Source organism: Oncorhynchus clarkii, chromosome 28, assembly GCF_045791955.1.
Source record: "Oncorhynchus clarkii lewisi isolate Uvic-CL-2024 chromosome 28, UVic_Ocla_1.0, whole genome shotgun sequence".
Lineage (NCBI taxonomy): Eukaryota > Metazoa > Chordata > Actinopteri > Salmoniformes > Salmonidae > Oncorhynchus > Oncorhynchus clarkii.
Window position 1 is genome coordinate 9,337,592 of NC_092174.1, and position 67,848 is coordinate 9,405,439.

Genomic DNA, 67,848 nt, shown 5'->3' on the forward strand with positions numbered 1-67,848 from the left:
CCTCAATGATTTTTATGACATCCACATGTGTGGATGTATTGTGTTTTAAAATGGTCCATATAAATCCAATCAACCCCCCAAAAAATGCAATATCTCCATATCACTTAGAAATATCACTTATAAAAGCCCCATGATCTTAGTTAAACTATCATAGGCCAAAATATACGGTTGGTTTACTCTTGGTGAACAATGTATTTGTCCAATTATGGAGTGTGCCTTAAAAAAAGCTATGGAGAGACATTCAGCTCTGAGACATGTAATTCATTCGGGGCATGTCCCAGTAATGCACTCACACATAAGTGAGCCTTTCTTTATGGCACTTGACTCATGCATACAGATACAGGAGAAGACAAACCTGCTCACTCTGACCCCATAATGAAACATGTAGAGGGCATTTGACCTGCAGAAAGGGATCCCTGTTTTTTTCTGCCTCAAACTGTATTGATAAGGACACAGAATCCTACTTCTGTGATGTGGGATGGGTCCTCCACAGCCAATCAGAAGCCAGAGACAACACTGGTGGTTACATAAGACATTAGAAGTTGATGTTTGAAGTGACGCGATCTATTCAGCCCATCTGTCATTTCTTAGTTTTCCGCTTGGTCTTGCCCAGCGGGGCAAAATATGACAAGGGATGTCATAAAGACACCATTTTCTGGTTGAACTGTAACTTCCTTGTCAGATAACCAGAATACAACCAGGTAAAGACGTTTTTTTTCAGGATTACAAAAAGACAACGTTTTCAGTCACTTCAGACTGATGTCGTTTCAACCAATATCACCCATGTGACATGACCAGGAAAAACTCCAGTCCAGCCCCTAATTCTACACCATTATACAATCTAATTTAATAACCCCCCTCACACTATCTCACTGGATATAAACTACTATTGTCTCTTCTTCCATAGTTTCCTTCCCTCCACTCTCTTCCTATGGGAGTTCTGTTTGGCTGGCGAATCCTACTGCTGATGGGATGTAAACATAAAATTAGGCATCAGTCGAGGGCAGTAATTGTTACTTGCGCCGGAGCCACAAGTGAACGAGGCAAACCAGGCGAAACTCAGCAGAAAAGTGCAAGGCCCAAGTTTATCTAAATTCCCCTTCCTCCTGCTCCATAATGGAAAAACACTCTGAAATGTCATTTCAAATAGACCCCAATGTAATCCGCAGCCCAACGAGGCCCACTTAATCAATGCTACGGACATGTGCAGAGAAGAGGAACAGTCTCCAGATGGAAAAGGAGTTCTGAGTCAGCTCACAGGAGATTAAAAAGAGGGAGATGAATAATGGAGGAGGGGGAATGGTGGGAAAATTGCCCGAATGTGGCGAATCATCAATAACAGACAGAGGGTGGGAATACTTTGGAATAAAAAAAAGACTACTGCTGAAAATGAAATATCCCTACCCCGAGTTGTTTTCAATTAGTTTCGCTGCGTCTCGTTTTGTTTTCATCGTGTAGACTCATTATGCAAGTAGGCTGAGAGAGAGTTCGGCGTACTCAGAAAGGCTTGGCACAATGGTCGTGGTAAGCCCACAAACAAGAGCTGTCTCCCATGGCAACCAGTTGAATAATAGTAGTCAGGTGTCATTGGATGCGTTGACATATTTGAGTAGCCTGCTCATACAATTTTACCAGGTTGACACTGACAGGTTCATAAATAATCCCGGTTCAGGATCTATTTTCAAAAATACCAACACATTGAAGGTGTGTGAGCATTGATTCATATTTCATCAGGTTGTGGTGCAACACTCACATGGTGAAAAAAGTAACCCTCCACCTCCACAGTCTTGGAGCCCTTGGGCACCAACTAGTTCTTTCTCCACACGAATCATTAGTGTCTTGCAGTCAATCAAGCTCTACTCCAGAACCCCACTGACTTCTCATTTCATTGGCACGAAAATGGAGCGAATGACAGTCTTGTTGGCCCTTGTTGGCTGAGAAATGAATTTCAAAGTTTCATACAGTTTGACTCTATTATACGTCAGTATTGAAATACAGGACAAATGTATTTTTTGGTATGACAGTGTGTTTGAGTGTTGGTATTACTTTTTCAAGTTTATTATTCATCAGTCTGCACTGCAGTAACTTTTTATGTCTCCGGCTCCTATTCTATTGCCTTCTTAGCTGTAAGTCTTACCTCAGTCTTGAAATATATACATAATTTAGAACCAAGACACACAGACTTCCAATATTGTCCAGAGAGCTTTATTCACCTTTGTTTTATGCCCTGGCCTTCAATGCCCTCCCCCCGCCCCCGCCCCATACACACAACCCCCCTACACACACACATACACACACACACCCCGTCCACACATACGGTGGCAGAGTCGACTGACTCCATAATACGCAGGAGAGCTCAGGCTCTGAGATGATCTGTCATCCTCTCCTGTCAGCTTAGCGCCACTGTGCCTCCCCTTTCAGACGCTGTTTCGCAGCTGATACCTCTAGTGCAATTCTCTATTCCCAGGCTTATCCTTGGTCTGCGTCCCAAATGACACTCTATTCCCTACATAATGCACTACTTTTGACCAGAGCCCTACTGGCCTGCTCAAAAGTAGTGCACTTCATAGGGAATAGGGTGTCATTTGGGAGGTAACCCTTGACTTCGTGTCGTCTCGCTGCAGCGTCTCTTCGGCATGCTTTGTGAAATGTGTTTTCCCCCCACCTCATCCCAATGGCTGAATTATAATTTGTGGACTGCAGCGGGATCGTAAAAGGTTCTCTCCACAATGATTCTTCATAACACACATGTCACCACCACAGCAAAACCCAGATGGTTGTATTCTCAGTCCATGGTCAAAAGCTAAGGTATACAGTATGTGATGGACTTGACTACCTGTGTTAGGATTGGTTTGAATGAAGACAGAGAGACAGAGAGACAGAGACAGAGAGACAGAGACAGAGAGAGACAGAGAGAGACAGAGAGAGACAGAGAGAGAGACAGACAGACAGACAGACAGACAGACAGACAGGCAGACAGACAGACAGACAGACAGACAGACAGACAGACAGACAGACAGACAGACAGACAGACAGACAGACAGACAGACAGACAGACATATTTTAGTCATTTAGCAGGGCACATCCATCTATCTACAGTGCCTTCAGAAAGTATTCACACCCCTTGACTTTTTCCACATTTGGTTGTGTTCCAGCCTGAAATTAAAATTCATTACATTTAGATGTGTCTCTGATCTACACACAATACCCCATAATGTCAAAGTGGAACTATGTTTTTAGACATTTTTACAAATTAATAAAAACAAGTAAAAGTTCAAATGTCTTGAGTCAATAAGTATTCAAACCATTTTGTTATGGCAAGCCTAAATAAGTTCAGGAGTAAACATTTGCTTAACAAGTCAGATACGTTGCATTGACCTACTCCGTGTGCAATAATGGCGTGTAACATGATTTTTGAATGACTACCTTATCTCTGTACCCCACGCATACAATTATCTGTAAGATCCCTCAGTCGAGCAGTGAATTTCAAGCACAGATTCAACGACAAAGACCAGGGAGGTTCTCCAACGCCTCGCAAAGAAGGTCACCTATTGGTAGATGGGTAAAAAAAAGCAGACATTGAATATCCCTTTGAGCATGGTGAAGTTATTCATTACACTTTGGATGGTGTATCAATACACCCAGTCACTACAGAGATACTGCCGTCCTTCCTAACTCAGTTGTCGGAGAGGAAGAAAACTGCTCAGGGATTTCACCATAAGGCCAATGGTCATTTTAAAACAGTCCTGCCTGTTTGGCCCTGTCCGGGGTATCATTGGATGGGGCCACAGTGTCTCCTGACCCCTCCTCTCTCAGCCTCCAGTATTTATGCTGCAGTAGTTTATGTGTCGGGGGGCTAGGGTCAGTGTTATATCTGGAGAATTTCTCCTGTCTTATCCGGTGTTCTGTGTGAATTTAAGTATGCTCTCTCTAATTTTTCTCTCTCTCTCTCTCTCTCTCTCTCTCTCTCTCTCTCTCTCTCTCTCTCTCTCTCTCTCTCTCATTTATGCACTCACTACCGTAAGTTGCTCTGGATAAGAGTGTCTGCTGATTGACTAAAACGGAAAGTCGTACTGTGCAAAGAAATGCATTTTTTTTCCCTGAATACCAACATCACTGAGCAGCACTCTTCATATTTTCAAGCATGGTGGTGGCTGCAACATGTTATATGGGTATGCTTGTCATCTGCAAGGACTAGACAGTTTTTAGGATAAAAAGGAAAGGAATAAAGCTAAGCACAGGCAAAGTCCTAGAGGGAAAACCTGGTTCAGTCTGCTTTCCAACAGACAGTGGGAGACAAATTCACCTTTCAGCAGGATAATAACCTAACACACAAGGCCAAATATACACTGGAGTTACTTACCAAGACAACATTGAATGTTCCTGAGTGCCCTAGTTACAGTTTTGAAAATGGCTGTTTAGGAATAATCAACAGCCAACATGACGGAGCTTGAAGAATACATTTTTTTTTTAAATGGCCAAATATTGTACAATCCAGGTGTGCAAAGCTCTTAGGGACTTACCCAGAAAGACTCACAGCTGTAATCGCTGCCAATTGGGATTCTAACATGTATGGACTCAGAGGGTTGAACATTTATCTAATGAAAATGTATTTGTGTTTCATTTTCCATCCTCCCCAAAAATAATTTTGACTTTGGCGTTAGAGAGTATTTTGTTTAGATCGTTGACAAAAAAAAAATACAAATCCATTTTAATCCTGCTTTGTAACACAACAAAATGTGGAAAAAGTCAAGGGGTGTGAATCCTTTCCTAAGGCACTGTAGATAACTTACCGGACCTCTAATTAATATACAGAACACTATAGAGCATTCTCTCAGGCCCCAACCTTCTGGAAATAGCAGACAGAATCATGGTGGTATTGATGATAATGTGTTGATGGCAACATGTTAATGATAGTGTGTAAATTATACTGTTGACCAACACGTTCCTAGAAAGAGGAAGTCACAGAATGAGTGAGAGGTTTAGATTTCACACCCGCATAGATGCTGGCAACACTCTTCAGATGACAGTCCTTCCTCTCTTCAGAAGCCCCTCTGTTGTTAAATTCCTGCTATAAGTGTTTGCCCTATAACCCACCTAACGCCTTTCATACTTTCCCCCTTGAATTCGGGAAACACTGGTCCTTTGTTAAATGACAGAAATCGATCCTCTCTCTCTCTCTCTCCCTCTCTCTCTCACACACACACACACACACACAGGTATCTAATACACACAGGAAGGGGTATCCAATACACATAGGGAGGAGAGTGAGAGTGTTACCACCCCTACACACAAATGAAAGTATTTGAAAACCCTCCTCCACAGGCTACTTGATAGACTGGTTACTCTTTGCTTCTTGATAGCACTGACTAAATATTCGTTGTCTTGACATCTGCTAATGAGAAAAACACCCTGTATAAAAAAAAGTACACTTTCCATATTCTCAAAAGAAAAACACTGTTTTGAGTCTGTCAACTATTAAAGCACCCAATACATCGCTAGATGCATAAGTTACATCACAACCACACCAATTGATTACAACCCCCCCCCCCTCCCCCACACACACAAGTATATACAGTATGTATATATGCTGCATTCTTGGAATGTATGTAGAAACCCCCCCCACCTCCTTAATTTTAGTATGATGTCATTGATTCTATGAAAATGCCAGGAAGCAGCGTCATATTTTTGGTTCAGTGTCAATGTAGTGATATGTGGTTTAAAGAGTCCTCCTGTCCATCACTGTTTCAATGGTGGGGCAGACCCGAGCCTGCTGGGAACTGAACTGTAGATAATAAGACCACAAAGACTGGGGACAAAACAAAAATAGTCGGGAGCTGGGGAGTCTGTGTGAGTGGGTGGGTTCGGGGGGGGGTCACATGGGGGGCTAGTGGGAGCTGGTCATGGGGGGATCAAGCTGGTGAGGGGGCAAAGGGGAGGGGGAGAAACAGAGGAGAGAGACAGATTAATTAGCAGTGTTGAAGGGGAGCCTTGTTTGAACATGGGACTCATGAGTGCCATACCCTGTAGCCTACACACACCACTGGGGGGAGAGACAAAGGAGAAGAGGTGTAGTGTAATGGAGTCTTAATCCTTATGAGTCTAAGTAACATCATAAAAAAAATCCCATCAAAGTCTGTCAATTTAAGGTAGAGATATCAGGTCTTTTTGCATGGGCAGCACTCCAATCCATCGCATCTGCTACAGCGGTGTTTGTCAGGGGAGACTCAAATGAACATGATGGTGTTCTCTGTTTTGCTCTGTGACCACCACAAGTGACACGGGACTCATCTGAAGGTAACCCATAGAAACAAATGGAAGTAGTTTTGTGCCATCACAAATAAGGGGTTTAGTGTGTCAAAAAATATATATATATATTCCCTGAGCTTCCTTAAATCTCCTAGACATAGGACAGACATTTCAAAAACCTTATTCCTTATGATTTTGACTGTCTTTTTTTGCCATTTATGAATGTGTTATTCAAGGTGTTTCTATGGGCTATAGTGTTAAAGACTATAGTAGCCATCGAGTTTGCTGACGGAACGACGGTGGTAGGACTGATCCCCGATGACGATGAGCCTCCTATAGGCAGTGTTGTGCCAGGACAACAACCTCTCCCTCAACGTCCACAAAACAAAGGAGCTGATTATGGACTACAGGAAACAGAGGGGTTGTAGTGGAGTGGGTCTAGAGCTTCAAGGTCCTCGGTGTCCACATCACTAAGGAATTAACATGGTCCACACACACCCACACAGTTGTGAAGAGAGTACGACAGCACCTCTTCCCCCTCAGGAGGCTGAAAGGATTTGGCATGGCCCCCGAGATCCTCAAAAAGTTCTATAGTTGCACCATTGAGAGCATCTTGACTGGCTGCATCGTCGCCTGGTACGGCAACTGCAAGGCACCCGACCACAAGACGGTACAGAGGGTGGTGTGTATGGCCCTGCCATCTAGGACCTCTATACCAGGCGGTGTCAGAGGAAGGCCCGAGAAATTGTCAAAGACTCCAGCCACCCAAGTCATAAACTGTTCTTTCTGCTACCACACGGCAAGCAGTACCACTGCATCAAATCTGGAACCAACAAGACCCTGAACAGCTTCTACCCCCAAGCCAAGAAAACTGCTAAATAGCTCATCAATGGCTACCCGGACTACTTGCACTGACTCTATGTCCTCACACTGGACTCTACCCGCACACTCAAACATACTTACACTGACACCACAAAACACAAATACACACACCACACAAACATAATATTCTCACACATGCATACTGATACCACACACACTTTCACACTCACCACATACGCTGCTGCTACTGTCTACTATGTTGTTGCCTAGTCAGTTTACTCCTACCTATATGTACATATACACCTCAATTACCTCATACCCCAGAACATGGACTCTGTACTGGTACTCCCTGTATATAGCCATGTTATTTTACTCATTATTATTATTCATTATTCACTGTCTATTTATTCCTATTGTCACAATTTCGATTTATTTTTCATTTTTATCTTTAATTAACTCTGCATGGTTGGAAAAGGACCCGTAAGTAAGCATTCCACTGTTAGTCTACACCTGTTATTTACAAAGCATGTGACAAATAAAATATGATTGGACACTCAATAACCCGCGGGAGGCGCTATCTATCCATTTCAAAACGAGGCGTAGATATCGACATTCGTCACCTATCCACAGTTCGTTTTGTATCGAAAATGGATTGATTCAGACAGGTTCGGATTTGAATGAACAGAACCTCCACATAAACCAAGGCCTTTCTCTTGTCTCTGATGCTGGTCCCCAAGGTTCACGACATTCTCTCTGCGTCTCGGGAGGGGTGTGACTCGCAGAGCAGGGCAGCTGCTCCACAGCCGACAACCCCCCTCTTCTTACCCCTTCACCCGCACGCCCCAGCCCCCCTCTGTCTCGGCAGTCCCAATTGCCATTCCAACGAACACTCCTTGAGGAGCAACAGCTACATCTGAGTCAGCGAAGTGGATTACTGAGTTTTTCGAAGAAAAAAATTAAGAAGATTTGCAGTATTTTTGGAGCAATGTGCGAGTGTATAGAAGCGCTTTTGGACTACAATTTGGCATCGATAAAGTGCGAGAAAGGCGGAGAGAAAGCGCATTGTAATGCTCCATAGCTTTGCTGTTTCTCCGTGGATTTGGCCGATGATTTGAATGAATAACAAAAATGACTACTTTCGGCGATTGGATGTAGGCTAGTGGAATGGGATGGTTTTTATTTGTTGCATTAATTCAAGACATGAGAATAAAGAGATTTGTAAAAGGTTCTACGTCTCGGGTGGTTTAGGTGCTGTGTATTGTGTGGCACCATCTGAAGGGTCCAGGCAAAACCTTTATTAATGTTGCAAGATCCTAGTTTATGACAATGGATTACTTGCTGTGGATATGCAGCTTTGTGCTTCCCGTGGTATTAGCTGTTGAAGGTATGTATGTCAAATCATTTTAATATACTACACTTTTGCTTGAACTTTTCTTTTGCATGTAGCCTCATTCCGATTAATCGGGTTCTAATATACAATTAATTGGTATATACAGCCTGAAACTAATGACTGCAAAATCGTGTAAATATTCCTCACAAGACAGAATGTTGAATAAATATATAAAATCTGTACTCGGATTTTGAGGCAAAATATCCACAGGAAATATTTTTTTACTCGACTTTTTAGGGGTCCGGTAGGTACAGTGCCTTGCAAAAGTATTCAGACCCCTTGGATTTCTTCACATTTTATTGTGTTTCAACGTGCGATTAAAATGTATGCAATTGTCATTTTTTGTTAACAATCTACACAACATACTTTCATGTCAAAGTGGACGTGGTTTCATATACGTTTTTTTTATAGCATATATATATATTTATATATATATATAAAATCTAACAAATATAGTCGTTGCGTAAGTTTTCCACAAGCCTAATTTGGTGAAAGTGTCAAATTTAGCTTAAAAGAAATCGCATAAGTTACATTGGCTCATTCTGTGAAATAATAGGATTTGACATTATTTGTTTACTTTAATTTTTCCTCTGTCCCCCATCCATACATTACATCTGTAAGTTTGGCTCCCGAAGTGGCGCAGCAGTCTAAGGCACTGCATCTCAGTGCAAGAGGCGTCACTGGTTCAAATTCAGTCTGCATCACATATGGCCGTGATTGGCTGGAGTAGGCCGTCATTGTAAATAAGAATTTGTTCTGAACTGACTTGCCTAGTTAAATAAAAGGTTCCCTTCGTCAAGTATTCCATTTCAAGCACAGATTCAACTACTAAGATGAGGGAAATTTTCAAAAGCCTCATAAAGAAGGGCATTGATTGGTAGGTAGGTAACAATAACTATCTCTTTAAGCATGGTCAAGTTAATAATTATGCTTCGGATGATGTATTAAACCACCCAGACATATCAAAGACACAGTCATCCTGCTGAACTGAGCAGCAGGACAGGAAGAGAACTGCTCAGGGATGTCACCATGAGACCATCTGGGATTTTAAAACAGCCACAAAGTTTAAAAGCTGTGATGGGAGAAAATGGATCAAGAACATTGTACTGAATCCACAAAAATGACCTAAGTGACAGAGTGAAAAGAACGCAAGTATACTAAATCAAAAATATTCTTAAACATGCATCTTTGGGCACTAAAATATTACTGCAAAAAAGGAATACACTTTTTGGCCTAAATGCAAAGTCTTATGTTTGGGGGCAAATCCAACACAACACATCACTGAATAACTGCGGCCGTATTTTCAAGCATCGGCAAATACTGGGGATTTTTTCAGGATAAAAAGAAATGGGATGGAGCCAAGCACAGGCAAAATCCTAGAGAAAAATCTGCTTCAGTCTGCTTTACACCTGAGACTAGGAGAGGAATTCACCTTTCAGCAGGACAATAACCTACAACAGAAGGCTAAATCTACACTGGAATTGCTTACCAAGAAGATAGTGAATGTACTTGAGTGGTAAAGTTATAGTTTTGACTTAAATCTGCTTGACAATCTATGGCATGACTTGAAAATAGCAATTTGTGTAGATTGCTGACAAAAAAATGACAATTAAATCAAATTTTATCCCACTTGGTAACACAATAAAATGTGAAGAAATCCAAGGGGCTTGAATACTTTTGCAAGGCACTGTATATGTTTGGCACCTAGGTAAAGTGAATTTTATATTGGATTTTCTCTCGTCAATGGCTATTGAACCAAGCCTACCATGACACTGAATATTGTATATTCTGAATCAAGGGAGGATGGTGAACAATCAAAACCTTTTTTGTTGGGTGGTTTAAAATATATATATTTTATGTAAATCAGAATAAAAAAACTAATAATGAAATTCACACAAAAAAGGAGTCCGAATATATAATTTTCAATGTCAGGCTCCCGAGTGGTGCAGCGCACTAAGACACTGCATCTCAGTGCTAGAGGTGTTACTACAGACCCTGGTTCAAATCCAGGCTGTATCACAACTGGCTGTATGTAATTGGGAGTCCCATAGGGCAGTCACAATTGGGCCAGTGTCGTTAGGGTTACGCTGGGGTAGGCTGTTATTGTAAATAAGAATTTGTTCTTAATTGACTTGCCTATTTAAATAAATAAAATGTCATGGCATGCTTGGTTCAATAGAAATTGACAAGAGAAAACCAAATATCCAATATAAAATGCATTTTACCTTGGTGCTGAACTCAATCCAATTCATTTAAAAAGCCATCAGCAGATGTCACTGAACCATATACCTACAGGCTCTACAGAAAGTCAGGTAAACAATACTTTCCCGTGGAAATGTTGTCTCAAATTTCGAACAGCTTGAAGGATAAACCGCCCAGACAACCGGTAGAATAAGTTTAGACATAATTGTATTCTGGCTTGTAAGGAACATTTACACAATTTTGCAGGCATTAGTTTCAGGCTGTATATACCAATGAATTGCGTATTACAGCCTGATTAATCAGACTAGCAGCCTAGATGTTTCCAAAGAATGTGGGTGTTTGCAAGCCATGATGAACTGCCAAAAATGCGATTATGTTTGAATATGAATATTACATTGTATAATAAGATGAAGCACAGCTTTATTTTGCCAATGGCATGGCGTATTCAAAAATCTGTTATTTTCATTGCAGGTTTTAACTGTGATAGGCTTAAAAATAGTTTTGTTTTGCTAAACCGCCTCTGTTGCCACAATTTAAAATGGATAGAGTAGATCGATTGTTTGGATTCAAAGTTACCATTTATGTTCATACTATTCGGGTACGGCCTGTTTTGTATCACACCACTGTATTGTGCTGTGGTTGAGTCACGCATTGGATTTATTCTAGGAAAACGGACTAATGAGAACATACACACAACACACACACAGCAACAGTTCCATTGGTATAGCTTTCCCCACAAAGGAAAGCAGGGACGCCCCATGCATTTTCGGTCCTCCACGTGTCACCCATATGGGTCACACGTCATTGCAGCTGCATCCCCGTCGCTATTGTCAAGTACCTTTTGCTGCGTTGTCACACCCACTAGTTGAGTATTTCATTATGTTGGGTTGCTTGACCAAGCCCATGACACAGCTCAATATGACAAAGGATTCATCCTAAATAAAACACCCACATACTGTATTTTGCTTCTCACAAAGTACACAAGGTACACAAAGTACCACAGATAGGAGCTAGTTATCAGTGTCTTTGACATTACACTGATGGGGAGGTTATATCCTGACTGTTTTCATATATGTTAAAAATAGGTGCCAAACATTACAACATGCTCAGTGTAAAAAAACTTTAGCGTCAGTCTATAAATTTCATCCTCTAGGGAAAAGCCAATATGTCTGGCAATTTAAAGAGGAAAGAAGAAACAAATCCTCTAATATCCTGAAGCTTTCTCTCTAGCCAATCAATACCAGTCAATTGTGTGTGTCATTGGACACATACAAAATGACAGGCCAAAGATACATGTAGGCAAGTTGCCTTTAGCTTTGTCTGATCAAGCAGACTGTAATACACAATGTAATTGGTATATACAGCCTAAAATATTGAAGTGCAAAATCATGTAATGTTTCCTTACAAGCCAGACTGTTGAATATAATTACATTTGAGCTAGCTCTACCTGTTGTCTGGGCAGTTTTTCACAAAATATCCACAGACAAGCATTCTCTCAACCAGCTTCACTTCAACCAAGAGTGTGCAAAGCTGTCATCAAGGCAAAGGGGGGCTTTTTTGATTTATCACTTTTTTGGTTACTACATGATTCCATATTTGTTATTTCATAGTTTTGATGTCTGTTACAATAATAGTAAAAATAAAGACAAACACTTGAATGAGTAGGTGTGTCCAAACTTTTGACTGGTACTGTACACCAGGAGGGTTGGCAAACCAGGTCCGCGGTTTGTGCTGAGTTCATGGGTTAGTCGACTTGCTAACTGGTTGTATTTCTACTTGTGCTTTGGCCAACTACTGTAGTTTAGCAGGTCGGCAATTTCAGAGTTTCCTAGTTCCGACTAGCACATGAACGGGGCATTATCCTCTGTGTTGGGTTATGCCAAACTGGTCAAATCTCAGGGAGAGATAAATGTCACCGGATTCATTTGTGCTTTGTGCAGGGTCCTACACTTTTAATTGAAGTCTGTGTATTTATGAATTGTCAATCTGATATCTTGAATATGGTTTTTATGCCAATAATTTGTGATTGGTTGTAATGGTATGGTCCATGTCGAAGTATCCCATGTACCATACTTAAAGAAAACCTAAACCAAGGTAACTTCATTTAGACTCTACCAGCTCCTTTATATATTTCTCTCCAAATTCCGCCACGTTCCCCGCCTGCCTTTCCTTCCCTGAGTAAAATGTGCTTCTCTTGGACGCCAGCCAGTGTTATCGCTCATCAATTATGGTGCCAGCGTCTAAATCAATGCAGCGGCAGCCTCCCTAGCTGGTCTCACAGAGATTTTCATAGGCTGATGATCAGCCAGTTTTCCCACCGACCAACAACTTAACTTACACAACACTGGGTTGTTAACTAATGTCTGTCCTCTGAGGACGGGGGCAGGTTCGAGTAGTTGAAGTGTATTATGGGTTTTAAGGTTGTCTGTCGGGGTCGATGCCTCGTTGTCAGTATGGTGGATTCCAAGAGATTTCATTGGAATTTGGTTCTTGAATTGGCAGTTGCCTGTTGGTTACCGTTACTTTTGTTTTGTCTATTTATTTACTTTTTGTCCTTCGAATTAATCCAATTCATTTGAGTGAGGTACAGTGCCGTTTAGTTCACTCCAATAGATTCATTGGAATTCATGGATTCACGTTGGTTCATTCATTCACGTTGGTTCATTCATTCACGTTGGTTTCCATTAGGATATGTATTTTTTCAACACCAGTATGTATGTCAGTCAAATTTTTGGGGTGGATTTGAGTGCAATGTCCAACTGTGTCCTTGGGTCTGTCCATGAGTTTAGCTAGTGACATAAGCTCTGGCCTCCTAGTCACCCATGCAATGGACATGTGACTCACTGACCCTGTCATCTTCTTTATGACTAACCCCTATAACAGTGATGTTGTGCACTTGTGCTATTTTCAGAGTCGCATGGTATTGGAACGTAGCTGCAATTACGTAATAGCTCAGAAAACCTTAACATCCTACAGAAATAGCTCACTAGGTATGCATGGCTGCAGAAGAACACGCTAATATCCAATCATTTCCACGCGTATAGCTACGGAAGAGCATCTCCATATCGGCGCACGCTTTATTTATCTCTTCTCTGTAGAGCATACAGTAAATACTCATAATTATGAATGGAACCATATGCGCAGATGCAAATAGCCAGAAGGAGAACGTTGAATTGGGGTCGGCTTGAGTTGATTAAAGCGGTTCAACAAGCGTCAAAGATAACATTGCTCAATCTTGCAATTGTGTGTAGAGGAAAAGGAAGACGCTCTCACACGCAAACTAGACAGCGAGATAGTCATACAGTAGGCCTAAGCACTCTGAATTTGCCACTACGAATTTGCTGTTTACAGTCAAAATACCCATTTGTTGTATGTAGCCGACCATGCACAACATCAGTGGAGAGATGTTACGCCTTTGAATATTTCATCTGTTTGTGGATGGGAGTGTGAAATGAATACGAGGAGAGGCTTTCCTTCCATAGCAGCCCATCTCAACAAAGTGAATTAAATATTAGCATGTGTGCTCCCATAGCAGCAGTGAGCATGTTTGCTCCAGTGATCAAAAACAGTATACACCATGGGCGGTGAATGAGATGCTGTAAGGACAACAAGTTCCCGTTTGAGCACAGTTTTTTTTGGCCCTGGGGGAGGCATCATCACTGCCAGTTTTATGATGGGGGGGGTGTACATTTGAGTTATAGCATCAAGGGGAGACTTTTAAACGGTACATGTACATGAAGGGCAAATGCGTAGGTAGAGAGCTGTACATTTGGGACGCTGTTCAATCAAAAGCTGTGTCCGGCTTTCAGGTTTCTGTCAAAAACGATATATACTTAATTCGCGTCTAAAGCGTTTTTTAAATTTATTTAGTAATGGGCCTACAGTTAATTCTCAATCTGAATTTAACTCATGTGTTAAGCCTGTGGATACAGGACCTCTAATCTACACTGATGTTCTTTGTGTGTTAGTGCGTGGAACTCTTCCCAGGCAAACACATGTTAAGTAATAATGAGCCTCGCTAGGGTCTGTGGAGAGTTCAGTTGGAGTAGAGTTTATGTTACCTCTATGCACACAGAGCGTTGGATCTAACGTAAAAGAATCAACCTGGACATTTAGATGGGCTTTTTGTCTTGGCTCTTGTTGAATGTGAAGACAGCTAGTCAGTGTTCTTGCTGCCTCAAGAAGCCCATCAAATTGCCAGATTTGAGTTATAGCAGCAAGGGGAGACTTAAACGGTACATGTACATGGAAAGCAAATGCGTAGGTAGAGAGTGGTACACTTGGGATGCTATCCAATCGAAAGCTGTGCCCGGCTTTTAGGTTTCTTGTCAAAAACAATGCTTCTAAAGCATGTTTGATTTAGTATTGGGCCTACAGTAAATTATTCTCAATCTGAATTGAACTAATGTGTTAAGCCTGTGGATACAGGACCTCTAATCTACAATGTTCTTTGTATGTTAGTGCGTGGAACTCTTCTCATGTCCTCAATCTTCACACAATACCCCATAATGACAAAGCGAACAGGTTTTTAGAAATGTTGGCAAATTTATAAAAATATAAATAAACTTATTTACAAAAGTATTCAGACCCTTTGCTATGAGACTTTAAATTGAACTAAGTTGCATCCTGTTTCCATTGATCATCCTTGAGATTTTTCTACAACTTGGAGTCCACCTGTGGCAAATTCTGTTGATTGGACATGATTTGGAAAGGCACACACCTGTCTATTTAAGGTCCCACAGTCCCACCATGCCATGAGATCTAAGGAGTTGTCTGTAGAGCTCCGAGACAGGATTGTGTCGAGGCACAGATCTGACGTAAGGATACCAAGACAGTTTTACAGCATTGAAGGTCCCCCAAGAACACAGTGGCCTCCATCATTCTTAAATGGAAGAAGTTTGGAACCACCAAGATTCTTCCTAGAGCTGGCCGCCGGGCCAAACTGAGCCATCGGGGGAGAAGGGCCTTGGTCAGGTAGGTGACCTACAACCCAATGGTCACTCTGACAGAGCTCCAGAGTTCCTCTGTGGAGATCTGTGGGAGAACCTTCCAGAAGGACAACCGTCTCTGCAGCACTCCACCAATCTGTTCTTTATAGTGGAGTGGCAAGACAGAAGCCATGCCTCAGTAAAAGGCACCTGACAGCCCGCTTGGAGTTTGCCAAAGGCACCTAAAAGACTCTCAGACCATGAGAAACAAGATTCTCAAGCTTGTAGCATCATACCCCAAAATACTCAAGGCTATAATCGCTGCCAAAGGTGTATAATTACTCTATTAGTACATTCCAAAATCACTAATAGATTTTATTGAACCTTTATTTTGACAGGGAGTCATGCTGAAACCAATGTCTCTTTTGGTAATTTCTATCAAGGCACAAGGCGAGACCCAAATGCAGACACAGGAGGCAGATGGTTGGAGTCTTACAATGTTTATTAATCTAAAGGGATAGGCAAGATAAATGTCATGGACAGGCAAAAAGGTCAAAACCAGAGCAGAGTCCAGGAGGTACAGAGTGGTACACAGGCTTGTGCTCAAGGCAGGCAGAATGGTCAGGCAGGCAAGTCCAGAAACAGGCAAGGGTCAAAACCGGGAGGACTAGAAAAAGGCGAAGGCAAAGCAGGATAACGGGAAAACTGCTGGCTGACTTGGAAACATACAAGACGAACTGGCACAGAGAGACAGGAAACACAGGGATAAATACACAGGGGGAAAAGCGACACCTGGAGGAGGTGGAGACAATCACAAGGACAGGTGAAACAGATCAGGGCATGACAATTTCCATGTAAAAGGACGCATGAGCACCAACATGAAGTTCATACAGATGTGGGATCTTAATTTGATCACTTTTGTTGCTGAGAATGTTCCTGCTCAGCAGGAAACATAGCCTGTTTGTTTTTTTAAAAGGCTTCTAAAGTTTTTAATTTCACTTTGAAATTTGACCTGATTTGCCCTGACAAAAATGTATCAACCCCTACAAAAATGTCCATTGACTGTAATCCACATAATAATTAACATTTTATGTTACAGCAGGGTTATTTTCCTTAAGTAGCAAACTGCCTTCAAATCCTATATCTAGAGGAGCATATAGAATTTGGTGTAAAATGAAAGCGAAGAGTCTATATTTTTAGGAAATGAAGGCATGGATACGTTTTTCAATAATTTCCCTGTACTGTATAGTTTACTAAGGCTGGCACAATTACCGTATAACCATGTGACTGACGGTTATGGACGAAATAAAATAACCATCATAACCGAAAAGAAAAAAATGTCATTAAGGCAAAGGGTGGCTACTTTGAATAATCTCAAATATAAAATATATTTAGATTTGTTTAACACTTTTTTGGTTACTACATGATTCCATATGTGTTATTTCATCATTTTGCTGTCTCAAGTTTTGACTGGTACTGTATATAATCATTTTGAATTGACAGCTGACTGAAGAGGGGCCGGCGGGCATTCGTGCGGTTGAGTCTGTTTCTGAGATAACATGGACTCTTAACAACGTGATTAAACTTTGTTGCCCCATTTTTTAAAACAAGCAAGGTGTTGCAGCAAATTATGAATAGATTGGGCTTGGAACTTCTAACCTTGGCAATTTGACAGGTAAACTCATTTGTAAATTCTTCTTCTATATCTTTCTTTTTGCTATTCTAACCGTTATTACGGAGGTCCGTGGTCATTTGGCGGGCCTATTACCATCATCCAAAATTCCATGACCATCACAGCCCTATACTCAACTTTTCTTTTCTTTACTGTATTGTGAAAACTTGTGAAGCATAAACATCTATGGCTGGTAAAGTTTTGTCCGGTCTGGACTAGAGGTCGACCGATTATGATTTTTCAACACCGATACCGATTATTGGAGGACAAAAAAAGCCGATACCGATTTATCGGCCGATTTTTAAAATGTATTTGTAATAATGACAATTACAACAATACTGAATGAACACTTATTTGAACTTAATATAATACATCAATAAAATCAATTTCGCCTCAAATAATGAAACGTGTTCAATTTGGTTTAAATAATGCAAAAACTAAGTGTTGGAGAAGAAAGTAAAACTGCAATATGTGCCATGTAAGAAAGCTAACGTTTAAGTTCCTTGCTCAGAACATGAGAACATATGAAAGCTGGTGGTTCCTTTTAACATCAGTCTTCAATATTCCCAGGTAAGAAGTTTTAGGTTGTAGTTATTATAGGAATTATAGGACTATTTCTCTCTATACCATTTGTATTTCATATACCTTTGACTATTGGATGTTCTTATAGGCACTTTAGTAATGCCAGTGTAACAGTATAGCTTCCGTACCTCTCCTCCCTCCTACCTGGGCTCGAACCAGGAACACATCGACAACAGCCACCCTCGAAGCAGCATTACCCATGCAGAGCAAGGGGAACAACCACTCCAAGTCTCAGAGCAAGTGACGTTTGAAACGCTATTAGCGCGCACCCCGCTAACTAGCTAGCCATTTCACTTCGGTTACACCAGCCTAATCTCGGGAGTTGATAGGCTTGAAGTCATAAACAGCTCAATGCTTGAAGCACAGCGAAGAGCTGCTGGCAAAACGCACAAAAGTGCTGTTTGAATGAATGCTTACGAGCCTGCTGGTGCCTACCATCGCTCAGTCAGACTGCTATATCAAATCATAGACTTAATTATAACATAATAACACACAGAAATGCGAGCCTTAGGTCATTAATATGGTCGAATCCGGAAACTATCATCTCGAAAACAAGACGTTTATTCTTTCAGTGAAGTACGGAACCGTTCCGTATTTTATCTAACGTGTGGCATCCATTAGTCTAAATATTCCTGTTACATTGCACTACCTTCAATGTTATGTCATAATTATGTAAAATTCTGGCAAATTAGTTCGCAATGAGCCAGGCGGCCCAAACTGTTACATATACCCTGACTCTGCGTGCAAAATGAACGCAAGAGAAGTGACACAATTTCACCTGGTTAATATTGCCTGCTAACCTGGATTTCTTTTAGCTAAATATGCAGGTTTAAAAATATATACTTCTGTGTATTGATTTTAAGAAAGGCATTGGTGTTTATGGTTAGGTACTGCATCGATTATATAGTACAGTAGGACACGCTAGATAAACTAGTAATATCAACCATGTGTAGTTATAACTAGTGATTATGATTGATTAAGTTTAATGCTAGCTAGCAACTTACCTTGGCTTCTTACTGCATTCGCATAACAGGCGGGCTCCTCGTGAGGCAGGTGGTTAGAGCGTTGGACTAGTTAACCGTAAGGTTGCAAGATTGAATCCCTGAGCTGACAAGGTAAAAATCTGTTTTTCTGCCCCTGAACAAGGCAGTTAACCCACCGTTCCTAGGCCGTCATTGAAAATAAGAATGTGTTCTTAACTGACTTGCCTAGTTAAATAAAGATTAAATAAAGGTGTAAAAAAAAATCGGTGTCCAAAGTTACCGATTTCCGATTGTTATGAAAACTTGAAATCGGCCCTAATTAATCGGCCATTCCGATTAATCGGTCGACCTCTAGTCTGGACCAACCAAATTGGGTCTTGTTTGGGGGGCAGATCTCATTAGAATAATCGCCAGTGGGTAGAATAATACTCAAACAAAAAATGTTCTACCTTTGTGTACCTATTTAGGATGCATCACCATGAAGAGAATGACATTCACAATTATACATTTCTGTATAGTACAGATCCAGGACCCATGGTGTCGTTCTGTTACCGTCATTCTGTTACCACTTAGTTCAATAAATCAAAGTAGATTTTTTTCAAACTCAAGGTGTCATGTTACAGCTGACACCCCATTCTTTCTGCAGACATCTTTGAATCTTAAGTCGGACTAGATATTTAACAAAGAGTTTGGAAAATGTGGTCACAAAAAACTGAGAGAGATTTTACTGTCATTCTGTTACCAAACTTTGCATTGGCGCTGTTGCTCAAGTAAATGTGTTTTAGTAAAATTGTCAGTAGCAATTGTTAAAAGTAGACTCTCATAGGTGTATGGTTTGTTAAACTTTGCAATCAATGGTTTTTGCTTGGCATACATTTTAATGTGAGAAAGTGAGTCTCAGCGTCACTCTGTTACCGTGGAATTGCCCTTTTACAGATGAACCCCGTATACACATCAAAACACATATATACACATACATACACATGTCAATATTCACATCAATACACAAAAAGCAAAACACAGTCATGGAAAACAAAACACATTCTTCATTAAAAAGGTGCTCAATCAGCCTTTTAAATTGTATTATAATACATTTGAAGCGATAGTGTGATCAACTGTTTTGGCGCCATTTCGCGCTGCTTTGAGACAAGCGCGGGGACTCGTCTTGATAAATCAATCAATGTGCGATTTCTTTCTTGTCACTAAATCTTTGTTTGGATATTGGTTGGGCTACAATTAGGCTGTGGAAATGTTAGCCAAATTGAGGTGCTGCTCATGATCATCTTGTCTCGTTGGCTCATTTGTTAGCACTGATCAGAGCATTTTGCCAAGCATGTTACTGTATGTAGCATATAACAAGTGGATTATTTTCTTCTTCAGTCGCCTGTGACTTCTCTTAATCAATCCATGTGATATTGTTTCAGTGAATCGCCGTCTGTATATTCGGTTAAATCTCTGTCTGGGCAAATAAGTAGAGGGGCTAGCTCATCTATCACTGATTAGATACAGTTCGCATTGCAATAATGTAGCCTAAATCAAGTGCAGGCCTATTATTTAGCTTGATCGCGTGTAGGCAACTCCAAAATGCCCACGGAGGTTGTGAAATATGAACCCAAGACTCACGTGCTTTTGTAAAATATAGATTTTCGATTATTTTCTATCGGTATCGGGATGAAGACACTCTCATTGTAAGACCCGACGCCTTTCTCCCTAACAAAGCGGAGTGAGGGTAGGAAAAGACATGAAACGTGGATTTTAAAAAAGCATTTTGCTTGCCATGGGCTCAATTCAAAATGACAGCCATTCCACACCTTGCTGTATCTATAAATACTATTTGTATTTTATTCTGTTATGCTTGAATTCTATTCTTAGGCTACCCTAATCGCAGTCAACACGCATATTTTACAGACGGCTAAGTGTGTCTTGTTTGTTTAATGAACAAAACAACTGTGGGCTGCACAGACCAGTAACATAATTCATCTCGATATGCCATTCGAATCTTTAGAAATGACATTTTATTAGTCTTATAAATGTTTCTTAGGACCTGCCTAAAACAAATGTAATAACGGATTTCCTTGTGATGGTGTATATTCAATGGATTTATTCAAATAGACGTCCACCCACATGGGCCCACGTCTACTAAACGTCTACTAAACTCCTAAACTTGCCCGCATGTACACTGGAGATTTAAAAGGCTTATTCCGGCAAGAATGTGGTAAAAAAATGGGACTATATTAATTGGGTTCTAAAAAACAATTTTTTTAGCAGGCACCATACCGTAAAGTCTGTCTGTAAAGGGAATGCGAATCAAGAAGGTAACCTTTTACACCTTATAGCTCATCTAGATCCAAACTATGGTAATAAGGAAGCTAGTCCTCAGGGTTGGGGAGTAACTGATTACAAAATAAACTAACTGGAATCAGATATGTTACCAGCAAAAAGCATTCTAATCAGATTACGGGTACTTTTGAAAACTAGATGATTACTTCTTCGATTACTTTTAAATTCAGAAAGGATTTTTGCGAAAATACATTAACACCTTTTTCTCAATGTCATTCAATTCAGCATTGAAAAAAGGTGCACGTTTAAGTTTGTTCTGACCACAAGTCGGAGACCACCATGATTCAGATTACATTACTGAGTGTGGGTAATCCATTACAATGTTGGACAGGTAACTAGTAACTGTAATGGATTGCATTTAGAAAGTAACCTACCCAACCCTGATAGTTTTTACCCTTATTTAACTAGGCAAGTCAGTTAAGAATAAATTCTTATTTACAATGATGGCCTACACTGGCCAAAGCCGGACAACGCTGGGCCAATTGTGCGCCACCCTATGGGATTCCCAATCACGGCTGGTTGTGATACAGCCTGGAATCAAACCAGGGTGTTTGTAGTGACACCTCAAGCACTGAGATGTAGTGCCTTAGACCGCTGCGCCACACGGGGGCCCAAGCTCCCATGCTTGAGCTTCTATTCAAAGTAATTGACACAACTGTAAATTGGAGGTGCATTCGAATAAACAACAAGAAGATAACCTTTTGCAAGTCTTTGGTGTGTTTTGATGACTTCTCTCAACCATCATACAGATTGACAGGTGACAACGAGGTATATTGATCCTCTTATTTCCCCTTTCTTCCCTGTATTTGTTTAACCTCCTCATCCTTTGATTTTCATACTCCTGACTCTCTCAAAATGACCTGTATAATACGAGGTCACCACTCTGGGGAATCCACTATGGCTGGGCCGAGTAGTGATTTGTGATTGATTGTGATATCACTTAGTAATAAAGCTTTGAAATTCGATCGAGATGATTTCTCCCTCCTAGGGGAAGGGACATTTTCTCAAATTTCTACATTTTCAGTTATATCAAAGGCAGACAGGTTTTTTTCTTCCATCATCATCTTTTTATTTAGAGCTTTATGAGGATTTAACAGTTTTCTGTGTACCCGTTTTTTTATGTATCCGTGTGGAATTGATGCCGATAGACTTACTGTCATCTTATGAGAAGAATAGACAAAAATAATAAATAAGGTAAATAATAGACTTCTGCTTTTAGGACTATCATTTTTATTTCCAACCACCACTTAATAGTTAGTGCAGCGTTTCCCAAACTCGGTCCTCAGGACCCCAACGGGGTTTTGGTTTTTGCCCTAGCCCTACACAGCTGATTCGAATGATCAAAACCTGATGATTAGTTGATTATTTGAATCAGCTGTGTAATGCTAGGGCTAAAACGAAAGCGTGCAACCCTTGGGGCCCCGGGTTTGGGAAACGCTGAGTTATTGTTTGTTACAATAGCTTCTTGGTTTAACTAACTCTCCTGTTCTTGATTTATAGAAACACTAATGGACAGCAAGTGGGCGACCACAGAACTGGCCTGGACCACATTTCCGGAGAGTGGGGTGAGTGTGTTGTTATTCCACAGCATTTGTTACATTTGCTACTTAGTACAGCTCCCCCTGACTTAAACGACACACCTCCCACTGTTTTATACCTATCTTTGTGAAGTTTCTTTTCTTTTCTTCGTTGCTAAAAACAAATGAGAAACATACACCTTTAAGTTTTACTTTTAAGCAAAGTTTTTCTTAAATGAAGATCCCCAAACCTCCAAAATAGTCCAAAACACAAATCTCCAATATAGTAAAAAAAAATCCTAAACTCTGCTACATACTCATATTGAGTACATATAGACCCAAAATGGCAACAAACATGGCTGCAGCAACACTAGCTGAAGAATTTGGAAATACAGTACCAGTCAAAAGTTTGGACAGACCTACTCATTCCAGGGGTTTTCTTTGTTTACTATTTTCTACATTGTAGATTAATAGAGAATACATAACAACTATGAAATAACACATTGAATCATGTAGTAACCAAAAAAAGTGTTTAAACAAATCAAAATATATTTTGTATTTGAAAAATCTCAAAGTAGCCACTATTTGCCTTGATGACAGCTTTGCACACTCTTGGCATTCTCTCAACCAGCTTCTTGAGGTAGTCATCTGGAATGCATTTCAATTAACAGGTGCGCCTTGTTCAGTTAATTTGTGGAATTTCTTTCCTTCTTAATGCGTTTGAGCCAATCAGTTGTGTTTGTGACAAGGGAGGGGGGGGTATACAGAACATAGTCCTATTTGGTAAAAGACCAAGTCCATATTATGGCAAGAATAGCTCAAATAAGCAAGAGAAATGACAGTCCATCATTACTTGAAGACATGAAGGTCAGTCAATCCAAAGTGCAGTCGCAAAAACCATCAAGCACTATAATGAAACTGGCTCTCATGAGGACCGCCACAGGAAAAGAAGACCCAGTTACCTCGGCTGCAGAGGATAAGTTCATTATAGTTAACTGAACCTCAGGTTGCAGCCCAAATAAATGCTTCACAGAGTTCAAATAACAGAGGCATCTCAACATCCACTGTTCAGAGGAGACTGTGTGAATCAGGCCTTCATGGTCGAAACCACTACTAAAGAACACCAATAAGAAGAAGAGACTTTCTTGGGCCCAGAAATACGAGCAAAGGATATTAGACCAGTGGAAATCTGTCCTTTGGTCTGATGAGTCCAAATTTGAGATATTTGGTTCAAAGAGTAAAAGATATTTGGTTCAAAGAGCAGAGTAGTTTAACAGATGATGTGTGATACATGTGTAGTTCCCACCGTGAAGCATGGAGGAGGAGGTGTGATAGTGTGGGGGTGCTTTGCTGGTGATACTGTTGGTGATTTATGTAGAATTCAAGGCACATTTGATCAGCATGGCTACCACAGCATTCTGCAGCAATATGCCATCCCATCTGGTTTGCGCTTAGTGGGGCTATCATTTTGTTTTTCAACAGAACAATGACCCAACACCTCCAGGCTGTGTAAGGGTTATTTGACCAATAAGAAGATTGATAGAGTGCTGAATCAGATGACTTGGCCTCCACAATCTCCGACCTCAATCTATTTGAAATGGTTTGGGATGAGTCGGACCGCAAAGTGAAGGAAAAGCAGCCAACAAGTGCTCAGCGTATGTGTAAACTCCTTCAAGATGGTTGGAAAGGCATTCCAGGTGAAGTTGGTTGAGAGAATGCCAAGATTGTGCAAAGCTGTCATCAAGGCAAAGGGTGGCTACTTTGAAGAATCTCAAATATAAAATATTTAGATTTGTTTAACACTTTTTTGGTTAATACATGATTCCATTTGTGTTATGTCATAGTTTTGATGTCTTCACTATTATTCTACAATGTAGAAAATAGTAAAAAATAATGAAAAACCCTTGAATGAGTGTCCAAACTTTTGACTTGTACTGTATTTCTCTTAAAGTGGAAGAAGCCAATAGCAAATTACAACTGGGAATGAATATTTCAGCCGATCATATCCCCCATAGAAATAGTGAGAAAATAAAACAACATATATTTGACCCCTAGGCTAACAGCTTGACAGACCTTCCCCACTCCCGGGCAGTGTAATTTGTCTTTTGTACGTGAGCGCAAAGTCAGTCGATGAAACCGATGGGTTACCATGGCAACAATCTTCGGCAGTCCATTCTTTTCAGGCCTTTCTGCAGACTCACACCGAATGTCTTTGCACCCCAAGAAGTCATATGTCATTAGGGCAAGGCGGCCCTCTCAAAATGCGTGACAAGCCCATACGTTCTGTCCGGGTGCAATTATCATATTTGTGAGGTATTGCTGCTGCGACGTGTTGCACTTGATTTATGGTGTAGAACGCTGACTCCTGGACTCATCGTTTTGGAATAAATTGCATGCGTGCGTGCTCTGCCAAATATGGAATTATGCATTCTGTTCCTCTTGTTGAATTGATCAATGTTTGGAGCCCTCATTAAGAATGGAAATGAATTATTCAGGTTGAGTTGTTAGAATCAAAAGATTAACTTCTTGGAAAAGGTGATTTATTCCTTAGGCAAAAATATGTTAATAACCCAGTTAATCATGGATCATGGTTAATCATGGATTTAATCCTGTAATAGATAGCTCTTTGAATATTTCCTATAGGTAGTCATGCCTATATTGTAGAATATATTTGGTGTAGAATATCTGGGGATATGAACTGGTGTAAATGGTTTATTTGCTGACTGTAGAGAACCATATCATCGTTAGACCGTTGTTGAAGCTAAGTGCTGTGAAATAATTAATTGACTGCTTCACTCAATGAGGTATACTGACCACGTTTCATAGCATGCTAAAAATACTTCTCACGGCTTTGAAGAGTAGGCTTGGAAATGTTCCACTTGAAATATACCACTTGAATCGTAAAGTACCGTAAAACTTCAATCAAACGCTGAGTCTCAAATAGCCGCCTGTCCCTTTTAATAGCCGAGCAACGGCACACATTTCAACACACAAACACCTGTTTCAAATAAACACCGGGTCTAAATGAATTTTTTTATGCAGTAACCATGAATTACCATGACTTGTTTATGAGTTGTAACGTTTGATTTGTTGCATGAAATAATTCAGTAACGTCTCGAAAAGATTATGTCAATCATCCGTTTTCATCACAAGTAAGAAACTGCTAGCCATTGGTTGCAAACCGCTGAGAACTTCTAGCTAACAGGCAAGCATAAAAACAGTCAACAACTTTGGGGAGTACACACCCCCAGAAATCTTCCGATCGCCCTCTAACGGCAAAAGTAAGAACTGACGAAAATGTATGGTCAAACACGAAAACAATTGCTCTGTGAAAGAAAAACATTTTGGGGGTTGAAATAGAGGCATACTAAGACTAAATAAAATGTGACACAGTGTGTAAATGATAACACATTATTGAAGGAAATGAAGAAATGTATTAAAATGCTGGACGTGAATGCTGGAACTTATCAATTAACTATTCAAATGAGCAAAAGCTGTGTGCATTAGGGAAATAGACGCCTGGCTCAAATAGAAGCCGGTCTCTAATAAGCAAGCGCCTGTTGTGTTCAGTGATTTGAGCAAATAAACAGCCAGTCTATTAATTCAAGTATTACACTATACACCATAACACCTCCATGATGCAACCAGAAAGAGGACATTGCATTTGAATTGCCCCTTTAGTAAATAATGAACTGTTTGCATTATACACGATTTGACATTAGAAATGGCAGAACTCATTAAAAATAGGCCCTATAATCTCTTTCAATATCAGCACTTACTAAATTATTGTAGCATTTGGAGAACCAACATTTCCTAGGAAGGACATTCTGATTGCTACCTTTCCTGTGCAATTATACTATGATTATATGAATACCTAGGTTCAATTAGTATTTGTTTTCTTTCAAAGGCTTTGCATGTTAGAGCCTGTCTCGAGTGCCAGATGAGTAGGGTTTGTATGTTTGGCACTATTGCATTGGTTCAAGCAAGCTCAACCAAACGCAGCTAAACTATTTGAAATAAAATAAATACTATTTGAACCCAGGTCTGATGATATCTACAGTTCTCTTCACTAGTAACATTGTTTGTCTGTTTTCCTGCAGTGGGAGGAGGTGAGTGGCTACGACGATTCAATGAGTCCTATCAGGACATACCAGGTGTGCAATGTGCGCGAACCCAACCAGAACAATTGGCTGAGGACGGACTTCATCCCCCGTAAGGGCGTGCTGCGCGTCTACGTGGAGCTCAAGTTCTCCGTCCGTGACTGTGCCAGTATTCCCAACATCCCCGGCTCCTGCAAGGAGACCTTTAACCTCTTCTACTACGAGTCTGATGGCGATACCGCTACGGAAAGTAGTCCCTTGTGGAGGGAGACCCCTTATGTCAAAGTTGACACCATTGCCCCTGATGAGAGTTTTTCCTTGCTCGAGGCAGGCAGGATCAACACCAAAGTGAGAAGCTTTGGCCCTATTTCCAAGGCCGGCTTCTACCTGGCCTTTCAGGACCTGGGGGCTTGTATGTCCTTGATATCCGTGCGGGTTTTCTTCAAGAAGTGCTCGACGACCATCGCAAACTTCGCCGTCTTCCCCGAGACGGCCACAGGGGCCGAGGCCACCTCCTTGGTCATCGCCCCGGGGGCGTGTGTGTCTAACGCGCAGGAGTTGTCCGTCCCTCTTAAGCTATACTGCAACGGGGATGGGGAGTGGATGGTTCCCGTGGGGTCTTGTACCTGCATGCCGGGTTTTGAGCCTGCTATGGCCGACACACAGTGCCAGGGTGAGTTTTTAGTCTATAGGTGCCTGTTTTTACTTTGAACTAAAGCCTGGTTTTTAATGTTTAACTAAAGCCTGTTTTTTAATGTTGATATCCCTTTAAATGGGCAATAGGGATGCATAACAACAGAGAGGTTTCAAAAACAGGGGCACTTCCTGATTGGATTTTCCTCAGGTTTTAGCCTGCAAAATCAGTTCTGTTTAACTCACAGAAAGTTTTGGAAACTTTAGAGTGTTTTCTATCCTAATATGTCAATTATATGCTTATTCTAGCATCTGGTCCTGAGAAATAGGCTGTTTACTTTGGGAACATTATTTTTCCAAACATAAAAATAGTGCCCCCTAGCTTCAAGAGTTTAACTAAAGCCTGGTTTTTAATGCTTAACTAAAGCCTGTTTTTTTTTTCTTCACGAAAATCAGAAAAGCAATCAAATTAATCGTTTACCTTTGATGATCTTCGGATGTTTTCACTCACGAGACTCCCAGTTAGACAACAAATGTTCCTTTTGTTCCATAAAGATATTTTTTATATCCAAATACCTCCGTTAGTTTGGTGCGTTATGCCCAGGAATCCACCGGAAAGAGCGGTCACGACAACGCAGACAAAAATTCCAAATTATATCCATAATGTCAACAGAAAAATGTCAAACGTTTTTTATAATCAATCCTCAGGGTGTTTTTCATATATATATATTCGATAATATATCAACCGGGACAGTTGGCTTTTCACTAGGACCGGGAGTAACAATGGCCGCCTTTCTCTTTTGCGCCCACCTCTCCACTTATGCAATGTGGTCGTTCACATTCATTCTTCAAAATAAAAGCCTGAAACTATGTCTAAAGGCTGTTGACACCTTAGGGAAGCCATAGAAAAAGGAATCTGGTTGATATCCCTTTAAATGGGCAATAGGCATAACAACAGAGAGGTTTCAAAAACAGGGGCACTTCCTGATTGGATTTTCCTCAGGTTTTAGCCTGCAAAATCAGTTCTGTTTAACTCACAGACAAAATGTTGACAGTTTTGGAAACTTTAGAGTGTTTTCTATCCTAATATGTCAATTATGCAATTATGCTTATTCTAGCATCTGGTCCTGAGAAATAGGCTGTTTACTTTGGGAACATTATTTTTCCAAACATAAAAATAGTGCCCCCTAGCTTCAAGAGCTTAACTAAAGCCTGGTTTTTAATGCTTAACTACAGCCTGGTTTTTAATGCTTAACCAAAGCCTGGTTTTTAATGCTTAGCCAAAGCCTGGTTTTTAATGCTTAAGCCTGGTTTTTAATGCTTAACTAAAGCCTGGTTTTTAATGCTTAGCCAAAGCCTGGGTTTTTTAATGCTCAATTCAAGTCACACAGTCTACTCCACCCTCTGTATGTATTGTGTGGCGCATGAATGAAGGGTGAAGGAGGGTGGAGAGTTTGCATTAATGAGCTGTTGCGGAGAGCAGCAGCATACAAATATTGAGAGAGGGGGGGATCGGAGGGAGAGGGAGAATGAGATAGTGAAAGGGAAAAAGATAGTGAGGAGAGAAAGGAAGATAGTGGGAGATAGATTGTGAGAGAGAATATTGTGTGAGGGAGAGACAGAGATTGTAAAGGAGAAAGAGATATTGAGGTGGTAGAGAGATATATTGTGAGACGGAGAAGGAGAGATAAAGCGAGAGACAGACAGAGGGAGCGAGAGAGAGAGAAGGACAATGAGATTGAGCTGTGAATTGCTGATTGCCCATGCCAAAATGAGGAACGGTCAGAGAAAGAAAGAGAAGCTTCCTCGTCTCTCTCCTTTCTTCACCTGGGCGTGAGAAACGGCGAATAACACGCGCCAGAGAGCTCATTTATGGCCATTTGGCGGCTCAAGGTTAAAAGCCTGTTGTCGACGCCTGATAAAAGGCTCTCCAGAGGCTTCAGGCGTGGCGGAGGCGGGCGGTGGCGAGGAGGAGGAAGTGTAATTTCCTGTATGGTCTCCCCACCGTTAGTTCATCTACAGGCGGCTGCACTCATTACCACCGCTCAGACCACCGTGAGCCAACACTGCCACCGCTCACCATTAATCACAGGGACGTTACCTCAGTCTAGAGAGAGAGAGGTGGAATGAAGAGAGAAGGGGGGGTTGTAGAGAGGGAGGGATGGAGAGGAAAGAAGGGATAGAGAGAGAGGGGAGGAGAGAGGGAGGGGTGGGGGGAGAGGGAGGGTGTGTGGGGGGAGAGGGAGGGTGAGCGGGAGGTGGGGTAGAGAGGGAGAGGCCAGTGAGGGCCACAGAACTTTCCGGTATCAGAGAGAGAAAGACAAATGGGCATTCCCTCCAAGGTTAATGGATTAAAGCGGAGGATTCAAGTGATTGTCCTCGAGAAACAAAACAAACAAACAAAAGAAAACGATGGTGCAGTATATAATAAGACAAACATAAATCAGATTAATGTTTCAAGAGTGTATCTGGGTCTGAGGTCTTAGTCGAGTTACGAGATCCAAAACACATTTTCATGTTATCTTAACCAAACTATTTATTGCATGTTTTTTTGAGCTAGAATGCGGAACTTTAAAGTTCGCTAAATTCACACGAAGTGGCATTCCCGGAGAATTAGGACTTAGCTTAAAATCAAACTGGAAAACCACTTAGCCCGACTAGTTAATCACAACCTCTCGCCAGAAAGGTTTTTACGAGCACCCATGCTGATAAGACAGATGTTAGCCAGAGCCACGGTTTTACACCACACTTAAGGAATGTGAGAAAGGTGAAAGTAGAGTCTAGTTTCTAAGTGATATTTACAACCTCTTAGTGTAAACCTCCTTAACCCGACTTTTAGTGCAAATCTTAACCCCGTTTGAGGTTGAGACCTTTTTTGGTTTATCTTGACACTTTTGTCAATGACGTTGGCGATTGAATTGACAAAGAGAAGCAAAACAGCATCCCTATAGTTGCATATGATTGATGATCAAGGTGCTTTGTATGTGTTCGGACCCACGTTTTTGAATTGTGTTCTTCTAAGCCCCAGATAGACACCTGAGTGATGGATTCAGGTGTATGCTTACTTTCAATAGTATCCTCCACCCTTGTTAGCCAGACCGGAACAATCTACTGTAATCCGTCCATCTTCATCTTTCGCTCTCAATTTACCTGTCATCCATAGTCCTCTCTGGGATAGATTGAAACCCCTCATATGTTATGATGAAAATGAGAGGGTATGAAGGATTTGCACAGACTAGCTAGAAGTTTCTAACGGTGTCCTGACATATTTCCACCCCACACGGACTGAGGTAGTCGAGTGTGACGATATGACATGGAGGTCTTTGACAGACTAGCTAGAGGGATGTGACAAATGAGGAGAGAGAAAAAAACCTTAGCGTTTAATTTTTTTTGTATTGGTTTTCCGTTAATACGATAAGAAATGTTAATAAATTCCGTGTGACTTCAAAGTGCGTCCATTTCAGATAGTTAAGCATTGCACCTGTATTACCATTACTGTACCTCAGTTCCACCTCGCAAATGTTGCATTTTACCGCCTTCTCACTTAACTTCTCAAAGCATTGCCGTGTAGGACTTCGCTGATGTCGCTTGCCTTCTTCTGCCATTTTTCCCCAACCATTAACAGCAATGACGTGGTGGTGGAGAGTCGTCTCCAAAATAATCGACTCCTTGCACGTCGAATCCTGGTGTCGACTCCCATTTCTGAGTGCCAAGATTAGAATCCGCAAGGAATCGACTCCTACGATTTGGATACTTTTGGAACGGAGGAAACTGATTAGTTAGCGTCTTCCAAAGCAAGGGAGAAAGAGGGGACGGGCACAGTACAGGCAGGTCGGCCACTAGGTAGACAGAGTCAGAATCGTGCACCAGGCCTATCTATCGGCAATCAAAAGCTGAATCTCACAATGGAATGCTTTATCTTGCAAACTTCAGTAAAGCAGGGCCTATCATTAAGGAATATGCTAGTATACTCTACACGCACCAGACGGAAGACTGAACACACACTTGCATCATTAGCGAAGAGAAAGAGCAGACGAGCCGGAACGAGGCAGAGAGAGGAGGGGGCAGGCAGAAAGAAACGTGTGGATATGTCATGGTAATCTGTATCTCGCAATGTCTTGTCTTGCAAATTTGCCAAGTAGCCTAAAGTTCACCTCTATCTCTCTGGTTTTATTTAAATTACCCAACTTTCCCCAGGCTTTTATAGCCTATCGTCTAGTTAGGCTATAACACGGCAAAGAATATGTTTCGTGATAACTGCACTGTGATTTTAATTTTGTGGGAGGGGGAAAGAAAATGTTTTTCTCTTCATTGTTTACGATCGCAATTGTGTTCACACCCCATGCTAGAAGTTTCCATTATAAAGAGTTTAGGTGCTCCTCACCCATTCAAACTTACCCCGAAAGAGAGGTTTGAAAGATTTGGACAGAGTAGCTCTCTCAAACTCAACGAGAACGGCCCTAATATCAATAGTTAGGCCTTTCTAACATTCTTGACCCCCAGCCGGACTGAGATTTGTAGTATGTGTGCCGGCCTTGGTTTGGTGTTGTGCTTTATTGACTTTGACAGTGTTCTGACTGTCCCTTTCACTTTTGTCTTCCCAATATAGCGTGCGCCCCCGGGTCATTCAAGTACAAGCAGGGGGAGGGCTCGTGTTACCCCTGCCCCCCCAACAGTCGCACGAGCTCCAGGGGTGCCAACATCTGCCTATGCCAGAATGGCTTCTACCGTGCCGACAGTGACCCTCCGGACTCAGCCTGCACCAGTAAGTCAAGCTCACCCTTTTTCATTAGCAGTCGTCATTGGCCGTAGATATTCAATGAAGATTCTCCGTTGAGCATGGGAGATTCTCCATGCGATTTAGTGTAGAACTAGGCTTAACCTTTGTCTGAGGAACTGGCCCAGAGAGTTTTAGAAAACCGCCATGGTGCAAGTGTCTGTGAAGACAGTTTAGTTTTAACTTGAGCAACTGCGGTTGTTTCCAGACACCTTTATCAGAGAAATCATCCTTTTTCTCAGAGATATCACAATATGTGTGTGATAGACATGCACTGCTTTGACATTGTGATATAGCCTAACACCAAAGGCCTTTTTTCCCCCTCTGGCATAACATACATTAACTGTGACTGAGCCCCTATGACTCGTGCACACTCTCCTTGTTGAGAAAATTCGGACTGTGTCACTTGTGTCCAAATCTTTTCAAACCACTGTGCCACTATCGTCGCAGACCATTCGGACTCCATACTTCCCCTATCGCCTGTCAGAGCGTGTGCCAGGCCTGGCAGACAATGTTTAGCAAGGGGTCGAGGGTGTTGTACTCAAAAGCTCAGCTCGGGCTCATGTCGGGAGCCCAGCATTTCAGACTTTGTGCCCAATTAGATGAGGCCACATTCTAAACTGTGCCAGTCTAATTGGATAGGACAGAGCATGTGTGTGGGGGGAGGGGGGGGGGGACTAGCTCCACTTAGGACGAACAGGCAGAGGAGCTGAACTGAGTTGGTTGAGATGCGTGAACTGACACACTCTGAAAGCATTACCTCGCCATGTGCTGCTGCCGTAGTAGGTGTTGTCTGAGTCGGCTTTGAGAGGGGTTTGGGTTTATATTTCCCCCCCAGCCTCTGTAACTGGATGAAAGAAACATTCTGCTTGCTGCTCCAGCTGTCCCCTGTAGCATTTATCACACCTTACCCCGATTTCACACCGTTCTTATTTAAAGAACTCGTCTCCATTGAGTAACACTGTTCCATAGGTATACACCACTATGCACCACCGCTGTGCAACGGATCATTTCAATTCAGATCATCGCTATTTTATGGGTAATGAATCACGTTTCATGAATAGTGATGTTTAAGTCAAGCGTGGCTTGGATATGGTTTATATTCACTGTATGAATCCTGCTATTTATTTCGTCATGTATATAGCAGAACATATTTCTACTTTATGGAATGAACTCCCAAGTGCTATTTAATGGGTAATGATTTATTAAGTTCCATGAATTATAATGTTGGAAGTCATGCATGGAATGAACATGGTATATACAGTGCCTTTGCGAAAGTATTCGGCCCCCTTGAACTTTGCGACCTTTTGCCACATTTCAGGCTTCAAACATAAAGATATAAAACTGTATTTTTTTGTGAAGAATTAACAACAAGTGGGACACAATCATGAAGTGGAACGACATTTATTGGATATTTCAAACTTTTTTAACAAATCAAAAACTGAAAAATTGGGCGTGCAAAATTATTCAGCCCCCTTAAGTTAATACTTTGTAGCGCCACCTTTTGCTGCGATTACAGCTGTAAGTCGCTTGGGGTATGTCTCTATCAGTTTTGCACATCGAGAGACTGACATTTTTTCCCATTCTTCCTTGCAAAACAGCTTGAGCTCAGTGAGGTTGGATGGAGAGCATTTGTGAACAGCAGTTTTCAGTTCTTTCCACAGATTCTCGATTGGATTCAGGTCTGGACTTTGACTTGGCCATTCTAACACCTGGATATGTTTATTTTTGAACCATTCCATTGTAGATTTTGCTTTATGTTTTGGATCATTGTCTTGTTGGAAGACAAATCTCCGTCCCAGTCTCAGGTCTTTTGCAGACTCCATCAGGTTTTCTTCCAGAATGGTCCTGTATTTGGCTCCATCCATCTTCCCATTAATTTTAACCATCTTCCCTGTCCCTGCTGAAGAAAAGCAGGCCCAAACCATGATGCTGCCACCACCATGTTTGACAGTGGGGATGGTGTGTTCAGCTGTGTTGCTTTTACGCCAAACATAACGTTTTGCATTGTTGCCAAAAAGTTCAATTTTGGTTTCTGACCAGAGCACCTTCTTCCACATGTTTGGTGTGTCTCCCAGGTGGCTTGTGGCAAACTTTAAACGACACTTTTTATGGATATCTTTAAGAAATGGCTTTCTTCTTGCCACTCTTCCATAAAGGCCAGATTTGTGCAATATACGACTGATTGTTGTCCTATGGACAGAATCTCCCACCTCAGCTGTAGATCTCTGCAGTTCATCCAGAGTGATCATGGGCCTCTTGGCTGCATCTCTGATCAGTCTTCTCCTTGTATGAGCTGAAAGTTTAGAGGGACGGCCAGGTCTTGGTAGATTTGCAGTGGTCTGATACTCCTTCCATTTCAATATTATCGCTTGCACAGTGCTCCTTGGGATGCTTAAAGCTTGGGAAATCTTTTTGTATCCAAATCTGGCTTTAAACTTCTTCACAACAGTATCTCGGACCTGCCTGGTGTGTTCCTTGTTTTTCATGATGCTCTCTGCGCTTTTAACGGACCTCTGAGACTATCACAGTGCAGGTGCATTTATACGGAGACTTGATTACACACAGGTGGATTGTATTTATCATCATTAGTCATTTAGGTCAACATTGGATCATTCAGAGATCCTCACTGAACTTCTGGAGAGAGTTTGCTGCACTGAAAGTAAAGGGGCTGAATAATTTTGCACGCCCAATTTTTCAGTTTTTGATTTGTTAAAAAAGTTTGAAATATCCAATAAATGTCGTTCCACTTCATGATTGTGTCCCACTTGTTGTTGATTCTTCACAAAAAAATACAGTTTTATATCTTTATGTTTGAAGTCTGAAATGTGGCAAAAGGTCGCAAAGTTCAAGGGGGCCGAATACTTTCGCAAGGCACTGTATAACATAAATGAAGACTTCTGTTCAATTCAGTATGTGCTGGAGATCATATTTCTCCACCAGAAAATAGACAGTTGTATGAACTGTATGGACCCAGGAAGATAAGCCCTAATTGGTATCTTAGTAAGCAAATCATAAATGCTTAGAGTGGGGTTCGAAGACTATGGTTTTAACAGTGAGGTTCTACAATATTAGCCTCTATAAGCGGTGTTCAGAGGACATCACTAACCCGTATGTGGCGTTTCTGTCCAGCCGTGCCCTCGCCACCTCAGAACGTCATCTCCACGGTGAACGAGACCTCGATCGCCCTGGAGTGGGAGGAGCCGCTGGACGTCGGCGGGCGGGACGACGTCATCTACAACGTGGTGTGTAAGAAGTGCCAGCGCGACCAGAGCCCGTGCTCGCGCTGCGACGACAACATGGACATGTCGCCGCGCCGACTCGGCCTGACCCAGAAGAAGGTGGTGGTGAGGAACCTGCAGGCGCACACCCGCTACAGCTTTGAGGTCCAGGCGGTCAACGGCGTCTCTGGGAAGAGCCCCGGCGCACCGCGATACGCCACCGTCAACATCACCACCAACCAGGCCGGTTAGTATCGTCGTGACGCTTTGTCAGCGCTTAACGTTAGCAGCACTCAACATGAATAATTGATATCGGCACTCACTCTCACCTCACCACACGACAACACACCACTCAAGGTCACCACTGTAAGTAAAGTAGCTACCTACCACTTAACATCGCCTCTCTGACTACACGACGACACACCATTCAAGGTCACCAACTTTACCACTCAACTCAGGTTAGCAGCAACAAAGTCATCTACTTTCTACCGTCTCATCTTGTTCTCAGGACTGGTGCTTTGTGTGAGTTTATGGCCTCAGTGTGTGTCATTTCAGCTTAGTACCAAATCAATCAACTGAAATGTCATGGAGAATGGTCAGATAAATGTCATGGTAAGAAGTCAGATAACCGTAAACAACGCTCGATGAAGACTTTGCTAATTTCATTTATGCAGTGGAACAAAAATGCTCTTAACATATTCAACATGAACGCTTGCATTTCTTTTTACTTATTTACATCAGCCTCTTTTGTTGTCCAATCACAGCACCGTCAGCAATACCCACAGTGCACCTGATGAAGTCAACGTCAGACACCCTCAGCCTGTCCTGGCTTCCCCCAGAGAAACCCAACGGGGTCATCCTGGATTACGAGATTAAGTACTACGAAAGGGTAAGACACTGTTTTATAGCCTGGTCCCAGATCTGTTTGTGCTGTATAGCCCACTCCGATTGCCTTTTCCCCAGCCTCTAACCTGGTCCCAGATCTGTTTGTGCTGTATAGCCCACTCATAGGTGTTGACTATACAGCACAAACGCATCTGGGACCAGGCTCACTGTTCTCTGATTCAACCATGATTTACATTGGGAAACATTTACTCTGTACCTTAAGTTTGAAGAGTCACTGGAAAGAAAACAATTGTACAAAATATGTTTGAAAAGTAAATATTGCATCTTTTGTCTGATGTAGCTGGGTTGTTTTTGGCATTTCACAGGTTCACTTGATGCAGATGTGTATTGTTTTCTTCAGCAGCATCAGCATCATGTACCCGATGGACATAGACATGCTGCTCATATAGAAAAGACTATGAACCAAATTAACTCAACTACATCAAGTGAATGCTGTCCCTTTTTTTTTAAAGAAAAATCATTTAGCATTTATTCGATTCTAATCCATGTGTTGTCGGGGTTCCTCAAGGTTTTCTTGCTTCTATGGAGTTTTCCTTGTCAGTCTGCCTCTGATTTCCATCTAAGCTGTGTTACTGTAAAATCATGTGACAACTGCTGATGTTAAAAGGGTTTCATAAGTACATTTGTTCGATTGGTTGATTGATTGATGTGTTCCGTAGGGCCAGGCCATGTCACACACGGTGACGGCCCAGCACAGCTCAACCCGTGTGGAGGGACTGAGGGCTGCCACTCCCTACGTTGTCCAGGTCCGGGCTCGCACTGTGGCTGGCTACGGACACTACAGTATCCCTATGGACTTCAGCACCTCCATACACAGTAAGCATTTCTCTCTCTCTCTCTCCTCCTCCTCCTCCTGTGCTCCTTCGTTGTCTCATTCTTTCACTCTGTGCACTGTGTCGAGCTCTTCCTCCCCATCTGTCTCTGTGCCTCTTACTTTTCCTCTGTCTCTCTTCCTTTTCTGCCTTCACTAGTTCATTGTCTTTTTCTCCTCCTCTTTCTGTCTCTCTCTCTCTCCCTTCACTGTTTATCAGTATCCTCCACCATTGCTAATGCCTTTCATGTTTTTTTTCACCGGTGTTTCAAAGCTTTTCTATGTTCACTTTAATAAGTACAATCCACCCAAGTAGTGAAAGAACACTGAAGAAGCCATTTGAAGAAGTTGTCTGTTTTAAAATAAAAAGAATTGCTCTTAATGGCTGTGTGATATTTCTACAGTCTATTACAGAAGCAGATTAATGCAGGATTAATACATGTACAAACATTGAAATAAAATGTCGTGTTTTTCAATATGCGTGTTTTCTTTTTCTACCAGAGTACATAGCTTTTTGGAATAAGTAAGTAGCCTTGCACAAGGCTTGGCTTCTAGGAGCAGCAGCCAGTCTCCTGTTTCTGTAGCGTGAGGCAGCTTGATGTGCAGGACGCTAGTCTATCGCAAGGCCTTAACCCCAATCTGATTCAATGCTGAGTGCCAAGCAGAGACGCACTGGCCGGGGATCAAACTCCCAACCTTCCAATCGCAGGGCGGACACTAACCACAAGGCCGCTAACCTTGTGTCTAAATTAAAAACTAAACACAGATTGTAATACAATTCACATCCCATTTATTTTGTTTTGGCATGAATCCGCTTCCATATTTCACTAGCTGTTTTTTAAAAAGAATTCCTCAGTGACATTTCAAGTGTTTATTGTTTGTTTATCATTGTTTTTTTATTCCTCAGGTGACCCTCAGAAATCGGTGCAGGACCAGCTGCCGCTCATCGTGGGCTCGGCGTCGGCCGGTCTAGTGGTCATTGTTGCCATTGTGGTCATGGCCATAGTTTGCTCTAGGTAAGTTTTTTTATTTTTTATATGTATCTATTTATCTAACACAGGCCTTTTTGGTCATTATTTGGCAACTTCTTGAATCCTGAAAAGCCCGTAGAAAGGCTTAAGCCAACCTTAGCATTGTTCCATTCTTCCAATCCCGACTGTCTGAATACAATCTGTTATCATCCGCTTGTTATTTGAAAGCAGCCTGTGGAGTGCCAGCCAGGAATGAGGATTGATCATACGAATGAGATTGTGCGTGTGTGGTCCTTGTTTGCAGGAAGCAACACAGTGGTTCGGAGCTGGAGTACACAGAGAAGCTGCAGCAGTACGGTGAGCACTGGGGGAGAGTGTGTGTGTGTGTTGGGGGAGCGGGTTGTATATGTGTGTATCTTTGGGGCAGGGGGTTGTGCTTTTGTGAGTGTGTGTTTGGGGAGGGTGTTGGGTATTTGTGCAGCAGCGGTACGGTGAGCACTGGGGGAGGGGGTGTGTGTTGGCGGCAGGGGGTTGTGTGTGTGTTGGGGGAAGAGGGTTGTATGTGTGTGTGTTGGGGGCAGGGGGTTGTGTGTGTGTGTGTGTTGGGGGAAGCGGGTTGTATGTGTGTGTTGGGGGCACGGGGTTGTATGTGTGTTGGGGGAAGAGGGTTGTATGTGTGTGTGTTGGGGGCAGGGGGTTGTGTGTGTGTGTGTGTTGGGGGAAGCGGGTTGTATGTGTGTGTTGGGGGCACGGGGTTGTATGTGTTTTGTGGGAAGCGGGTTGTATGTGTGTGTGTTGGGGGCAGGGGGTTGTGTGTGTTGGGGGAAGCGGGTTGTATGTGTGTGTTGGGGGAAGAGGGTTGTGTGTGTGTTGGGGGAAGAGGGTTGTATGTGTGTGTGTTGGGGGCAGGGGGTTGTGTGTGTGTGTGTGTTGGGGGAAGCGGGTTGTATGTGTGTGTTGGGGGCACGGGGTTGTGTGTGTGTTGGGGGAAGCGGGTTGTATGTGTGTGTGTTGGGGGTTGTGTGTGTGTGTGTGTTGGGGGAAGCGGGTTGTATGTGTGTGTGTGTGTTGGGGGAAGGGGGTTGTGTGTGTGTGTGTTGGGGGCAGGGGGTTGTGTGTGTGTTGGGGGAAGCGGATTGTATGTGTGTGTGTTGGGGGCAGGGGGTTGTGTGTGTGTTGGGGGAAGCGGATTGTATGTGTGTGTGTTGGGGGCAGGGGGTTGTATGTGTGTGTGTTTGGGGAGGAGGTCGTGTGTGTGCGTGCATGTGTGTGCATACTATACAACTCTAATCCTGAAGAGCTGCAGCTTCTGTGGTCCTTTTTTCAAACCAAGACGGTAAACCACCTGATTGAATGAATTATTCAGTCATCTGACCAAGGCAGGAAACTGCATTTGCTCACAGAAAACCATGATTATCTAGATCAGGTTTATCAACCCGCTCTTCAAGACTCCCCGAGCTGTGTGATAGATATGCTCATATGCTGTTCATGCTTCCAATTTCAGACCAGTCATGACTGTATTATAGTCACTCAGTGTGTGTTCAAGACCTGGCGAAAAACATCTGATGCAATCCTCCCTTCATTCATTTCATCTCTCTAGTTTCCCCGGGGGTGAAAGTATACATTGATCCGTTCACTTACGAGGACCCCAACGAGGCCATCCACGAGTTTGCCAAGGAGATAGACATCTCGTGTGTGAAGATCGAGGAGGTCATTGGTGCAGGTAACCAATATAGCTAGTTGTTGAAGTTTCGTCTTTTTTTTTTTTTTGTTTAAGTATATTTTTTCAGGGGGTAGATCAGCTTTAATATTGCAGATAGATTGCGGCTTCCATCAATGTAATTGTCTACATCATTTCCAATCCCCATATTTTTAGTTTAGATATAGATTATATATACCTTTATTATTTTCTCCTAACCCTTCCATCCTTCCCCTAATTGGAGTAAACTAATGGACAACAACACTTAGGCTTCTACTTCCAGCTTATTCATACTATATACATTTTACGGACACCAAACATTTTACAAAATGTGTCTTTTGTATGTTTTTAGTCCCGGCCTTCAGCTCCACTCAACCCCTCCCATCTATCTCTGAACACCATCCAGTCCCAGCCTTCAGCTCCACTCAACCCCTCCCATCTATCTCTGAACACCATCCAGTCCCAGCCTTCAGCTCCACGCAACCCCTCCCATCTATCTCTGAACACCATCCAGTCCCAGCCTTCAGCTCCACTCAACCCCTCCCATCTATCTCTGAACACCATCCAGTCCCAGCCTTCAGCTCCACTCAACCCCTCCCATCTATCTCTGAACACCATCCAGTCCCAGCCTTCAGCTCCACTCAACCCCTCCCATCTATCTCTGAACACCATCCAGTCCCAGCCTTCAGCTCCACTCAACCCCTCCCATCTATCTCTGAACACCATCCAGTCCCAGCCTTCAGCTCCACTCAACCCCTCCCGTCTATCTCTGAACACCATCCAGTCCCAGCCTTCAGCTCCACTCAACCCCTCCCATCTATCTCTGAACACCATCCAGTCCCAGCCTTCAGCTCCACTCAACCCCTCCCATCTATCTCTGAACACCATCCAGTCCCAGCCTTCAGCTCCACTCAACCCATCCCATCTATCTCTGAACACCATCCAGTTTCTATTTGCCACATATTTTTTGACTGTGCTGTGATGCTTCACAAAAGTTCTGAACCTTAGATTCTACATATTGTAAATTAAAGATAAACATTTTTTTGCTCGAGTATTATGACGTTATTGATCGATTGACTATGCCTTTTTAAAATCACCCAGCAGTTGCTATTTGCAGTGTTAGCTCCAGGTAAATTGTTGCAATTCTTCTGCCATTCCTGAACCCGTGTCCAAAAACATGCTACGTATGGATAGTACCAAAACAAATGATCTAATGATTCTCTTCGCTGGAAAATCTGCAGAGCCGGGATGGTTGTATCCCCCATAATATATAACATTCTATTGGTTACAATAATTTTGTACAACATTTTAATTTAAAAACTTGAGTTTTGAATCCAGGGTTGTTTTGTGTATCAGTTCATAAACCACGTGCCATGGAATTGGTACATCAGAAATCTCTTCCCAACTATTATGCAATTTATATGGCACAGCTCTCAATTTTTTGGTCCTGAAATGAAACTGGTTTACTTTTTTAATTTATCACCATTTTCTTCAGACAATGTTGGTCTTTAATGCAGGGTCGACAGACAAGTTCCTTACTTCTCCCCCTTCCACTTTCCTCTTCCATTTTTGCGTTAATGCTGCAATTAGTTGGTTGTAATTTTAAGTAGAGCAGACATTTCCATATATTTTTGTTAGCTGCATGTGTGACATAACTATAATTTTCAAAGATTATACCTTTTTTAGTGCGGCCTTTTTGAAATGTGGATTTTAAGGGGTAGGCTTTTTTAGAGTCGATTGTGTTTTGGGGAGTGGTCAATGTTGGGGGGGGGGTTGGTTGAACAGGATTTGTGCTGGGTGGGCAGTGTGTGTGTTCAGAGGATGGGCAGCGGTTGTTGAGGGGGTATGTGTGTATTGGAGGGGGAGTTTGGAGTGTCTGCTTCTGTCATCCACCAAGTCTGCTGTTTCTTCTCTAAGAGCATGTCGTCTATCTCCTAACTTCAACCTTGAATGCCTCCTTTGCTTTCCTCTCTTTCTCTTCTTTCTCTCTCCTTTTCCTTTTTAAACACACAACTTTTTACCAAGGCACCAAAACCCCCAAGCTCCTCATCCGTCCCCTCTCCCCCTACACCGGTCCCAGGCACCACTCCCGGTCGCAGGTTGATCTTTCCGTCCCTCAATCCCTCCCCAACCTCTCAGACCCCTGAGCTCTCGCTCTCTTTTCCTCCCCTCCTCACAAACTCCATCCCTTGCTCTCTTCCTCCTCGTCTTCCTCTTCTTCCTCCTCAGTTCAAACCAGTAATGCTCCCTCCCTCTCCCTCACTCCCCCCCCCCCCCCCCCCCCTCCCCAATCCACACTCCCTCCTCCACTCCTTCCACTCACTCCCTTCCCCACCCAGGTGAGTTCGGGGAGGTGTGCCGCGGGCGCCTGAAGCAGGCCAGCCGCCGTGAGGGGGTGGTGGCCATCAAAACGCTGAAGGCGGGTTACACAGAGCGCCAGAGGCGGGATTTCCTGGGGGAAGCGTCAATCATGGGCCAGTTCGACCACCCCAATGTGATCCGGCTGGAGGGCGTGCTGACCCGCAGCTGCCCCGTGCTCATCATCACTGAGTTCATGGAGAACGGAGCGTTGGACTCCTTCCTCAGGGTGAGTGAGGCTGACACCAGTTGTGGCGACGTGAGGAATTGTACATGACAACTCTGGTTGATATTGATAGCCGAGGAGTTGCATACTGTTTAAAATCCCAAGGCTCATGGAGAATGGAGCGCGGGGCTCCTTCCTCAGGGGAACACTGACTGAGTTGTGATGATGCATGGAATCATACAGGACATATTCAATTGATATCGAGTCTACTCTACCGAATCAAATCCTGGAGTCACGCATTATCACACGTACTGTGCGACAACCTACTCACCAGTGGAGGCTTTGAGTCGTACCGAACACACACCAGTTATGACAATCCGTGGAACCGTTCCTGACCCCTCTGATGAATATTGATAGCGGCTGTGCTGAAAATCCTAAGACCTGCATAGTTATACACAATACAGCTGACGGATAGGGATTCTCCTGCACAAAACCATTGATGGAGCTACTCTTTGACTGTGCTACGTAAAAGCCTGGGGACAAGCACAATTGCACATAGCACCTCCTACACATCAGTGGATGCTGAACAAATCCGCGGGGGGAGTTGAGAACTTCTGCAACTTTCGAGAGTTCTATTACATGACACCTACTGTAATGACAGTGGGCGGTGTACACACACAGCAATGCTCTCTGACTCAGTTAGAGCTCGTTTTGAGTTTGTTTTTATTTAACCCATATATGACCAGGTACAGTGGGGCAAAAAAGTATTCAGTCAGCCACCAATTGTGCAAGTTCTCCCACTTAAAAAGATGAGAGAGGCCTGTAATTTCATCATAGGTACACTTCAACTATGACAGACAAAATGAGGGGAAAAAATCCAGAAAATCACATTGTAGGATTTTTAATGAATTTATTTACAAATTATGGTGTAAAATAAGTATTTGGTCAATAACAAAAGTTTATCTCAACACTTTGTTGGCAATGACAGAGGTCAAACGTTTTCTGTAGGTCTTCACAAGGTTTTCACACACTGTTGCTGGTATTTTGGCCCATTCCTCCATGCAGATCTCCTCTAGAGCAGTCATGTTTTGGGGTTGTTGCTAGGCAACACGGACTTTCAACTGCCTCCAAAGATTTTCTATGGGGTTGAGATCTGGAGACTGGCTAGGCCACTCCAGGACCTTGAAATGCTTCTTACGAAGCCACTCCTTCGTTGCCCGGGTGGTGTGTTTGGGATCATTGTCATGCTGAAAGACCCAGCCACGTTTCATCTTCAATGCCCTTGCTGATGGAAGGTTTTCACTCAAAATCTCACGATACATGGCCCCATTCATTCTTTCCTTTACACGGATCAGTCGTCCTGGTCCCTTTGCAGAAAAACACCCCCAAAGCATGATGTTTACACCCCTATGCTTCACAGTAGGTATGGTGTTCTTTGGATGCAACTCAGCATTTTTTGTCCTCCAAACACGACGAGTTGAGTTTTTACCAAAAAGTTATATTTTGGTTTCATCTGACCATATGACATTCTCCCAATCTTCTTCTGGATCATCCAAATGCTCTCTAGCAAACTTCAGACGGGCCTGGACATGTACTGGCTTCAGCAGGGGGACACGTCTGGCACTGCAGGATTTGAGTCCCTGGCGGCGTAGTGTGTTACTGATGGTAGGCTTTGTTACTTTGGTCCCAGCTCTCTGCAGGTCATTCACTAGGTGTGATTCTGGGATTTTTGCTCACCATTCTTGTGATCATTTTGACCCCACGGGGTGAGATATTGCGTGGAGTCCCAGATCGAGGGAGATTATCAGTGGTCTTGTATGTCTTCCATTTCCTAATAATTGCTCCCACAGTTGATTTCTTCAAACCAAGCTGCTTACCTATTGCAGATTCAGTCTTCCCAGCCTGGTGCAGGTCTACAATTTTGTTTCTGGTGTTCTTTGACAGCTCTTTGGTCTTGGCCATAGTGGAGTTTGGAGTGTGACTGTTTGAGGTTATGGACAGGTGTCTTTTATACTGATAACAAGTTCAAATAGGTGCCATTAATACAGTGGAGGACAGAGGAGCCTCTTAAAGAAGAAGTTACAGGTCTGTGAGAGCCAGAAATCTTGCTTGTTTGTAGGTGACCAAATACTTATTTTCCACCATAATTTGTAAATAAATTCATTAAAAATCCTACAGTGTGATTTTCTGGATTTCTTTTCTAATTTTGTCTGTCATAGTTGAAGTGTACCTATGATGAAAATTACAGGCCTCTCTCGTCTTTTTAAGTGGGAGAACTTGCACAATTGGTGGCTGACTAAATACTTTCTTGCCCCACTGTAAGTTGACTGAGAAGACGTTCTCATTTACAGCAACGACCTGGGGATTAGTTAAAGGGGAGCGCAATGAGCCAATTGGAAGCTGGGGACGATTAGGTGGCTGTGATGGTATGAGGGCCAGATTGGGAATTTAGCCAGGACACCGGGGTTAACACCCTTACTCTTACAATAAGTGCCATGGGATTGTTTAGTGACCACAGAGAGTCAGGACACCCGTTTAACGTCCCACCTGAAAGACGGCATCCTACACAGGGCAATGTCCCCAATCACTGCTCTGGGGCATTGGGATCTTTTTTTTTAGACCAGAGGAAAGAAAGAGGGCCTCCTACTGGCCCCCACCCAACACCACTTCCAACCAGGACCAACCATGCTTAGCTTCAGAGGCAAGCCAGCAGTGGAATGCAGGGTGGTATGCTGCTGGTATGCTGCTGGCTCTTATTAGCCGTTATCCTTGATGAGCTCTTAGGAATGACGCACTGTCCATTCTTAGGTCATCGTACTATAGCTTGCATAAGGTGTAGGTCCTTTCCTTTAAGAGTAAACCAAGATCCCGCCTACGAATCAAAAAAACAACAACCCAGATTGAACCTTTAACCAGGAAAGACCCTAGAGGTTAGAGACAAGGTTAACGTAGTCATTCACAAATGATCTCTCTCAGAGGACGATGAGGAAGCTTAAGACCATGCACCACAGTGCAATCTCCATAGCCCTCCTTGTCTTATCTCATCTTGTGACTGAAGAGCAGCTTCTCACTCCTTCTCACGCACTCCTCTCAGTCAGATGTCCATCCAACCGTGTGTGTGTGTGTGTGTGTGTGTGTGAATCATGGATACACTCTGCCGTGATCTAGTGATGGCCCGCCAAACTATTGTGCCTGACTATGGGATGCAGGCAGAACAACACACACACACAACACATGCATAACAAGAACAAACATGTTTGCACGTAAGGACAAACACACACACACACACACACACACACACACAGCATATGTTTTACTATCCTTGTGGGTACCTAAAATGCATTTCCATTCAAAATCATGTTTTCCCTAACCTTTAACCCTAAACCTAACCCCTAACCCTAATCGAACCCCTACACCTAAGCCCTAAACCTTAACCCATAACCCTAACCCCTAAACCTAACCCCTAAACCTAATTGTAACCCTAACCCTAATTGTAATCCTAAACCTAAACTCTAAGCCTAAAATAGCCTTTGTCCTTGTGGGAACCAGGGAAATGTCTCCATTTTACTATCCTTTTGGGGACTTTTGGGGATTTTCGGTACCCACGAGAATAGTAAAACAAGCCCCCTAACAGGCCTTAACCATCTATGCCTGTTATGAAGCATTTTGTTTACATATCCATCCAAACTTGTTTTCCTGTCAAACTAAATTTGAGTGTAGAGTACAAAACACAATGTTTACATATTTGGCATGTTTGGAATGTTTCCCTCCTGAGTTGTTGAGAAACAAACCTCGATTTCCAGGCTCCCTCGTGAGACTTGGAAGTATGGCATCCAATTAAATCAAACTTTATTTGTCATAAATGCTTACTTAACTAACAATGCAGTTTAAGAAAGAGTTCCAAATCAAATCTCATTTTATTGGTCACATACACATGGTTAGCAGATGTTAATGCGAGTGTAGCGAAATGCTAGTGCTTCTCGTTCCGACAATGCAGTAATATCTAACAAGTAATCTTAACAAATTCACAACAGCTACTTTATACACACAAATGTGAAGGGATGAATAAGAATATGTACATATAAATATATGGATGAGCGATGGCCGTGCGGCATAGGCAAGATACAGTAGATGTTGTAGAATACAGTATATAACATACTGTTAGGAAAATATTTACCAAATAAACTAAGGTAAAAAGTAACACAATAAAATAACAATACCGAGGCTATATACAGGGGGTACCAGTAGCGAGTTAATGTGGAGTGGGTCTAGGGTATTCAGGATGATGCTGTTGGTGTGAACCATGACTCGCCTTTCAAAGCACTTCATGGCTACCGACATGAGTGCTACAGGGCAGTAATCATTTAGGCAGGTTACCTTCGCTTCCTTGGGCACAGGGACTATGGCGTTCTGCTTGAAATATTTAAGTATTACAGACTCTGTCAGGGAGAGGTTGAAAATGTCAGTGAAGACACTTGCCAGTTGGTCCACTCATGCTTTGAGTACAAGTCCTGGTAATCTGTCTGGACCCGCGGTTTTGGGAATGTTAACCTGTTTAAAAGTCACGCCCACATCGGCTATTAAGAGAGTTATCACGCAGTCGTCCGGAACGGCTGGTGCTCTCATGAATGAACAATACTAATAAGAAATGGGACTGATTATGTATTGAAGCTGGTAATAGAAATATAATTTCTAGAACAAAAATGCCCATTCAAGTCATGGAGCCATGATTTTCCATTCTAGTTATTCTAATTCTGTGGAGCTGTAGTGAGGGTAAGCATAGTTATTATGCCACCATCAATGTAACGCTCATTTCCTTTCAGTCAAGACTGGATCACGCAGAAAAAGGTTGAACCTCTTGTCGTTCTGTGAAAGGACAATTGAATTCTAACTGTAACTAGTTGACAGCGGACTTTCCTATTCACTTTCACGCTGTTTCATCTGCAGTTACAAACAGAAACACACATACACACAGCACAGCACATGGAATTTAGTTATTAAATATTCATTTAAATTATTAATCTTATTAGATGGGGTCAGACAGCTTGAAAAGTTTGTCTGTTGCAGACTGACAGAACCAGTCATGGATGGTTATGGCATATGTCATGATTATGTTTATGTAAGCTTAGGGACTGACTGACTGACTGACTTCATCTACCGATTCCCTCTCTCTCCCTCCCTCTTACCTTTTTCTCACCCATCCCCCCTTCCCTCTCTCTCCCTCCCTCTTACCTTTTCCTCACCCATCCCCCCTTCTCTCTCTCTCCCCCCTCTTACCTTTTCCTCACCCATCCCCCCTTCTCTCTCTCTCCCTCCTCTTACCTTTTCCTCACCCATCCCCCCTTCTCTCTCTCTCCCTCCTCTTACCTTTTCCTCACCCATCCCCCCTTCTCTCTCTCTCCCTCCTCTTACCTTTTCCTCACCCATCCCCCCTTCTCTCTCTCTCCCTCCTCTTACCTTTTCCTCACCCATCCCCCCTTCTCTCTCTCTCCCTCCCTCTTACCTTTTCCTCACCCATCCCCCCTTCTCTCTTTCTCCCCCCTCTTACTTTTTCCTCACCCATCTCCCCCTTCTCTTCCTCCCTCCCTCTTACCTTTTCCTCACCCATCTCCCCCTTCTCTCTCTCCCTCCCTCTTACCTTTTCCTCACCCATCTCCCCCTTCTCTCTTTCTCCCTCCTCTTACCTTTTCCTCACCCATCCCCCCTTCTCTCTCTCTCCCTCCCTCTTACCTTTTCCTCACCCATCTCCCCCTTCTCTTTCTCCCTCCTCTTACTTTTTCCTCACCCATCTCCCCTTCTCTTTCTCTCCCTCCTTTCTTACTTTTCCTCACCCATCTCCCCCTTCTCTTTCTCCCTCCTCTTACTTTTTCCTCACCCATCTCCCCCTTCTCTCTCCTCTCCCTTCTGTCTCTCTTTCCTTCTTCTTCCTTCTGTTTTTTTCTCCCTTTCCCATTCCCCTCGATCTACCCTCCTCCCTGTCTGCATTACTCCTCTATTTCACTACCTCACTCACCCCCATTCCCCTCGATCTACCTTCCTCCCTTACTGCATTACTCCTCTATTTCACTACCTCACTCACCCCCATTCCCCTCGATCTACCCTCCTCCCTGTCTGCATTACTCCTCTATTTCACTACCTCACTCACCCCCATTCCCCTCTATCTACCCTCCTCCCTGTCTGCATTACTCCTCTATTTCACTACCTCACTCACCCCCATTCCCCTCTATCTACCCTCCTCCCTGTCTGCATTACTCCTCTATTTCACTACCTCACTCACCCCCATTCCCCTCGATCTACCCTCCTCCCTATCTGCATTACTCCTCTATTTCACTACCTCACTCACCCCCATTCCCCTCTATCTACCCTCCTCCCTGTCTGCATTACTCCTCTATTTCACTACCTCACTCACCCCCATTCCCCTCTATCTACCCTCCTCCCTGTCTGCATTACTCCTCTATTTCACTACCTCACTCACCCCCATTCCCCTCGATCTACCCTCCTCCCTATCTGCATTACTCCTCTATTTCACTACCTCACTCACCCCCATTCCCCTCTATCTACCCTCCTCCCTGTCTGCATTACTCCTCTATTTCACTACCTCACTCACCCCCATTCCCCTCTATCTACCCTCCTCCCTGTCTGCATTACTCCTCTATTTCACTACCTCACTCACCCCCATTCCCCTCTATCTACCCTCCTCCCTGTCTGCATTACTCCTCTATTTCACTACCTCACTCACCCCCATTCCCCTCTATCTACCCTCCTCCCTGTCTGCATTACTCCTCTATTTCACTACCTCACTCACCCCCATTCCCCACCCATACCTCACAGCTGAATGATGGGCGCTTCACGGTGACCCAGCTGGTGGGCATGCTGCGTGGCATCGCGTCGGGCATGAAGTACCTCTCGGACATGAACTATGTCCACCGGGACCTCGCCGCCCGCAACATCCTGGTCAACAGCAACCTGGTGTGTAAGGTGTCCGACTTCGGTCTGTCCCGTTTCCTGGACGACTCATCAGTCGATCCTACCTACACCAGCTCTCTGGTAAGTGGTGTGGGAGGGAGAGTGTGAGTTGTGGGAGGATCTGCTTGTTGGCTTGATCTGTGTTTATATGGTATGTCTATGTTTGTCTGTGTGATTGCTTGTTTGTTTGTTTATCTTTGTTTGTTTGCAATTTTGTGTGTAAGTGTGTGTGTGCTCACCATGTGTGGTCTTTTTGTCTCTCTGCAGTCTGTTATCAGTGTGTGTCTGCCTGTGTGGGTGTCTCTGCCTGTGTGGGTGCCTGTGTTTGGGTGCGTCTCTGCCTGTGTTTGGGTGCGTCTCTGCCTGTGTGTGGGTGCGTCTCTGCCTGTGTGTGGGTGCGTCTCTGCCTGTGTTTGGGTGCGTCTCTGCCTGTGTGTGGGTGCGTCTCTGCCTGTGTGTGGGTGCGTCTCTGCCTGTGTGTGGGTGCGTCTCTGCCTGTGTGTGGGTGCGTCTCTGCCTGTGTGTGGGTGCGTCTCTGCCTGTGTGTGGGTGCGTCTCTGCCTGTGTGTGGGTGCATGTCTGCCTGTGTGTGAATGCGTCTCTGCCTGTGTGTGGGTGCATGTCTGCCTGTGTGTGGGTGCGTCTCTGCCTGTGTGTGGGTGCGTCTCTGCCTGTGTGTGGGTGCGGGGTGCGTCTCTGCCTGTGTGTGAGTGCGTCTCTGCCTGTGTGTGGGTGCATGTCTGCCTGTGTGTGGGTGCGTCTCTGCCTGTGTGTGAGTGCGTCTCTGCCTGTGTGTGAGTGCGTCTCTGCCTGTGTGTGGGTGCATGTCTGCCTGTGTGTGGGTGCGTCTCTGCCTGTGTGTGGGTGCATGTCTGCTTGTGTGTGGGCGTCTCTGCCTGTGTGTGGGTGCGTCTCTGCCTGTGTGTGAGTGCGTCTCTGCATGTGTGTGGGTGCATGTCTGCCTGTGTGTGGGTGCGTCTCTGCCTGTGTGTGGGTGCATGTCTGCTTGTGTGTGGGCGTCTCTGCCTGTGTGTGGGTGCATCTCTGCCTGTGTGTGGGTGCATGTCTGCCTGTGTGTGGGTGCGTCTCTGCCTGTGTGTGGGTGCGTCTCTGCCTGTGTGTGGGTGCGTCTCTGACTGTGTTTACTCCATCGCACAGCATGCTCCAATGTAGCAACCCTGCCTCTCCCTGTGTCTCTGCAGGGAGGTAAGATTCCCATCCGCTGGACCGCCCCCGAGGCCATCGCCTTCAGGAAGTTCACCTCGGCCAGTGACGCGTGGAGCTACGGAATCGTCATGTGGGAGGTGGTATCCTACGGAGAAAGGCCCTACTGGGACATGAGCAACCAGGATGTGAGTTAGTTATACGCACTGAACAAAAATATAAACGCAACATGTAAAGTGTTGGTCCCATGTTTCATGAGCTGAAATGAAATGAAAGATCCCAGAAATGTTCCATACTTAGAAAAGGCTTATGTCTCTCAAATGTTGTGCACAAATTTGTTTAAATCCCTGATAGTGAGCATTTCTCCTTTGCCAATATAATCCATCCACCTGACAGGTGTGGCATATCAAGAAGCTGATTAAACAGCATGATTAATCACAGGTGCACCTTGTGCTGGGGGGGCAATAAATGTCCACTAAAAAATGTGCAGTTTTGTCACACAACACAATGCCATGTTGTGTGACAAGTTTGTGTCTCAAGTTTTGAGGGAGTGTGCAATTGGCATGCTGACTGCAGGAATGTCCACCAGAGCTGTTGCCAGACAATTGATTGTTTAATTCTCCTACCATAAGCGTCGTTTTAGAGAATTTGGCAGTACGTCCAACTGGCCTCACAACCGCAGACCCACGTGTATGGCGTTGTGTTGTCAAGCGGTTTGCCAATGTCAACGTTGTGAACAGAGCGCTCCATGGTTGCGGTACGAACCCGCCTAGTGGGCCACCCATCCATAGTTTAGGGCCAATTCGTTGATTTCAATGAATTGATTTCCTCATATGAACAATAACTCAGCAACGTCTTTGAAGTTGTTGCATGTTTCGTTTAATATTTTTGGGTTATACTCTCTGCCTACTCTTTAGATAGAGTCTTCCACAACACTCGCATGCTACTTATTTATGTATTCCATTATGTATTCATGGTACTGATTTGATAGGGACAGTGCACATGAATCAACTATTTTCAGGGTGAAAGTCAATGTTAAAGAACCGGAGTTAGCAACAAAGCTTATTTTAGTCCCTTTTAATAAATGACCCAAAATGAAGTATTGGTAATGTGTTAGCCACTGTTTAATTTCAGGAGGGCTCCTTTACATTGCAGTGACATTGCAGCCTCTACTTTTAGCTTGAGCTTGACAGTTATGCCTAAGTGTGTTTTTATCTTCACTGTGCAGGTGGTCAGTGCGGCTGTGTGCCTGGGTTGGCGTTTTTTTACATTTTATTTTACTTTATTGCCTCCTGCCACCCCTATCTACACCTGCATCTTCACCCCACAGATATTTACTACGGCAGAGTAGTAAACACACACACACACACACACACACACTCTCTCTATCCCCGCAACACATCTTACCATCTCACTGGGCTTCTACCTTATTAATAAATAGAGAACGATGATGCTCATCCAAACGTGTTGTATTACTACTGCAGCTAGTTTCAATAGAGCAGCACAGAAAAGTGGGAATAGTATAGGAGAGATTTTGTATTATCCCCGGAGGCACATTTCCATTGCAGGACGATGTCATTCGAATACATACAGACAGCATATGGATATGAATAGCTTCCCTGTACAGAGAATAGAAACATGTCGTAACAAATCAAATGAGAAAACAAGGAAAGTTGTGGAGTGCAGTAGAGAGATTCATTATCATGATCAAAAAGCACAACTGCTTTTGTAGCAAGCAGTTAAAAATGCATGCGTTAAAGTGAAGGTATGAAAATGAGTAAAGGGAACTGAAACATGTCGTAACTATTCAATGAGTGGACATCTACAGAGGTTTATTTTATTCCACCGTGAATTGTAATGTAACATTCTCCTTTTGAATTGCCAGATTTTTTTTGGGGGGGGGGGGGGCGGAATATTGTATTATATCACAACATATTCTATCGCGTTGTAGGGTGTCATATTGTGCCGCAGAGTATCGTATCGAAATTGTATTGTATTTTGTTGTGGCACATCGTATCATATTGCATTGCATCGCAAGATATATTGTGTTGCATTGTACCGTACTGTATATCATATTAACCCTTTTACTTTCTGTAGGTGATGACTGCTGTGGAGCAGGACTACCGCTTGCCCCCTCCCATGGACTGCCCCATGGTGCTGCACCAGCTCATGCTGGAGTGCTGGGTGAAGGAGAGGAACCTGAGGCCAAAGTTCTGCCAAATCGTCAGCACCCTGGACAAGCTTCTCCGCAACGCCGCCACCCTCAAGGTGGTCACCAGCACATACTCAGGGTGAGTGGAGGGGACTGGAAAGCGTTATTTTTGATTTGCACAACAAGACCGGTGTTAAGACAAAGTAACAAGGCAACAGTTTCAAAATAAGTATATACGAGTGTGCAGGAGAGATCAGAAACCTAAGAGATTATACAATCTGTATTGTTGGTTTGATTTGTCGTTTTGGGGTGCGATCAACAATATCGACCGTGGTTAGTTGGCCCTAAAATGTACACTGAGTGTACAAAACATTAGGAACACCTGCTCTTTCCATGACAGACTGACCAGGTGAATGCTATGATCCCTTATTGATGTCACCTGTTAAATCCACTTGAATCCGTGTAGATGAAGGGGAGGAGACAGGTTAAAGAAGGATTTCTAAGCTTTGAGACAATTGAGACATGGATTGTGTGTGTGTGTGTGTGTGTGTGTGTGTGTGTGTGTGTGTGTGTGTGTGTGTGTGTGTGTGTGTGTGTGTGTGTGTGTGTGTGTGTGTGTGTGTGTGTGTGTGTGTGTGTGTGTGTGTGTGTGTGTGTGTGTGTGTGTGTGTGTGTGTGTGTGTGTGTGTGTGTGTGTGTGTGTGTGTGTGTGATTGAGGGTGAATAGGCAAGTGCCTTTGAACGGAGTATGGTAGTAGGTGCCAGGTGCACCGGTTTGAGTGTGTCAAGAACTGAAATGCTGCTGGGTTTTTCAAGCTCAACAGTTTCCTGTGTGATTCAAGAATGGTCCACCACCCAGCCAATTTGACACATCTGTGGGAAACATTGGAGTCAACCTGGGCCAGCATCCCTGTGGAACGCTTCCGACACCTTGTGGAGTCCGTGCTCCGACGAATTGAGGCTGTTCTGAGGACAAAAGTGGGTGCAACTCAGTATTAGGAAGGCATTCCTGATGCTTTGTACACTCAGTGTATGTTTAATGCATCAACTGCTATGTGGCAAAGCTCTGGATCAGCTCTGTTTACCAAACAAAAACCGCAAAATGATCATGTTCCCTCACTTAACAGCTCCTCTCTTGAGCCTCAATAGAGAGCGATGGTAATGATGTCTTTTTTGTAGGCACTAACTCCACCATGGCTCATTGGTCAAAGCCTGTGGGGAAATGAATGTTTTCTTTGGAAAGACGTCAAAAGTAAGGTCCGTGGTAAACACAGGCTTAGAAGACCTATGAGAATCTATGAGATAATCTTCATTAGCTAACGTCACTTTTTGTCAAATTTGAAGCATTTATGTTGTCCAAACAAACACACAAAGCACACAAAGGCTTCATAATGCATATAAGGTCATGTTCACTGACCAATATTATCTCAAAACGTATAAGATCTCTCCTAAGCCTTTCCCCCAAACTCCATTCTTTCCCCATTCACTTCCTCCATAGGAACGGCTGGACGAACCAGAGGTTACCCATTACCGTTTTTTTTTTTAGGACTACAAGCCGACCAGCTCTATGTCTTCGTTTCCGCGCTTCACTGTCGCAGCATTACCCCACGGACGATTCCCATTGCAAGGAGTGGGCCTAATTTGCGCGTGGAAACATAATGACTGACCTAGGTTTAATTCCCTGTGCTCTTGGCTGTCTCTTAAATGTAGGTGATAGGACAGAGACAGAGCCGGGGCTGCCGATGTGGAAACAAACTACCGGAGGGCTGAGGTGATGGAGTGTGTGTAATAAGGCAGATTCAGGAGAAGCTAAAAGAGAGGAATGTGTTTAATTAGGTTGCTAATTAGCTTTTTTTTTATGCTCCAAGGGAGGCCAAGCCATTTGCTTTGATGGGTCGAATGGGGAGTTGTATGTGTATGTCAGTGTGTCTGGCGTGTGTTATGCTCCATATCACTGTATGCAGATGGCATGCGGATGATTGATTTATGGCCTCATCTGTATGTGACAGCCACAGAGAGAGAGAGAGAGAGAGAGAGAGAGTGAGAGACCCCTATCAAAGGTAGTGCACTATATAGGGAATAGGGTGCCGTTTGGGATGCAAAAAAAGACAATGTAGCATTCTCAGAAGGTAGATGAAGGAGATACTAGTTTTATTACAACCCCAGAATGATGAATTGATTCTGCTCAGAGGTTAAATTGGATTTTGTAATTGGTGGAACTGGCTTCTAAAATAGGTTGTCTTTTCCATGATCGGTATCAACACATATGTGATCGATTCTCACTGTGTGCTGCTACGTGTGCTGTGTGCTGTGTGCTGCCTCCCATCCTCAATGTTGTTGCCAGCGTAATACTATACCTAAACACAGCAGCATTCTCCCGTCCTGGTCCTGGAGAGCCGTCAGGGTATGCAGGCTTTTACCAGATGATTATTGTAAATACAAATGTGTTCTTAACTGACTTGCCTGCTTAAATAAAGTATTTTTTATTAACCTTTAATTAACCACGGTTAAAATATGTATATTTTAAATAGTAACAAGCCTAACAAACCTAATTCAACAAATCAAGGGCTTGATGATTTGTTGATAAGTTGAATGCAATGCGCTACCCTGGGTTGGAACAAAACCCTGCACACCCTATGGGTCTCCACTCCAAGACCAGGAATTTAACAAGACTGGTCTAACAATTTGTACTCTTGAAAGAACCACCTGTGACTGATCTTTGCCTCTCTTGTTGACAGGGATCTTTTGCGGATCGGGGGGACACTGCCTGGCCACCACAGGAAGAGTCTAGACAGCAGTCAGAATGATATAGTTCGACAACAGATGAGCACGACTCTCCCCATCAGGGTCTAAGGTTTGGGTCTGGACCAACAAACCAACAAACAACCAAACCAGAGACAGCATGGGAAACTGGACCCACTATAAACTACCTAGGAACTCTACTTGCAGAGCCCAATGGATGAATGAATGACCCTACCTAGACAAAACAAACATTGTCTACTGTAACTAGACAAAACATTGTCCACGGGAGACAAAAACGTCTACTCTACCTAGACAAAACTAACATGGAAAAGGAAGTCTCGACTTTGGACAGCTTCAGTAGGGCACCATAGAAAATAGACTTGAGAAGCTTGTGGATAACCCATCATTGATGTTGAATTGAATTTGTGAACCGTCCATTGACAGAAATCCAAACTCCCCCTCAGGTTGTGTTTGCATGTCTGCATGTGCTTTCTGGGATGTGTTCTTTTCCCAAAATGTTTTCCATGCCTCTTATCGTTGACTTTGACCATGGATGGGAATGGGCATGGATACTGTGGACTTCGACGTCTGGAAAGGAACGAGGGCAATGGTGATGCAAAAAAGGCTTATTCACACATGGGACTTTAAGGATGGGTTCTATGGATTCTAAATGAATGTGGGCACCTGAAAGATTGTATCCCAATGCCCATGGCCAGAGAACCTGATTTTAGACGTCTATAACAATTGCTGTTTTTTTTAAATCTGGTTTCATCCACTTTCTTTTAAATGTGGTCTTCCATGTTCCTGGGGGGTTTTGGTTTCATGGTGCTGTATGTGTTGTTGTGTGTCCTCTTCACCTACTCTGGATAAAGGGGGTGACTGAGAAGGACTTGTCTGACTGTACAGGACACACCGTCGTGTGCAATGCCATGCCAAAGTGGAACTGTTGTGGATGAACACCATGGAAACAAGAGACGACGGTTCCGCGTAACTGTTACTCTACAGACATATGCCATATTTTCATACTCTTATTTTATTCAACTATGCCTTGTTTTGGATGCTAAGTTATTACTTATTGTTAAAAAAAATATATATATATAATATTCACACATTAAACTCAATACACTAAACAGTGAATTTAATGATTAAGCAAGAATGAAATATTTTACGGAGGCTGTTGCTCGTAGGAAAGGGTTAATGGTGAACAATAGCTATTTCTAGTCACCAGTGCTGGCTCACATTTTCAACGTGTCAGTACAGTTGTCAATTCCATTATTCTGGACTAGCTGCTGATATCTTAGCCTGGGGCTCCAGTCCCTTTGTGCCTCAACCAACTCCTCTCTGTGTTCATCCATTGTCATGCCTAACATGTTTGGCCTGACAACGGTAGTCAGGGGAGTTGGCTAAAGCACATACAGTATGGAACCAGACTGTTGATGTGTCAGATCTATTCTTTAGTCAAATGTGTCAAGGATCAATGCAAATGAAAAAGGTCACCATTGAGATAATAACTATGTGACCGTAACATCAACCTGACCCACAACATGTTAATGTAGTTTGAATTATTCAGTTAATTACTCTTGTTTTTTTGTTTTTTTTAAGTACGACCAGCTGTCAGCATCAATCTCTCACATTAACACTGCCGCTGTGCTACAGCTATTATATGATCCCCATCCGTACTACACCAATCCGCTCAGAGTTCATCTTCATTTCACCCTCTGGCCTCCGTGTGAACCCTTGTTTGGATGTTGGTTGCTGGTGAGAGGCAACATCAAAAGGAAAATGACAGTTTAAAGGGGCCATGTACCAGGAAAAAAAAGAACATCGATGTGAAAGAAGAAAAATACGAAAATGTATGTCCGTCAGTGCAGACTTCTTTCTGTAAGAGTAAGATGTATGGAATTGTAAAAAAAAAAAATGAACAAAATACACATTTCTCTTTGAGTATTTTTACGATAATCATATGCAAATAAATTATTAAAGTGATCTATGGTATTCTCTTTGATTTCTCCGCGGGTCCAGCAGAAAGTAATTCCAGGTCTTCTCTTCTTCCAGTTGTAGGACGAACAGAGGAAATAGCAAGTACGTTCAGCTTTTAGGAATATCATATTAGTTATAGAACCCATTCACTTTTAAGCTTAATCAAAGACCAGTCCACACAGCTGATTAGTGAGAAAGCAGGACTATAGATTTGCCCTCCGTCGTTGGAGAAGCTTCAAAGAAGCAAGACACCCTGGCATCACTCTAAAGCTGGTACTGTATCTTTGTGCATTTTTTTTTTGGCAACCTGTACACAATCGCATCATGCCACATCGGTTTTCTCTTGTCAATATTGATGAGCGGAGCTGTCACCCGGCAACACGCTAGCTGTGGAGACTGATGTTATGTTCTTATTGACTGCGTTGAAACGGATCCTCACGGAGGGTTCTGAAGCCCTATGCATATTTAGGGATTTCTTTGGACTCAATGTTGAGCCATATGATAATCTCCCTGAGGAGAGATCAATGGTGACTTGTCCGTCCTCCTCCGATATGTCCTTGAGAGGGTAGACATACTGTATTTTTACTAGGCCCATCAAGAGAGACATACCATATAGAAACCATATAGAATTGTTAGCGATAACTTGCTACTGTGTCCCAGTTCATAAACAACATGGGGATCGTCATTGAGATATATGGGTCAGCTCTGGCATGAATTCCATCTTGTATATAATTGGTATCAGTATATCTGTGTTATAGTGTGGCTTGTGGGGAAGATATGCTTCTTCTACTATAGCCCACAGTAAGTTGCATGGTGACGGACAGCACTATACATTGATGGGAGACAGCCTATTCATATACAAGTGTAGGATCTTAATTTGATCAGTATTGTTGCAGAAACAGGATTTGAACGTTTAGTCCATAATGTTGCTTGATCGGTGGTTAAAACATTTGCTTGTCCAAAATTAGGCTACATGAAAAGAAGGGATTGGAACTGAAATTGTTAAGCTCTGAACCGAACTGTAATGATTTTTTGTTCCGTTCCCCTGTTCCTATCTGCAAAATAACTTCCGAACCGGTTCAAACCCCCTTCAAAGTGCAGGTTTACATTGTTATTTTCTGTTCCTACATCTAAACCTCTAAAATAAAAATGTTTTTAAATTATCTCGACATGAAATGACTTCGCAATCAGTGAGGATAGAGCAGTTTGCTATGGAGTGGACAAGCAATAGTTGTTTTAGCCTAAGCAGTGCATGGGTGCTATCAGCTGCCTAAGCTTGGGTTGTATACATACACGATGGACAGCCAGTGTAGTGCGTGAGATGCGACTGAAATTTGTCTAGGTGGGGAGAGAGGGTGGAGGAGGAGGCTTGGCGTGAAGAGCCTGACATCTCGTTATGACATGCATTATCTGAATTAGGCTCACAGAATTATACCTATGGAGGAACTTTGAACGTCTTCGAACTTCCATTCTCTACCGTGCTTGACTTGGGATGGAATACGTGCAGGAGCTCTTTTTCCAAGTCCGTCCATTAGACTATGTTCACCAAATTTCACACATTACATTATGCTATCGAGACCTCTGATTATTCCCTGTTAAGGGTATACACATTTTCCATGACTTCTCCATGACTTTTAACCAAATGTCCATGTTTATTATTATAGCCTACATGAAAATGTAAGCATTACTGACACTGGAATGCTGTTGTGTCTGATCCCATGTCGACCTACCACCTCCTGCCATTGTGCCCTTGATCAAGGCACTTAGCCCCACACATAGAACTGCACTGTTGTCAACCCTCCATTTGGAGATCTTCTGGGTGTGCAGGCTTGGCTTTTGATCCAGCAAAAGGTCCTGTTGATCAGCTGATGTTTAGGCTACAATGGGGTTAGACCAGGGCTTGAACAAAAGCCTGCACACCCAGTAGATATCCTGGAGGATGGTAGCCACCCTTGTCTGAAAATATTGTAACATTACAGCCAAATACTTTTGAATTTATAAAATGAGTCCCACCTTCAATAAATCAGGGATTGAATGGATAAGGTAGGCTACTGCAAAGCAAGGTGAATGGATAAGGTAGGCCACTGAAAAGCAAGGTAAATGGATAAGGTAGGCTACTGCAAAGCAAGGTGAATGGATAAGGTAGGCTACTGCAAAGCAAGGTGAATGGATAAGGTAGGCTACTGCAAAGCAAGGTGAATGGATAAGGTAGACTACTGCAAAGCAAGGTGAATGGATAAGGTAGGCTACTGCAAAGCAAGGTGAATGGATAAGGTAGGCTACTGCAAAGCAAGGTGAATGGATAAGGTAGGCTACTGCAAAGCAAGGTGAATGGATAAGGTAGGCTACTGCAAAGCAAGGTGAATGGATAAGGTAGGCTACTGCAAAGCAAGGTGAATGGATAAGGTAGACTACTGCAAAGCAAGGTGAATGGATAAGGTAGGCTACTGCAAAGCAAGGTGAATGGATAAGGTAGGCTACTGCAAAGCAAGGTGAATGGATAAGGTAGGCTACTGCAAAGCAAGGTGAATGGATAAGGTAGGCTACTGCAAAGCAAGGTGAATGGATAAGGTAGGCTACTGCAAAGCAAGGTGAATGGATAAGGTAGACTACTGCAAAGCAAGGTGAATGGATAAGGTAGGCTACTGCAAAGCAAGGTGAATGGATAAGGTGGGCTACTTCAAAGCAAGGTATCTAACTACACATGTTTATACAGTATATAAGGCTCAAATATTAATGTTTCAGGGGAGATCTATGGACAACAAAATGAATGCTTAGTTGGCTATAGTTAACTAGCGAGACAACTGCTACAAGTTATGTGTTGAATTGATGATCTAGTTAGTCTGTCTCATTACTTCATAGTACCTGCTGCTGAAATGTCGTGGTCTCTCCTCGGGCAATGGCCCGCTTGCAATGGCACACATGCAGCACCACATGCACTGAAGGGTCATTCTGATAATGGCTGACATGTCGTTTTTTTATTTTTATCGATTGATCATATTTAAAAGTGATCTTTCATCAATTACATTAACAAAAATCATGAAACTAATAAAAATGACTTTTCATGGCCTTACAAACCTTAATTTGACAACTTGCATCATTAGGGCTGTGGTGTCATGATATTTTGTCAGCCAGTGATTGTCAAGCAGATAACTGCCGGTCTCACGGTAATTGACCTTTTGGAACATCTACATTTTACAAAGACTAATAAATCAATGTAATACAGCCTACACCATCACAATAAATCCATTATTTATTTTAGACAGGTCTAAAGGTACATGACAGGAAGAAAATGTAGTCTATTTCAGAAGAACAGAATAGCATTCTCTGAGCTGACCATATGGCTGTGGGGTACACTAGTTCATTTAGATTTGCTTAGAATTTCGTGGCAGTTATTTTATACGATTTTATTGTATGAAGAATACAATTGAATATAGCTGAATAAAATAGAAAGGATATTTTCTCCAAGCGATTTGAGGGAGTGCGCACATGCGGCTATTCTGTGTTGAGGGGTTAACAAAGAAACAGGTACTCCTATTTGCTTAATTTAGAGTTATTTATGCAACTTTAGTTGTGATACAAACGTTGGGCTATATGTTTTCATTTTGGAATACAGTACATTATAAGGCTGCAAGATGCGACTCCAATGATGATTTGAAAAAGGTTGCATGAAAGGCCTGAGCTCCGCTTTGTTATTTGCACAGGCTGCACACACTTCATCAGTCTCTCATTCACAATTTGACAAGCACTTGATAATGCCCAGAATTTCCCGGCAGCATGTCCTTTGTGTGTCCGTAATGCCCCCTAAAAAAAAATCCATGTCTTTTGCAGCCAGTGGTTGTGGTGCCCTTGGGCTAAATATAATAATAATTATTCCCTTCACATGGCTCTCTCATATAGCTTTATTCTTGTTACATTTACAGAAGTATTCGGACCCTTTGACGTGAGGCTCGTAGCAAAGAAGAAGACTACTGTAGCTGTTGCTTCATAGAGGCTCTTCAAAGGAGAGGGCATTGACTTGCTATTGGCTTCAGACATTGTGTATGCTTGATATTGACTAAGACCAGTAGTGCCCGTAGTGGGATTTCGCATTCTATTTTTCTACAATCTCTCAGGGCCACCATGGACTGGAAATCTTCAATCTTCCATCGCTCACTTAATCTCACTGGGAGTGTCTCGGAACTCATTTTTTATTCTCCAATTTAATGCGAGATGACAGCAAGCTCACAGGAAAAGATGCGACACCATCCCCATATTACAGACTATTAGGTAATGAGAAATCAACTGAGACAGTTCATCCATAGATTTTAATGAGTGTGCTTGATGGAGTAAAAATGGAGGACGCGGCACATAGATGACAGTCAATTTCAGGGCAATTTATTTCCTGCTTACTTGTCGTATGCTCATCGACGGCCAGACACTCGGGCAGTAAAACGTCAAATCCCCACATCACCAGTGTGATCCTATGATAAATGTGAGATTAACAACTGACAAGCTCTTGTACTTAATACTGTGTGTACATGAGACTGCGTGTGGGGGAAGGATAATCATCCACACACATGCCAGCATGTACCCACGCTCAAACATGTATCCAAACGCAGACAAATACATACATGCACACTTGCTTGCACATGCACACACAACACACACACTCCCTTCCCCCCCACACACAGCCACACACACACACACACACACACACATAAAACACACATGCCATCCCTCCAACACACACCCACCCTATTCCACTCCCCACTCCCCACACACACAGATACATCCCCCAACCCCGGCCCCCACATACGACCAGTGGATTGGCAGTGACTTCCCCCTCTCTCATGTATCACCTTCTGATTTCACCGGTACGGTTTCTGCCTAAGCTCAAAGCACTCATTTGCCATTCTGTCCAAAGCAAATGTAATGTCTCCAATTACAGGAGGCTCTGCAAGCAGGCAGATTTGGGGCGAGGTCAGAGCCAGAGTTTGCTACGCATCAGGGCATTTTAACAGAGTAGCGATTTTCTGCCGGTGGGGCAGATGATGGTGTCTGTACGGCCCCATCAGTGGAAAACTACCCCCTTTATGTAGAAAACGAAAGGTTGCTTGGCTGAAAACTGCTGGGATAGTCACAAAATGATCTGCCTTTCAACTATGCCTGCTATCTCTCTATCGGAGGAAACCTCAACACAGCAGATGAAAGGTTGCATCAAGGAGGACGGGGAAAAGTTGACAGGCGAAGTTGTTGGGAAATTGCAAAATGTTGCGGTATGAATAAGGCCCATACACTTTTATTATAGTGATCGCATCACACACAGAAACATTGTTGAGGTGAACCTTCATACCGCTAACGAACATAGGGATGGATTCAAACCTTATCGCAGAAGGTCCGCGTTATAGCTCGATTGAATTGTAATAATTGTAATAATTCTTAAAATTGTATAATTGTGACAAACAAAAATAACCTAAGCAATGCTGCCAAACATTTCCCTGTTTTCCTGTCTTGAAGTCAACCCAGCAACTCCCAGCAGCCTTTGTCATTAACATCCTTAGTTTCCAATGTTTTTGCATTAGCATGACAGTGCACTTTGTGTTCGGCCGGTGAGGCTGAGGAGGCATGAAGCATGTGTGCCAGTGTTGTGATCTGCTAAGAGGCCACCTAAGCCTACCATTGATCCAATTGGTGTCAATGCTCCAGAGGGCCTGAGTCTGATGGACAGGGTGCCGGATGCGCATCAGAATGTGCCTGGGGGGGACGAAGGGGGTCATCAGAAACAGAAAAGAGAGAGGAGGATGAAGTGGTCTTGTGGTAGAAGTAAAATTAGATACGTTTTGATCATTGGTCTCTGAATATAAGTGAACCTATGTGGTTTGTTATTTGACGCTTGCTCATCATGGCTCGAGGGATGACACTAATTCACCGATCTACACATCATGTGGAGCTGCATCACAATTATGCCAATCCACTGATTGTGAGTTTGAGATGATTGAGTCTGGCGTCATTCAACGAGAATGTGCCCTATTATTGGAATCACACAAGCTCAAAGATCTCAAAGCAGAGATTTAAGCCATTGGCGAGAGTCAAAAAATGACTGTAAGTAAAGTGTTACCCAATTGCATTGTGGGAAAGAAGGCCTGATCACTGACTTGTGGTGTCAAGCAGTCATCCAACCACAGTGATGGACACTGGTTGAAGAGAAGAGCCTACCGAGACAATTAGCTTGCATGTGAATAGGTGAAGGAGAAAGGACAGATTTGGCCTGATTATGCGTCCGTGTGTTTGCTGATGGGATTGGAAGGTCCCACAAACCTCCGACTTGCATTTGCAAACCACACCAGGGAAGGGGAAAAGAGGGATAGATGGGTAACATAGGCCTTTGAGCAAACTTACTGGAGGTTGTTTGATACTGGGGCGAGGAGGTCTCTGAACAGATGGGAAGAAAGAGAGAAAGTGAAAGGGGTTGCTGGATCTAAAGCTTGAAATTCCTTACCAAAAAAGCTGTATCTGTGCAATGTAGCCATAGCAGGCAGTTGTAGTTCTAAAATATTATTTCAAGAATGGCCTTGTTTTGGCCCTAGGGCATGTTGACACTGGAGTGAGAACAGCTTTGGGGACCATTTCAACAGGATTTATATCTGAAACGATAAGGAGAGACAGGCAAACTGATCTCCTCAACCAACACAAAAGTCTTGATTTTGAGATGCGTTTACCATAGCAACAAAGCCACCTCCGATGACTAACAAACACAAAGGCATACCGTGGCAGATTCTTATTATCTGAAACTACCTGGTATATGTGAAATGAATGAGCCTGTTGAGCGTTTGATGGGCTGGCTTGCAATCTCACATGCTCATGCTCCCTTGTCTTGCTTTCAAGTCATCATCCCCATGGAAACGCCTGACATCGACAATTTATCACACACCCCATAATACTCCAGTCTGGTCCATAAAGCTCCAGCTAGCACATGCTTAACCCCTGTTTTAACTTTTACAACCCTCAGCTGACAAATGACTATACGGGAGTAAAAAGTGAACGACTTAGTCCAATCAATTTGGCGTATGCCACTGTGTGTGATGCGTCCTTTGTTATTGACGGACATGAGAGGTTATACATTTATGTCCCAGGTGGCATGTGATGTAGTTTACAAAAGGTCAATCAGTAGCTTTTTCATTCATCCAGTAAACCCATATAATTCACATCGCTTCCTATCTCACTCGTCAGCATAGCAGGTGTTTGTAGGTGGTGTTAATAATGTTACCTCATCAGAATAACAGGTGTTAATAGATAGGGTCTATAATGTTACCTCATCAGAATAACAGGTGTTTATAGATAGGGTCTATAATGTTACCTCGTCAGCATAACAGGTGTTTATAGGTAGTGTCTATAATGTTACCTCGTCAGCATAACAGGAATTTGTAGGTTGTGTCTATAATGTTACCTCGTCAGCATAACAGGAATTTGTAGGTAGTGTCTATAATGTTTCCTCGTCAGAATAACAGGAATTTGTATGTAGTGTCTATAATGTTACCTCGTCAGCATAACAGGAATTTATAAGTAGTGTCTATAACGTTACCTCATCAGCATAACAGGTATTTGTAGGTAGTGTGTATACTGTTACCTCGTCAGCATAACAGGAACTTGTAAGTAGTGTCTATAATGTTACCTCGTCAGCATAACAGGTATATTTATAGGAAGTGTCATAATGCTACCTCATCAGTGTAGCGTCACTTCTCTACTCCTCCTTTACTATTAGCACATGTGTGGAATGTCATTCACGTACTGTATTAACTTCAGTCTATGAGCATGTCACACTAAGGAAATTACACCACGGTTGCTGATTAACCTGTAGGCTCACTCGTGCAGTAACCACTTTCCTTTCTTTCAACCAATGGGCTTGAATCTAGGGGAGTATTTATATGTCAACTCCAACCTTGTGTCTTCCACTTGCTGTTTTTCAGCAACGGTCTTCCAATGACCTGTCACACCCCCACTACCACCAACTGAAGCCCGTCATCGGATCCCCAGGGGGGGTTCGATGCCAGCTGCCCAGCATAGGGTAACCTGTCAGCAGCATCTGACTCTGAGGAGCATTCCTTGGAGACGAGGCCTACACCAAACTTTTCAGTAAAATTCCATATTCTAGTCTGCCTCTGTTGTCATTCAGTTAAGCCTGTACTTGATTGAAATAATTATTATTACCAATGACAACCTTTTAGTACTGTTGTCAGTTTTGGACTACATTGTATCTTGCTGCTGACCTCTGTAATTGAATGGAACCCGTCGTGTGTGAGTAAGAGTAGTAGCGGTGAGCAGTGCACAATGCTCTCTCACAGACCTCTGCGGAGTTCAGTGTGTGTGTGTGTGTGTGTGTGTGTGTGTGTGTGTGTGTGTGTGTGTGTGTGTGTGTGTGTGTGTGTGTGTGTGTGTGTGTGTGTGTGTGTGTGTGTGTGTGTGTGTGTGTAACGATCTGTCAGTGATGTCGATGTTTCCCTAGTATAGTCATCCTGCCATTGGGCCAGGATAGAAACATCCTCATGGTGAAGTCATCCAGTTGTCTCTTCTATTCTTCACACTCTTTGACCTAAAAAAAAAAATCATCAAGGTGTACTATGAGTGTACTACCTTTTGTTGAGTCTAAATGAGCTTTGTTCCTTCCCACCTAGCATACCAAAGTAAAAGTGACGTCATACTGTACATGCTATACATTCCATGATGTATTTCATACGTTAGATCGTCCCAGAGTGTAAGATATTAAACTCCCGGATGAGCCCTTAAAAATGTGTTCCAGGTCTCAGGTGAAAGAAATATATAACTTCCAAAAATGCACATGGAAGGACCCATTCACAAATTGTGGAAAATTTGGGAAGAATAACCATTGGATGTAGACCTACCTAAAACATTCTGAGCTGAATACCTCAGCTGCTCTAACTGTACAGTAGGTTGTGAGGTACACCCTTCTCTCCTACAAGTTTAATGTCTCCATCAAAGGAGGATGAAAAGACGGGATTTAGCCCTACATAACAGAGGATAGGAGTTATTTTTCCACTGAACTCCAGTGGGTTTCTCATTCCCTCGTCCCTGGCGAACGGTAGCCATGGCAACAGCTAGATGGAGAGAAGCGCGCCGATGATAAGGGATGAGAGAATGGGATGAAAGGGTCGGCAGATCGTTTGGAGAAGCCTGACCCTTCTGCCAAGGACCTGTCTCGTCTGGTGAATTAATAGCGTACGCAGTTGGAGTATAGAGATTGACAGTATGGGCCCCCAAACTCTCTTGGGGGGCAATTTAACACATATCATGAGACAAGAGTGACACAGACACTTCTGAGGCGATTTTCACAAATTTCTAGATGGATCTTTCTCACTTTACTCATTTAAAGTGAAGTTGCCACTACTTTATTTTTCACTCACTATTAGAAACACACTTTGAAAGCCAGCCTACTTTATGAGACGACTCATTTGTCAAGGTATAATTGCAGTCATAAACAGTAACAACAACAAAAACAGTGAGGTGAATTTGGGTACAGCAAATACTTTTTTACTCAAAATCAAAGCTACCTTGGCTTAGAAGCTACTGGAATTGAAATAGATGCTCAATTCCTTTCCTTAGAGTCTTCACACTGCCGAAGAAGCGGCTTGTGTGCTTCAGTATGTCAGGCCTGAAGGCTGCCTCGGAGGCAGCTAGACAGATGTGGGGTGGGATTGGACACACAACATTTGTTTTCTCAGCAATGAATTGGGCTGAGTGTACCTAATTAGGCAAAATGGCCACTAATTGAGCCCCAGCTGTATGTAAAGAGATGTGAATCTACTTCCACACACCCAACATCGCTTCAAGCTCCGAGACTCTCATCCTCTATTCCTCTATTCCTGTTCCTGGCCCCGAGCTCCCTTTGTTCATTCACAGCAGAACATAGCACGGTGAAAGATTTGTCAGGATAATGAGTACTGGGAGATAGACTGGAGTACAGTAGGGAGGGTTGCTGTACTTTGGGGCTCACTATTAGCTAGTACAACATGTAGTTCTGCAAGTATATTTGAAAACTTCAATTTTAAGAAAATAGTTCTAGAAACGAAGGATTTTCAAAACAATGTATGTAGGCTATATTAAATATACATATTTCAATAGCATACTTAAGATAACTTTCATGTTTGCAAAAGACCAAGATGATTAGATGCTTTGTATTACTAGCGGGTTGAACTTGAGGAAACAAAACTATGAATGATTCAGTGCATCGTTTTCAAAGGATCCATCTGCACAGCTTCTTAGGGCTGACTGAAGATAACATGAGTTTCTCCCAGACTTCACAGAAAACTGATTTAAAAACTGACATTTCCGCTGAACTAAACCCCAATGAGTTAAATCAGTTGGCATTGGACTTCTTGGAAGATGAGATTTTCTTTGCAGCTCTTGTATCTTGGTCATCAAAGTGTTTGGCATGCCACCAAACTGTGAATTCTCACTAATCTGATTTTGTCGTTAGAGCCACAATGAAGCCTTTGCGGGAGCTAGTGCAAACAAAGCCC

At 43.0% G+C, this 67,848-nt stretch overlaps 1 protein-coding gene across 1 annotated transcript; it reads left to right on the top strand.

The window, feature by feature from the left end:
* The first annotated feature begins 8,262 nt into the window (after window positions 1-8,262).
* Window positions 8,263-57,213, top strand: LOC139387069 (eph receptor B3a). The gene is made up of 15 exons (XM_071133054.1): window positions 8,263-8,455; window positions 22,669-22,733; window positions 26,786-27,458; window positions 32,028-32,183; window positions 35,328-35,663; window positions 36,181-36,305; window positions 36,982-37,138; window positions 38,041-38,149; window positions 38,409-38,461; window positions 39,705-39,827; window positions 42,143-42,390; window positions 49,159-49,374; window positions 50,496-50,645; window positions 52,555-52,748; window positions 55,348-57,213. Exons 1-15 carry the CDS (start codon window positions 8,392-8,394, stop codon window positions 55,460-55,462), a joined length of 2,784 nt encoding a protein of 927 aa, XP_070989155.1. The 5' UTR covers window positions 8,263-8,391; the 3' UTR covers window positions 55,463-57,213.
* The last annotated feature ends 10,635 nt before the right edge of the window (window positions 57,214-67,848 follow it).

Bases quoted from the DNA above. Each gene is read 5' to 3' on its own strand.
- LOC139387069 (XM_071133054.1), top strand. From the start codon at position 8,392: ATGACAATGGATTACTTGCTGTGGATATGCAGCTTTGTGCTTCCCGTG. The intron at 27,459-32,027 runs GTGAGTTTTTAG...TTCCCAATATAG, and splicing joins GGCCGACACACAGTGCCAGG to CGTGCGCCCCCGGGTCATTC. The intron at 36,306-36,981 runs GTAAGACACTGT...TGTGTTCCGTAG, and splicing joins AGATTAAGTACTACGAAAGG to GGCCAGGCCATGTCACACAC.